This window comes from Miscanthus floridulus, chromosome 16, assembly GCF_019320115.1.
Source record: "Miscanthus floridulus cultivar M001 chromosome 16, ASM1932011v1, whole genome shotgun sequence".
Taxonomy (NCBI): Eukaryota; Viridiplantae; Streptophyta; class Magnoliopsida; order Poales; family Poaceae; genus Miscanthus; species Miscanthus floridulus.
In genome coordinates, this window is record NC_089595.1 from 119,977,931 (window position 1) to 120,050,019 (window position 72,089).

At 44.8% G+C, this 72,089-nt stretch overlaps 1 pseudogene; it reads left to right on the top strand.

Annotated features, from left to right (window-relative positions):
• The first annotated feature begins 7,234 nt into the window (after positions 1–7,234).
• Positions 7,235–30,278, top strand: LOC136514214 (calcium permeable stress-gated cation channel 1-like; annotated as a pseudogene).
• The last annotated feature ends 41,811 nt before the right edge of the window (positions 30,279–72,089 follow it).

Genomic DNA, 72,089 nt, shown 5'->3' on the forward strand with positions numbered 1-72,089 from the left:
GCTTAAATGCACATGAGACATGACATTGAGTCATGTGATCAAGGTGGAGAAGATCAAGACAAGACTTGGCTTGATGGACCGGTTGCAAGCGTGAAGGGCAAGTCGAAGGCTTTGGAGTGATGGACCGTGTGGCGGTGAAGCTTGAGCAAGACTTGGCGCCAATGGACGATGGCAACAGTGAAGAGCAAGTAAAGTCAAGATCGATGAACCAATATGATCATGTGATGATATGAAGTGGATCATATCATTGTTGATCGTATCGGTGCATGTGTTGCATCGACATTGGAGGAGATGGAATGGAATGCGCAAGGCAAAGGTATAACCTAGGGCATTTTATTTCACCGGTCATAGGTGTGTAGAGAAGTTTATGACCGGGTTTATGATAGATGGCCGTACTATCAAGAGGGGCAAACTTGTTTGCATATCGGTCATCTAGTGCCACTCGAGTGATCTAACTTTGCATCGTCGCTAGGATCGAGTGGCGTGGCAAGTTGAGTGGCTAACATTCTTTGGGAAATGATTATGAAAAGCTAACACACATACACATGGTGATGTACACTTGGTGGTGTTGGTGCTTTCGAGAAAATGGAATGCCTATTTTCTATTGCGCCGGATGCAAATTCTTGTGGTTGGCACATTAGAGCAAGGGTGAAGAAGTTAGAAGTGAAAACGAGTTGATCGCGAAGACGCTGGTGTTGGTCAATTGACCGGACACTAGGTCTAAAAGCACCAGACCCTGGCAGCGTGCGTCCGGTCAAACTAACGGGTCTACACAGTATCGAGGGTATTGCACCGAACGCTGGTCTATGTCCGGTCAAGGTGGACCGGACGCGTCCGGTCGAAGAAATACGCCTCGGGGAGCTTACTAGAAATGACCGGACGCTGAGGATTTTGCGTCCGGTCAGTTGAAGCTGCTACGTCCGGTCAGGTCAAGTGACCATTGGAATCGGGACATGTGGCCGTCTGCGGGCGACCGGACGCTGAGGTCCAGCGTTCGATCAACACGACCGGAGCGTCCGGCCGGCCCGATTTTTGCCTAGTGAAGGGGTAATGGCTAGTTTAGCCCTTAGGGCTATAAATAGAAGTGGCCTTCGGCCATGGCTGGTGTTGAGCACCTTAGGGGACTTAGTGTCCATGCTTGAGAGTGCTTAGGAGCCCTCCATCTCACACATACTTGATAGTGATCATCCGATTGTGTGAGTGAGCGATTCTAGTGCGATTGCATCATGAGGTTGCATCGAGTGGCACTAGGTGATCGAGTTGCAAGCCGGTGGTGCTTGTTACTCTTGGAGGTTACCACCTCCTAGACGGCTTGGTGGTGGTCTCCGTCGAAGCCCACAAGAAGCTTGTGCGGAGCTCCGGAGAAGTGCTTGTGAGGGGCATTGTGCTCGCCCCGTGGGAGCCGCGAAGAGCAACTCTAGTAAAGCGTGTCATTGAGCTACCCTCACTCAAGGGGTAGGTTCTTGCGGCGCCCAACGTGCGGGCTTAGCGGGTGATGCTAATTAGCCGCCGAACCACCAAGTGAGCGGTCGACACAAAGGGGACTAGCGTGTTGGCAAACACGTGAACCTCGGGAGAAAAATCATCGTGTCAACCTTGTTCTTCCTGTTGGTTTGCATCCCTATTACACAAGCTTGCAATTACTTTTATACATATTAAGCTTGTGTAGTTGCTCTTGTAATTAGATAGCTTGTGTAGCTTGCTAATTACCTTTTTGCTTGTGTAGCATAGAAGTAGCTCCCTTACGTGGCTAATTTGGTTTGTGTAACCTTGTTAGTCACATTATTTAGTTTGTGTAGCTAAGTATTTGCGCTCTCTAATTTGGCATTGGTTGCCTTGTTATTGAGCATTGCTAGTGAGCTTAGTTGGCTTTGTGCTTTTGCTTACTAGCATGTGTAGAAGCTCCCTTGTTACTTAAAGTACTAGTGGCATAGGTTTGTGTGACCTTGCTCCTAGAATTGGTTAGGTGAGCTCTAGCTAGCCCAGCACCTTTGTTGTATAATTGTTATCTTTGAAAGGTGCTAGTGAACATATATAGTGGGGTATAGTCTTGGCTAGACCGATAGTTTTAATTCCGCATTTGTATCGGTTAGCCGACGCAATTAAGTTTTATAAAAGACTATTCACCCCCCTCTAGTCGCCATCTCGACCCTTCACCCTACTGCCCCTTTGCACCCACATTCTACGACATTTAGGGTTAGGGTTCATGGGTGTACGCATGGCGGGTAGCCCGTCCTGCATCCACAAGCGCCGTGTCCTCGTTCGCGGGCTTCTGGGGTGGCCGTATTCAGCCGCGTACGTGAGTGCGTCCTTTGACGCGGTGGCCGCAAGCCCGCAATCCTGTTTGTGGCTGCTGCCCGCGTAGAAACGAGAAGCTAGAAACGAGAAGCTAGTGATTAGTTGTGTACGTGCGTGTTCATTTTTTAATTTACTTCACAATTTTTTCTAGTGATCCGTACGTTAGCTAAAAAATATATGTAAATTACAGAAAATACTATGCATCATTAGGAATATGTGTCTAATTTTTTTTATATTTTCCCCCATTCATGAGCTATCAGAAAAAATGCAAGTTAGCATCTATCAACATACATACAGATAAAAAATCATATGCTGATGGCTGCTATCACTGCCTCGCCATAAGCTCTGAACAAGTCTGAGCTGGCTGCTGCTTTTCATCCCCCTATATTTTGGTTCTGGCTCCGCCACTAATGGTTGCTCACTTTATCTCCATCCATTTTTTGCTTCATAGGATTCTGATGTAGTAGGCGGCGTCAATCAATCGAGGTCACAATGGCAAGCAGTGACTGCCCGCCTTGGTAAGTGTTACCAACTTAAGTTGTGCAGTGGGTTGGATACTCTCTGACTTTGTATTTCGTTCATTGTGGTTGATTATGCCAGGATCACTCTGCATTTAGACTAGTTGTTAAAGTCTCTAAATATGTTGCTAATGGTGAGTATGGCCTAGTCGAGATGGTAGAGCAGCAACACGATTTACGGTTTGACAGGAACAGTGAGTATACCCTGGCTTTGTTTCATGAGGATTTAGCCACTAGGATTATATGGGGGCCATCTCAAACACTTTCAGTGTGGGTTCTTTACCAAGATACTGGGTCTGAGTGGAAGATTAGGAGGGATGAGCATTTGCAGCAGATGGTTAAGGACAGATGGGATGAGAGGATGACTTTCATTACAGTAGATGTTGTGAGCAAAGGTGGGTGTACAGACAAAGGCAGTTCTGTAGCAAGATGTGTCTCTGGTGTCACCAATGGGTCTCATGTTGGACCAAGTCATGTGCCTGATGATGCCGAGGGGTGTGGTGATACTTGCAGATCCCCACTAGCACCCCCACTCCCTACTGATACTTGGAGCAAGAGCTTATTCAGCACACAAGTTCAAGTTCTTTTTTGACAAGGTCTTGGCAGCCAGTCCAGATGTGCAGAAATGGCTGACAGAGCACTATCCCTTTCTGTGGGTAAGAAGTAAATTCTATGATGACATCAAATGTGACTACATCAACAATAATTTAGCAGAATCTTGAAATGCTTGGATCAAAGAACACAAGGACCTGCCTGTGCATATGATGGCTGATGCTATTAGAGAGAAGATCATGGTTTTGTTTGCCAAAAGGAGAGATTTCTACAGCCCTGTCTCTTGGTATATTGCATGATGTCATCCATCAACTTAATGCAGCATCAAGAGGTCTAGGACACTTGAACATTTCCAGTGGCCACCCTAATCAAGCTGAGGTTACAGAGGTCTACAAGGATGAAGAAGTTCGAAGACATGTTGTGTATTTATCTCAGAAAATATGCACATATAGACAGTGGCAGATAATTGGTAAACCATGTCCACATGCCTTGGCTGTGATTACCAGCATGAGGCAACCTGACATGGGAGCATTTGTACACCACTACTACTCAGTGCAAAAGTTTCAGGCAGCATATGCAGGCATAGTTTCTAACATAACTGATAGGAATCAGTGGCCTGAGGTGGACAAGGGCTTCAAGCTGTACCCTCCAGCACAGAAAAAGAGAGAAGTAGGTAGGCTGAGGAAGAATAGGATTAAATCAGCAAGGGAGGCAGGTGGAAAAGCTACTAGGCAAGTCAAGTGCCCTAACTACAATGAGTATGGTCATATGGGTGGTAGCTGGAAATGTTCCCTCACTAGAACCAAGAAAAGGTGATTTCTTAACTCATGTATTTAATTTGTTTACTAGCTATTGTAATTACTAACTTATTTTGTTATTGTTACAGGAAAAGAACCAAGAAGAGTAATGTTCAGGTTGGGAGGAAAAAAGCAAACAAAGGTGCTGCTGGTGATGAAGCAGTCACTCCAAGAACCAGAAGAGCACTAGCAAGGGAAGCTGCAGCAAAAGCAAGGAGGGATGTTGAAGAAGCTGAACTCAAGGCTGCGGCAGCAAGACAAGCAGCAAAAGCAGCGGCTAGGGAAGAAATTGAGGCTACAAGAAATGAGTTATCTGCAACTCATGCACAGGAAGATGTCCTAGAAGCCTTGGCTTTAGAAGTTGATGTCCCAGAAATTACAAAAGCTAGGAGGTATGCTATTGAGTCTACAACTAGGAGTTCATGTCCCTTGCTGTACTATGACTTTTATTGTTTTGAACAGAAACCTATTCTCAGAAGATGAATTGCAAATTGAGCCTGTCAAGAAAATGACACCTAGGAAGAAGTTGACAAAGAAAGTGAGGAAGAACTAAGGATGAACTGTGAACTTAAGATGAACCCAAACATTGCTTTTATCAGCTTGAACTCTTGATAATATGTGTAATTGGCCAGAACTTTTATTTTGCATGGCCTTCTATTGTAATCAAATGGACATAACTATCAGCATGCTGTCATGTGTAATGGGCAAAGGCCAAAAACTCTATATGTATGGCCACAATGTGTCCCTATTTGGTTGTCAGAAATAAGTACTTTATGTAGTGATCTTAATTTTTTCATAGCTGATGTGCCTATCTTATTTGGTTGTCATATGTGATACTATGTAATGTGCCTCTATTACTTTGCATGGACACGATGTGCATCTCTTATTTTAGCCCTTGTTTAGTTCTCCAAAAGTGCACTATGCAAAAAGAAGATTATCCGCCACATCAAACTTGCGGTACATGTATGGAGTACTAAATGTAGATGAAATCAAAAACTAATTGCACAGTTTACTTTAACTTTGCGAGACGAATCTTTTGAGCCTAATTAGTCAATGTTTGGACAATAATTCACAAATACAAACGAAATACTATAGTGGAGAATCGTGCACTATGCAAACTTTGCCGAACTAAACGTGCCCTTAGATGGCCACAATTTGCCTCTCTTAATTAGCATGGCCAGAATGTTCTTATTTTTTATTGCCATATGATTCATTCAAACGCAGACAACATGACAGTTCCAGGCCTGGGGGAAACAGAATGGACGAGCGAGCGCCTGGGCCGGCCAGTTTTCTTGTCTTTGAGCGGGCAAGCAAATGGGCAGGGACAACCAAGTCTTTTTGCATGGCACTGCTGACTGTGACATATCGTCGTGGCGTGCCAGACGAGTAAATATGGCAAAATAAAGACGCATAATTTTTAAAGACGCTAAATCTATAAGAGCTATCGTAAAGATAGGAAACGAATGAGTGACGATCATAATCATAGTAATTGTAAATATGTAAAATTCCCCCATTTCATCCACGAGCTCCATTGCCTCCGTGCCTACCTCCCACCCGGAGCCATAATTAGGCGGATGAGCCCCGAAGTTAGATTGAAGCGCTGACTGTTGAAGAGCGCGCCGTCGTCCTCATGATGATTGTAGCCTTATCCAGCTCCGTACCCGGTACCGTTGCCATGACGACCACCACGCGCGCCGCCACTGCGTCCTCCACCGCGACCCGCTCCATACCCCTTCTCCAGTGCCAGCACCCTCATTGGTCATTGCCGATGCTGCTGTCCCCCGCACCACCCGCTCCCGCCGCTGCCATGCCTTGCTTGTGTCGTGAGCCCCAGGCCCCCGCACCCGCAGCCAGGCAAGTGACCGATGCGGGGCCCCCACCGCCCCCTCCCAGCATCCTCTTCCTCCTCCTTTCCTTTTTAATTAGGATAGGATCAGGAGGAGAGAAGTAATTCATCCATCCATGATCCATGCATCCACCAACGACTGGTTACCCAGAGCGCAGAGGACAGGCAAGAAGATACTAGTAGTTTCTAGCTAGGAGTAGATCATCAGTTTCCCATTCAGTCCTAGTCCTTCTCTTTCGGGGAAGGCAAAGGCAAGGCAACACGGAGCCGGAGGCCGCCGGAGCCGTGCTCAGGTGGCCAGAGGAGATTCCGCATCCGCTTCCGCTTCCGCCCACCGGATTCATTCATTCATTCCACAACCCCTCCTCCTCCCCTCCCCTCTCCTCGACTCCTGTGCCTGCCCAAGGAACAACAAGAAGCCGCCACCGCGCGCTAGCTGCAGATTGCAGCACACGCAAGGGAACGGAGGAAGGCAGCCAGGCAGGCAATCCAGAGACAGCACATCCACCCCTCAAGCGCAAGGTGAGACAGCACTTATCTTCTTGATGCATCCGTCCGTTCCGCTTCGCAAATCGCAAATCCATTCTCTCTTCCCCCACCCAACATTAGATCAATCCATTCATTCAATCAATCGTCACACATGCAATTCAATGCTGCTTGTTGCTCACCTCCACCTCCACTTCAAACTTGGTTTGGTTTTTCCATCGGATCAACTCATCAATCTATCCAGAGATCGCTCAACTGTATGTACAAATAAATGTTCCTGATTTGTTCCGCTTCTCTAGTTCACCAGCTAGCAGCTAACCTGCTGCTGCTTCATCTCACGAATCATGATGATGCATACAAAGGCAGATGCAGATGCCTCCGATTCGCATCAAATCCGCCCTCCTCCTTTTCTTCCGTCTCCACTTTTTACGATTCTTAGTCGTTAAGTCACACCCTTTTCTCCGGAGGGGTTGGGGGTTTGCTCAAAACATCCTCTTTTTGCATTCCACTCCCACGACGCGTTTGATAATATAATAAAGCACATAATAATACAAGCGCAGCTTAGCTCTTTTTTTCCCCTTTTCTTTTCTTTCTTTCCTTTTCTTTTCTATATTTGTTACTGATTATACTTGTACATATATATGGATTATGGAATCGAATATATATATATATATATATATATATATATATATATATATATATATATATATATATATATATATATATATATATACCCTGTAGCTGGCTATAAAATAACTTATTATGTAGCCACTTTGAGTTACGATAATTACTATGTTAATTTATAAGATTATATTAACTCCTTACTAAGTGGTTTACTATAACGTTATTAAGTGGTTTATATATTACAAGGAGTACTTAGCTGCTAGCTGGTGAACTAGAGAAGCGGATCAATCTATCACAAGGAGTACTAGTGGTTTATATATAACTGTATGTACTATGTTATATATTACAAGGAGTACTAGTGTAGAATGTCGGCAAGGCAGTGGCAATGGCAATGGCAAGCACATCTTTCCCTTTGGTCAAAGACTATACACTATCCTGTAGCTGGCTACAAAATAACTTATTCTGTAGCCACTTTGAGTTACGATAATTACTATGTTAATTTATAAGATTATAGTAACTCCTTATTAAGTGGTTTACTATAACGTTATTAAGTGGTTTATATATTACAAGGAGTACTTAGCTGCTAGCTGGTGAACTAGAGAAGCGGATCAATCTATCACAAGGAGTACTAGTGGTTTATATATAACTGTATGTACTATGTTATCTCTTCTTATCAAAGCAGGGAGCTTTGGCCAGCTCTCGGCGCGTCCACGTCGCCACAAATACTTCAGCCGTTGGATTCGCCGATCAGCGGTCCTGCTTCCTCCCCCCGTCTTCTACAGCAGCCCACTAGAAATATCTTCTCCCACCACGTCTGCTGCCTCTCGATGCCTCCCGTCGTACCGTCAGAACAAAGAAACCGAACCCCGTCTCCCTTCGCCTCTCCGCCACGCTCGCCGCTCCCCACGCGCGACGCGCCTCAGCCGACGGCGCGGGACGACCTCGCCGGGACCCGGCCCTTCCAGCGGCGGCGGCCTCCCTCCTCCTCCTCCTCCACCGCCGCCAACCCCACGCCGCTTCCTCGTCGCGACGCAACCTAGCGGGTCGCGCGGCCTAGGGTTTCGCCCCTCCATCGCCGGTCGTCCCCACGGCCGCGCGGCCACCCAGCGGAGGCCCTGACGCGCCGGAGGGCTCTGGTGCCGGAGGAAACTTCGTGCTGGCCGTGGATGACGACGGGGAGGTCACGTCGGCAACCTCGGCGTTGGATCTGGAGCGCCAGCCCGCGGGGCCCATCCCGGCGGCGGATCTCAAGCTGGACCACGGCGTGCAGCTCGCGCAGGCAGCGGAGACGGTGGATCTGCGGCCAGCAGGCGGATCCAGCGCGAGCCCTCCCTGTCTCCACTACATCCGGCTGCATGGCCTCCACCGATGGCCACCGTTTCCCGACCACCTGCGCGACCCCGGGTCTCCCGGGCGGCACAAAGAAGGCGGCACGAACGATCACCTCCCCAGACGGCGCGGATAACACCAGAGCTCCGATCTGGCGTCGACGCCGAGGTAAGCTGTCATTTCCTCTCTCGCGCTTAAACCTCCTACCATAGATGGGATGGTGTTGTCTCTTAAATTGCTTCTCTTTCTTTCATTCCTGAGTACCGTGAGGTCCCCATCTAATGTTTCCTTTGCTGTTGGTGTTATGTACCCTTCAGGTGCTCGGTGAAATGCCCAAAAGGGCTTTGCTTGCTAATTTTGCTCAGTTCGCCGCCTTGCAGTCATCTAACTATTCCTCTGTGTTGCTTATGTATAACTAAACGTGTGTTATCTTTGCAGCTTCAGTATTCATGTACATAAACATCCATTAGTTTTGCTTGGTGGTACAGGAAACGCAAACAATCAATAGCTGAATAATGTTGACTCATCTGCTTCAGCTTTGTATTTACGAATGCCAATTTCAGAAACCCTGAGCGTGACCATCTAGGTAATATTGACTCATCTACTTCAGCATTACATTTTTTAATGCCAATTTTAGAAACCCTGAGCGAGTGGTCAGGCGATAGCTACGGGTCTCATCTTTAAAATTTTATTTTCCTGCAATGTTGCCTACTGCTATGCTCATTACATCGCATTTCTGGCTATGGTGTCAGGTTTCCATTATTAATAAAGCATTTGCTAGAATTGTGTGGATTCATCATTAGGCTAACCCTAGAAGGGTAGCAATGTATATTAGTCATACATGGGCCTCATGGGCCTAATACACTCATACTCTCATATTCCAACACCCCCCCGCAGTCTGAACTACCGTCGCAGCGGAGTTACAGACTGGACATGAAAAGAAGCACACACACACGAGCCCCCCCACAGACGCAACTAGCCACCAATGATGTTGAGGCTGGAGCGAAACTCGGTGAAGGTCGATGACGGGAGGCCTTTGGTGAAGATGTCGGCAAACTGGGAGGTGGTCGGGACGTGGAGGACCCGAACATCGCCGATGGCAACCCGATCACGGACAAAGTGTAGGTCGATCTCCACATGCTTGGTCCGTTGGTGCTGCACGGGGTTGGTGGAAAGGTACACCGCACTGACGTTGTCGCAGTAGACCAGCGTGCTCCGGGAGAGAGGGCTGTGGAGCTCGGCAAGGAGCTGTCGGAGCCAGGAGGCCTCAGCCACGCCGTTAGCGACAGCTCGGTACTCCGCCTCGGCACTGGATCGGGAGACCACCGGCTGGCGCTTGGACGACCAGGACACCAGGTTGCCGCCCAGAAAGACAGCGTAGCCGGAGGTAGAGCGCCGAGTGTCCGGACACCCGGCCCAGTCGGCGTCAGTGTAGACGACGAGCTCGGTGGAGGAAGACCGCTGAAGGAGTAAGCCGTAGTCGACAGTGCCGCGGAGGTAACGGAGGAGGCGCTTGAGCGCAGTGAGGTGAGGCTCTCGGGGATCATGCATGTGAAGGCATATCTCCTGCACTGCATAGGTGATGTCTGGCCTGGTGAAGGTGAGGTACTGAAGGGCACCTGCAAGACTCCGGTAAGCAGTGGGGTCTGCCACGGTGGTGCCCACGGCCTCTGACAGCTTGCCCTGTGTGTCAACTGGAGTAGAGCAGGGCTTGCAGTTAGTCATCCCAGCACGCTCCAGGATATCAAGAGTGTACTGCCGCTGGTGAAGGAGAAGGCCGGTGGGGCGAGGCTCAACAGTGACCCCGAGGAAGTGGTGGAGCACACCAAGATCCTTCATAGCAAACTCCTGCTGAAGAGAGGCGATGACACGGCTGAGTAAGGACGGGCTGGAGGCTGTGAGGACAATATCATCAACGTAGAGCAGCAGATAGGCAGTCTCAGCTCCATGGTGATAGATAAACAGGGACGTATCCGACTTGGCCTCCACAAACCCCAGTGTCAGCAGGAAAGCAGCAAACTGAGAGTACCACGCCCGGGGGGCCTGCTTGAGGCCGTAGAGAGACTTGTTGAGCCGGCAGACCATGTCCGGACGAGAAGAGTCAACAAACCCCGCTGGCTGGCTGCAGTAGACTATCTCGGTGAGAGTCCCGTGGAGAAAAGCATTCTTGACGTCCAGCTGATGCACGGGCCAAGAGCGACTGAGAGCCAGGGAAAGCACTGTGCGTACGGTGGCCGGCTTCACCACGGGGCTGAAAGTCTCATCATAATCGACTCCAGGGCGCTGAGTGAAACCCCGAAGAACCCAGCGAGCCTTGTACCTCTCAAGGGTACCATCAGCCCGCCGCTTGTGTGTCCAGATCCACTTGCCGGTGACGACGTTGGATCCGGGTGGACGGGGCACCAGATCCCATGTCTGGTTGACGAGGAGAGCCGCGTACTCCTCTTCCATCGCGCGGCGCCAATGAGGGTCCGACAAGGCGTCGCGAACGGAAGAGGGTACAGGAGAGATCTGTGGGTCGTCGGGCATCGTCGCGAGAGCCCGGGGCCGCAGGGTACCAGCCGCGTGACGCGTCACCATAGGGTGAACATGCCGCGGGTGTCGTTGAAGGAGTTGCGGGTGGTACACCGGCGACGCGACACGGGCAGCCTGAGGCGGCGGCGGCGGTGTAGGGGTCGCCGGCGGAGAAGGAGCCACCGGTGGTGTAGGCGTCACCAGTGGAGAGGTGGACCCCGGTGGTGCCGGAGGCAGCGTTGCCGCCGGCACACGGCGCTGGTAGACGTGCACCGGCTGGGCGAAACGCGCAGGAGGTGCGACAGGCGGCGTCCCCGGACCCGCTGCGGACGGAGGGGCAGGGGCAGCTCCGGAGGGCGACGCCTCCGGACCCGGGCAGGGCGCAGGGCCAGGGGCGTCACTGGTGGGCGGCGAGTGGGGGCACGGGCCCGGCGAGGGGCACGGGGAAGCAGTACCTGCAGGAGACAGCGGTAAAAACGGCTGGACCACCGTGTCAGTGGGAAACAGAGAGAAGGGGTCAGGATCGGGGGTGGGAGATGGTGTGATGGTGGTGGAGAAGGGGAAGACAGACTCATCAAACACCACGTGGCGAGAGATGAGGACCCGACGGGAGGTGAGGTCAAAGCACCGGTACCCCTTGTGATCCGGGGAGTACCCAAGGAAGACACACAGAGCGGAACGGGAAGCCAGCTTGTGGGGAGCGGTGGCAGTGGTGTTAGGGTAACACGCACACCCGAAGACACGAAGGTGGTCATACCGAGGAGGGGTACCGAAGAGAGCGTGGTGTGGTGTGGGAGCCGGGCAGGCAGCGGAAGGAAGGCGGTTAAGGAGATAGGTGGAGGTGTGCAGACTCTCGGCCCAGAAGCGAGCAGGAAGCGACGCCTGGAGCAGAAGGGTGCGCATGGTGTCGTTCGTGGTGCGAATCATGCGCTCGGCCTTGCCGTTCTGGGAGGAGGTATACGGGCAAGACATGTGCAACTGGACACCGTGAGAGAGGAAGAAGGCACGGGAGGTGCCGTTATCGAACTCACGGCCATTGTCACACTGGACGGCCTTGATGGTAAGGCTGAACTGAGTAGACACCCAGGCGAAAAAGTGGAGAAGAGTGGTGAAGGTATCCGACTTTGCACGCAAGGGGAAAGTCCACGAATAATGCGAGAAATCGTCAACCACCACAAGATAGTATTTATACCCAGAAATGCTGATGACAGGAGATGTCCATAGGTCGCAGTGTACAAGATCAAACACATGCGTAGCATGTGAAGAAGAAGAACAAAAAGGGAGACGAACATGACGGCCCAGCTGGCACGCATGACACAAGTGCTCATCGTGAGCCCGAGTACAACCAATGTCGGAACTGCGACTAAGCTGCATCAGAGCATCACGTCCAGGATGGCCGAGGCGACGGTGCCAAGTGGTGGAAGAAGGAGTGGCGGCGAAGGCAGCTGACAAAGTAGACGGCGACGAAGAGGAAGCAGACGTCGGAAACCGAAGGGTGTAAAGGGGTCTCGTGCTGTCACATCGGAGAAGAGGACGCCGGGAAGCCAAATCCTTTACAGTAAGACCAGAAGAGTCAAATTCAACAGAACAGGAATTGTCAGCTGTAAAACGACGAATAGAAAGAAGGTTGTGAACCATAGAGGGTGCAACAAGAATGTCAGGAAGAAGAAAGGAACCATGAGTGCCGGCGGCACCCACGGACGTAACTGGAATACACGAACCATTCGCGACCATGATGGACGAAGGATGAGAGGAAGGAGGGTGAATAGAGGAGAGTATACCAGGGTCTGGAGTAGTGTGGTAAGTGGCACCCGAGTCGGCAATCCAGTCGGTACCGGCAGGCGGTGTTAGGGCCATGGTGCTGAAGGATCTGGCCGAGGCCGCCGGGTTCCAACCGACAGGCCCGGGCAAGGTGTCGGGAGGTGGCACCCACGAAGATGCGCCGGAAGGTGTAGCCCACGTAGACGGGGAGTGAAACCCCGGAGGAGCTCCAGTGAGCAAGGCCACTGGTGGGCGAGGCTCTCCGCCTGGAGCCGGGAAGGGCCACATGGAGATGCGCCCCAACCACGGGTTGTGGAAAGAGGGCCAGGCTGCACCCCGTGGAGTCGCGGGCGACTGGTGGCTCCCTGGAGGCACCGGTGTGTGGTGGCCCCCACGCCCCCCTCCGCGGCGACGGCGGCCGCCACGGCCCCCCCCCCCCCCACCCCCGCCCGGCCCGGGGGGAGGAGAACCAAGAAGCGACGACGGCGGTGGAGCGAACGAACGCGCCGGAGGAGTAGCGGCCAGGGCAGTCGAGGAAGACGAGGACCCTGGCGCGGAGGTGGACCCTGGCTGGACGCCCTGAGTGAGCTCCTCCATGACAAGGTCGTCACGGACCTGCAGGAAGGAGGGAAAGGGCCTCTGCCGGGTGATCCACGTCCGGAGGTGGGCGTAGCGGTCACTGAGCCCGCGGAGGACATTGAGGACCAGAATGCGGTCCTCCACGGGCCAGCCAAGGTCGCCGAGGGAGTCCGCCATGCTCTTCATGCGCCGGCAGAAGTCGCCAACGGAGAGGTCGCCCTGGACGAAGGTGCGGAAGCTCGCATCGAGACGCAAGGCCCGGGCTTCGGCATTGCCCAGAAACTGGCCCTCGAGCGCAAGCCAGGCCCGGCGAGCGTCAGCAGAGTTGCGGACGAGGTCGTGGAGGTCCAGGGAGATCGTCCCGAGGATCCAGGAGAGGACGACGCTGTCAAGGCGCAGCCACGATGGGGTCTGGACCGCGACCGAGGCGTCGACTAGGACGTGGTCGTCGAGGGCGTAGCGGCGGAGGGTGAGGAGAACCAGGTCCCTCCAGCGGGCGTAAGAGGGCGACTCAGGCTCGAGGACGACCGGGACGAGGAGTCGGATGTTCTGGACACCCCCGGCCTGGTAGTGGAGCTGAGCCACGTGCGGGTCGGCCGGGTCGTGCCAGATGACCGTGGTGTGAGACGCGCGGTGACCCGTCGAGCTTGAGGAGGTGGCCGCGGTGTCGTAGGATGTAGGGAGGACGAGGAGCTGCTCCGCCTCAGCGATCTGGCGGGCCAGGGCATCAGCCGCGTCGCGTTCGCGCTCCAAAGCGAGGGCGGCCGCCCGCACCCGGGCCTGGCTGTCCGCAGTAGCAGCCCGTGCAGCCACGAGAGCGGCGGCGAGAGCGGAGTTGGCCCCTGCCGTCTGGAGAGGGGCAGGGGGCGGCAGAGGAGGGGGAGCGGGGAAGAAGAAAGGCTCCAGGTCTCCCCCGCGCCCCCAGCGGCAGCGGAGTGGCTGCCTGCGCCCGCGCCCGCCCCTGCAGCAGTGTCGGCGGCGGCAGTGGGCAGGCTGCCCGAGCCCGCGCCCGCGGCGGCGGGGCCGCCTGCGCCCGCACCCGTAGCGGCGGGGCCGCCTGCGCCCGCGCCCGCAGCGGCGGCTGGGCCGCCCACGCCCGCGCCCGCGCCCGCGCCGGCACCCGCGCCCATGCCCGCAGCGACAGCGGCGGCGGCCGGGCCATCCGCGTCCGCGGCAAGGAGGCCGGCGCCCGCGCGCTGGGCCCACGACGGGTAGGGAAGGGAGGGGAAAACGTGGAAGTAGGTTGGGGAGGGAGGGGGAGGGCGTCCAGCCATGGCGGCGGCAAGAGGCCGGCCGGCGGCGCCTGGCGGCTGGTTGGGGAAGGGGAGGGAGGAAAACCTAGTCTGATACCATGCTAGAATTGTGTGGATTCATCATTAGGCTAACCCTAGAAGGGTAGCAATGTATATTAGTCATACATGGGCCTCATGGGCCTAATACACTCATACTCTCATATTCCAACAGCATTAGTTAAGTTAACACAAGGTAAACTTAAAGCTCCATCTGAAGATACGGTTATTTGGCCAGCCATGCAGATGTTTACGTTCCTTATTACTGTATGACTACACCTTATAAAATGTAGCAAATATGCCTCATGTATGGACAGGCAAAGGCTAGCCTGCTTATATGATAGGTCCCTACAAACGTAAGAAATGGATCAACACATGCATAAAAAATTGGCTCCTTTTCCCACCTGTGACATTGCCATTGTTTTAGGTTTACCCAATTCTCCAGGTCTCTACCTCCAGCTATGAAACACCTGCTTTTCCTATGATTACTTGAATTAGTACAATGTTTTTTCTATGATTAATAAACTGCCTTTTCTCTGATCAGTAAAATTCATCCGTCCATACCTGGCCAAACTATGCATGTCATCATATGACCGAACTCTGCTCTTTGTTTACAACAGATATGACACGTGCAGGGTTGTCCATTAGGACTGAAACTCCAAGGATATGCTTCTCCAACACAATAAGGTAGGTTCCCATATTTTAGCAAAGAAACAAGAGTTCTAGACATTACATCATTCTTATTTTCCTTTTTTTTGGCCTCTAGCCATATTTCTGTATCCTCATAACCTGATTATTGGTTATACATATTCATTCTGCATCTGATCCTTTTCAGGATAGCAATAGGTATAAATACTATCAAAATGCAATTAACAGCCTGGCACCAGGCAATGACTCACTTATACTCCACAGCTACTTACGTTCCTAACATTCTCGCACATCTAACAATGTGTTCAGGTCGTTAACATGCTTCGAGGGAATTCCCATAGGTCTGTACCCACGTCACCTAAAATATATCCTGTTTTGCAGCCTATGCAAATGCCCTTCTATATGGTTATTTGGTATTTGCTGTGAGCACACCCATGAACGTCGGAACAACAACAATAATGGTACATATGTCTTTTAAAAGTTAAAACCATATACTTATTCTCCAATGTTACATGAGCGTGCTACTTGAGCACGTCATGCGACCATTTACACCTTAATCTCTATTCCTTTCATCTTTATTTAATCATTTTTTACGGTTTAATTTCATCATAGGTCAAATAGCTCCCTGCGGCAACAAACTAATCTTATATTTCCCTATACTAATTGTGCTTAAGGTGATAGAGAAACCAATCTGGGTGGCAAATTTGTCAGCCTCACAAGTTAAATGCTCTGTTTCTTATATCCCAATGAGTTGTTGCTTTTTATTTTGAGTAACTCTTACAATGCTCTAATTCTCTCCCTGATGCTTTTAATTGATTGCACATGCAGAGGCATTGGGGATTATATACACCTTTCTATAATGCATCTATTCTGCCATAGTCTTCTCTACATCTTCCAATGTAGGTGCTTTTCTGTTTTACTGATCCCCTTGCCTCTAAATTTGAGGTCAAATTTAACTGAACAAGACTCAATCTCGCCTGAAAATTTTGTAGTCATTTCATTTAGGTTTCCGGCTGCTTTATTACAATTGCACCTGATTCTTGATTTTTGGCTATCAGCCACCAAAACATTTACAATTATTGATCTTACCATATTATGTCCCTTTCCTTTTTCTCTTTTGTTGATTTTGAAATTTGGATATCATTCTTCCACAACCTATATTTGATTTGGCACGCTAAGAAATCATACCTCCATCCCCGCGCAAAGTGCGGGGATCTATTCAGTTTGAGACTACAAACAAATGTTCTCATTTGTCCTGCATAGAGAAGAGTTCTTTGATGATAGTTATTCTCAGACAAATAAATAAATCAACGAAGTCACCAAAACATATGCGCTTATTTGCAAAACAGCAAAACCTGACAATTTGCCCTGAAATACATGGTACATGCTTTGTGACATTCATAGCTATTCCATGACTTATAGTTGGTAAATTTAGGTGCGCATATCTGTGACATACCATGAAACTAATGAGTTCTTTGTTCGATACCTACATATTCATTTGCATCTAGGTGACACTTATGGCTTATGTTGCCTAAAACACATGTGAGCCATTTGTAGAGCAATAAAACCTGAGATTTTTTCACATTTTCTAGGCCTTTCTCAGAAATACATGAACCTTTTTTTTAATGTCGTTCATGATTCCATCCTCTTCGGTCAGTACATTCATATGAATATCTGTGACATACCATGTAATTAATCATTTCTTCCTAAGCAGTAATACATCAGACAAAACCAGGGAAACCTAATCACACTCATCCTGATAACCCTTTTTGCTTTTAATCCAATATGTCATTGAAGACTTCATTTCAGCATGTGTAAGCAACTTATGACCTTAAGGAAGACCCTTTTTTTTGCTTCGGTCAGTACATTCATATGAATATCTGTGTCATACCATGTGATTAATCATTTCTTCCAATGGCCGGCGAGCTAGGAAAGGAGATGAAGGTGAGGTAGGAAAGGAGATGAAGGTGATTTTTTTCTCAGCCCCCTTCCCGCGCTGCCTCAATTTGCTCAGCCCTAAAATAGAACCTTTTCCTATTTACATGGATAATGATCTCTGTTACTTTCACATGTCTAGATTCAATCCTAGACTCATCCTATTGTGTGCCTTTAGTTATATGCCGCCACTAGTAGGAGGTGTTTCCAAAGCCTGTGCTTTTAGCGCCAGCTTCTCATATAAGAGCTGGTGCCGGCCTGAACTTCTTGTGTGTTCATATGTGGATCATGTGCTGCATAAGTGAGTTCTATTTTTCATAGGTGTGTTCATATGTGGATCATGTGATTTTATTGAAACATAAGTGGTACAGCAACTCACCAGATAACATTGTAGCACCATCAAGAATTTCCTCTATATTTTTTTTTGAGTACCACTAGGCTAATATTAGTTGCTATGCTGTTTGTATGTATATATAGGTTGCGGCAGCAATGTAGTGCCTCATGGTTTGCTTTGCTTTCTAATAATAGCTTCTAAAAAGTGATCAGCTTAGCGATATAGGCCTATGCCTTGCTGCCTATGGTGCCTTTTAGTTTGAGCACCTTATCAATTTAGTCCTGCAACTTACTGCCTATATTTTACAGCAAATAGCTGCTTCTTTGTGCGCCTAATCTACCTGCTCAGCATTAGATGCAACAAAAAAAAGGATGTTTGACTCAATATAGATCCATGATGAGAGTCCTTGCTATAGACTCATGTCATTAGCGCTGATTGTGTGTTGACGCTGGTTCAGTCATTATCAAGGTACACTTTGTCAAGCTATATTCTTTCCTGTTTTTTACTGCACTGGCATTTATATTGGCCTCTGTTGTTAAAAATATAAACTTTCGTTTTCGCTTTACGACAATTCTAGTCATAAGATCGGTATGTGATGCCTCTGTTTGCCTCATGCAGTTATTTGCCTTAGGTAAACTCACATAATTTACGAGAGGAGTTCTCTACCTTTCAGAAAATCTGCCGGCTGATGTTGATGCTCGGATTAATCTTTTTGAGGTAATGCTATATCATTCTTTACAGTAGTACACACGAGATTCCGACAGCCAGATCAGCTCTGCCTTTTTCCATTTTTTTTTATATTTAGTGTAACATAGAATTGTCCTTTCCCCTGAGCAATTTTTCTCTGTGTGTAACTTGCAGAGAGTGAAGCTTATTGGTCATGGGACTATTTGAATCAATCATCTGTTGTATGAACATTCAGACCCTATGTTGACATCTTTCTGTAACTTAATACAGTTTATTGGGATGCTAGTGGGTACCCGATGGTTCTAGGTCTATTTTTGGTTCATTCCTATACCGCCGTTTTTTTTTAATCTGGATTGATTTGATTAATGAGTTTTGAGATAAGCCACTAACATAGAGAAAACTATTGCGTTCCTAATCAACAGAATAAAACAGGTATTTAACACTTTCATCGAATCCCCCTATTGTACATTTATAAGATTATTATGTCTCTAGCGTAAGAAGCTCAAACACTTTGCTAACTTGAAAATGCACAGACCTTGTGCTCTTATGTATTCTGAGTGTGCAGGAACCCATTATTAACATATCAAACTTTTGCCAGGCTGCAAAAGGTGCCGGAGTGCCTGTTATCGTGGACGCTGGTGGAATGGATGCCCCTGTGCCTGGAGACCTACTCAGTCTAGTGGATATTTTCACTCCAGATGAAACAGAGCTAGCGCGTTTGACTAGGATGCCTACTGAGACGTTTAAACAGATCAACCAGCCTGCAGGACAATGCCATAAAATGGTGAGATATCTAAATTAGATTTCTTTTATAACGTTCACAATATTTCCTCCTTGTTCTGCTTTGCCTTATAATTTAACTGACTTCTGCATTGGTTTGGGTTAACGATGATTGTGTGCTTGGATTTAATTGTTTGACGCAATTCCATCAATGATATTGCATAGTGATGTTATCCGGTAAAAAATCTATAAGGAACATGGTCCTCCTTTTGTTAACCTTATATGCATATTTTGATGTACATGCAGTTAGACTGGTACCATATCTACTTTCTTTTTTAGTTCTTGTTGTATGCATGTTTGCAAGGGTGTCAATTGTAATCTGGATGAATGGAATTGCAAGGTTAGGCTGTGAACATATATAGGGATCTCTTGTGAATCTTTATTTGATATCTTTAGTTATTTCCTGCAATAATGCTCCCAGTGATAATAAACAATCATGATTCATTAAGATCCACTGCTCTTTTAGCTTCTCCAATACGTGCTTGAAGTGGCCCTACACCTTTCATGTATGCTCCTGCTTTGCTTAGTATTGCCATTATATAGGCTTCTTCCATATCAAATGAGCAAGGGTATAGTAAGACTGCCAGATCTTCGTATCCAAATTTGGAACTCAGAATGTACGTGATTCATGACTGCAGATTGGCCAGTCTGATCTGCTGTGTAAATAGAATGATTCGCATCTGATGTGCATACAATCAAATCAGATATATGGTAAACAGTGTATCTCAAAAGTTGCCACTTATGCTCTCGTGACCTGCTGTTGTCATTAAGTACCTAGTTTCATGGGTATTGGTCTTTCCACTTTAATATGCCATTCGTAGATTTCGTTATTCAACCAAATGCTTTCCTGTTCATTGTTTTAGTGTAACTGGTTTAAATCAAATCTCTTCATGACTCCATAGGTGTACCCCCCCTTTTTTTTTTGGCTTTAATCATTCTGTCATGATCATAATTTTTTACAGGGATTATGTTCACCTGCAGAACCCGTGATTGGTTTAAGAAGATTAAGACATCCCTTCATCTTTTCCTTGTGCAGGGTGCCAAACAAGTATTAGTTAAACTTGGATCACAAGGATCTGCTTTGTTTGATGAGGGAGACCACCCAATCAGACAGCCGATAATTCCTGCCACACAGGTTATTGATACCACTGGGCCTGGTGACACTTTCACCTTAGCTTTTGCTGTAGTCAAAGAAAGATTTAGTTGCCTCTTTTCCCTCCAGATTTTTATGTACCTTTACGAAATAAATGGCTTTGTCTGTATAACCTTCAATTTTATATGCCAGACCAATGCGCGTGATTTGCCGGCGCGCGCGATGGCGCGCGTGATGCACTAGTATATTACAAGGAGTCAAGGAGTACTAGTGTAGTATGTCGGCAAGGCAGTGGCAATGGCAATGGCAAGCACATCTTTCCCTTTGGTCAAAGACTACGACGCCTCCTCTCTCCCGCGCTTTAGGATGCACGGAGTATGGATGGGGGTAAAGCCACCAGCTTTCGAGACCGTTCACATGCTTTGTTCCACTCCATCCATTCGGCAAGGCTACCAGGCCCCTCACTTCCGTTATCTGTTCCTTTCCATGAGCTGTCCATTTATTTAAGACATATAAGCAGGATCGCAGGCGTCATCCACCCATTGATTGCTGTGTGTGTCACCTTCCTTCTCCCCTGTGGCACTCAACACCGCCTGTCGTGGCGTCCAGCATCATCTATTGATTTGATTATCATAATGTTACTAATGCATAGCGTCTTATTCTCGTGCCACACGTTCCCAGTCTGGCATAATTACCTTGCCCCTGTCTCAACTGATCCTGGGAATCTAATAAGCAACCACAAATTCATGTGTCTGCAATTCAATTTTCTCTCACAATCTCGCTTCCTCTGGGGGCCATCATGCTGGTTTTTTATTCTTGTGTCCGCGATTCAATTCTCTTACAAAAAAAAAACAAGCTTTGCTTCCTCTGGGGGCCATTATGTTTTTTTGGGTCATATGGTTCGTGTCATCCTTACTTTGTACAGTTGTTTTGTACAAGCAGGAGTTAGAGGGCAACCATGGCTTCGCTTGGTGACATAGGCGTCGCTGCGGGTTTCAACGTATCGACTGCCCTTGCCTTCTTGCTCGCATTTGCATTCCTTCGGTTGCAGCCCATCAACGACAGGGTCTACTTCCCTAAATGGTACCTCAGGGGAATGAGAGACAAGCCAGTTGTCTCTGGTGCAGCTGTGCAGGGGAATGTTAGACGGGAGATCCTACTTGAAGTTTTTAAACTGGATGCCGGCTGCTCTCAAGATGCCCCAGGATGAGCTCATTAACCAGGCCTTGATTCTGTGGTCTATCTACGGATATACATAACCGGGTATGTTGTATGTCTTCTCTATGTTCTGGTTAGTTATACTGTTATCTCCTGCTGTTTATCTCTCTCCCCCACACACAAACTCACATGCATAATGATTTAGTGCTAAGTTGGGCATCTTATACAGGTTCGCATTGTTCAATCTTCTAATATCTTCCATCACTGTTTTCCCTGTCTTTCGATGTCTATGCATTAATATAATTCTTACTAATCACTGCAGGCTCAAGATATTTGTTCCAATTACAGTTCTGGCTTTTCTTGTTCTGGTCCCAGTCAATTGGACCAATGATGCCCTAGGACACAACAATGTAGTCTACAGTCCTATCGACAAACTTTCAATATCCAATGTACCTAATGGGTCTAAGAGGTGAGCAACAGATCATAAACTAACTATTTCCAACTCTATAGTCACACTTTCTACTTTTCTAGGCTTTACACCTAGCTTAAAAGGCAGAGGCGTGGCCTCATATTTAATATTCTCCATGTTTTGTTCAGGTTTATAGCTCACTTGGGCATGGCTTATGCCATCACATTTTGGACCTGCTATGTACTGTTTAAGGAGTATGAAATTATTTCGAAAATGAGGTTGCGCTTTCTAGCTTCAGAGAAACGCCGACCAGACCAGTTCACCATATGTTTTTTTTAACTCTGCTACTCTGTTCCTGTTCATTATAATAGGTTTGGATCCATTTGTTTACTTTGTGTTGCATATCACATTGAATAGTTGAAAAAGTAGAAATGCTCTGGTGTAAAATTACAATCGATAATTTAACCAACTCTGGACTTTAGTTTTTTGCATTCTCAAAATTCACGTTGTCATGTAACAAACTGAATTTATGTTCACATCCATTATTACTTGGTCTAAGATTTTGATTTTATGGGGTGTACAAATAATTAGGAACTTGTGCGAATGTTTCTTCCATGTTCCAGATAAATTGCATTCGAATCTTGTGGCTGCAAATCCAACATGTTTCTTTAGATCCCTTTCTGGAAGTCAAAATATCTTCGTACCAGAACTATTTTTAAAGAGTTGTCATGATAAGTTGATGTGCCTCTGAGTTCGTTAATTCAAAGTTACTAATTTGCCAATGTGTTTTAGGTCCTTGTGCGGAATATACCACCAGATCCTGATGAATCAATCAGTGAGCTTGTGGAACATTTCTTCCTTGTCAATCATCCCGATCATTATCTAAGACACCAGGTACTTCTACTAAACTGTGTCTGACTACATTTAGATGGTTAATGCTCCCTGCATTGCTATGGTTTTAAAAAGGGCGTATCCAGTGCAGAGAGCTCCCGCTCTGTGCGGGGTCTGAGGAAGGGTGTTAGTGGCAAGCCTTACCCTCGCCTGTGCAATGCGAGGAGACCGCGACTCGAACCTGGGACTTTCCGGTCACAGGCGGTAAGACTCTACCGCTTGCACCAGGCCCGCCCTTCTGCATTGCTATGGTTTTGCTCTTTATAATTTCTTTTCATCCCATTATTAACATGCTTAGCGGCTTGTGATTAGCATAATGCAAATACAGTTGCTCTCCATTATAAATTCTTGTGTTTTTCCAAATAACAAGTGATTTAAAAAATAACTCTTTTATTAGCATGATTCTAATGTAGTTTCTTTTATAACTCTTTTGCAAATAGCGAGTGAATTTTAAAAAGAAAGTATGCCACGCAAATAATAGTTGTATTACATTGAGCCCAGTGCATAGGACTAACACACTACTTTAGTAGGCAAGCAGTAGAATTCATATCTACATATATGCAGTCCTGGGTAGCTTGGGCGGCAAGAAAAAGTCCCAGCCCAACTGCAGTTACAAGGCCCAATATGGCTATACGGCTAATTCTAACAAAATAACTCTTGTTTCTGCAAATTATGAATGATCTGAAAAGGAAATGGTAAGCATAAATAAGATGATGTAGAATCTATGAGATTGAGTAGATCAGATTTAGGTTGGCATATGCATTATACCATTTTTCTTTGCTACTTTCACATTTCACGCATCTTCTTTTCGTCCCAGAGTAGTAGTAGACTTTTCTGGGAATTGACATTGTTCTACAATAGGAAGGAAAATAAATGTTCCTTATTGTTGTTTAGTGGTTTACAACGCAAATAAACTTGCTGATCTGGTTGAAAATAAGAAGAAGATGCAAAACTGGCTTGATTATTACCGACTAAAGTATGAGCGGAATCCATCAGAGAGGCCCACCACAAAGGTTTGTCGGCAAGAATGATTAGATAGCTATTTTGTTTTTTGATGTAGATTTTGGTTTGTACATCTCTAAACTGGAATACTGTATTAGTATCTTTAGTATTAATTCCTTGTGCTTTCCCTGAGCTTTGTTGCAGACTGGCTTTCTTGGATGTTTTGGTTCCAAGGTGGATGCTATTGACTATTACAAATCAGAGATCGAGAAAATTGGGAAAGAAGTAAGTTGTAGTTTCTGTACAACTAGATTGTTAGCTATTGCATCTATGCTTTAGCGTATACTTTACATATTGCTCATTTTGATAGGGTTGAATGCTGATATTGTGTTTCCAAAATTCATTAGTGTTTGCTTACAGTCAACATGCATAATAACTTTAAATTAATGCTTTGTGTTGGAATATAATTGAATTGCTCACCTCTCCCCATCAGCTTAAGCTTTTGGGTTAAACTGGTCGGTGCATGCAACTTAATATAGTATCAGAGCCAGAGGTCTCGAGTTCGAATCCTGGTTAGCGCAATTAAAATAAAATAATTGCTGCTCGCTCTTATTCCACGTCCGAGGCCTGAGGGAGCCTCCACGTGAGGGGGAGTGTTGGAATATAAGTGAATTGCTCACCTCTCCCCATCAGCTTAAGCTTTTGGGTTGAACTGGTCGGTGCATGCAACTTAATACTTTGCAATACACAGGAAGCTGAAGAGCGTAAAAAGGTCATGAAAGATCCTAAATCAGTTGTGCCAGCAGCCTTTGTTTCGTTTCGCTCCCGATGGGGTGCAGCAGTCTGTGCTCAGACCCAACAAACCAGCAATCCAACAGTCTGGTTGACAGAATGGGCTCCGGAACCTCGTGATGTTTATTGGAATAATCTGTCCATCCCATTCGTGTCCCTTACAGTTAGGAGGTTGATAATTGCTGTGGCATTCTTCTTCCTTAACTTCTTTTACGTTATCCCAATAACACTCGTACAGTCTCTTGCAAATCTTGAAGGAATAGAGAAGGCACTTCCATTTCTAAAACCCTTGATTGAATTGTAAGTCTACATTAACTTTCGGCTTTATGCTATTTCCTTGACTTTTCAGCATAGCTTATGGTAGTATTTTGCATGTTCTTTTGATGACATGCCCTGATTTCTGCTTGTCAACTATTATGCAGGTCATTCATTAAATCATTCATCCAAGGGTTTCTTCCTGGAATTGCTTTGAAGCTTCCTTATAGTTCTTCCAACTATACTGATGTTTATGTCTAAATTTGAAGGACTGATATCACAGTCATCTCTGGAGAGGCGATCTGCATCAAAGTATTATATATTCTTGTTCTTCAATGTATTTTTGACGAGTGTAATTGCAGGATCTGCTCTGGAGCAGCTTAAAACCTACCTCCATACGTCAGCAAATGAGTATGTCCTCATGTCCTGTGCCACCTGACCTACTGACATTATCCCTACTGTATAAAATGTGATAGCACAGCATGGATACTGACTTACTGAGTACTCTGTTGGCCAAATTGAGTTGTCATCTTTTTTCATGTATATATTGTGTGTTAGGTTTGTGTGGGTGATATAATTTCAGTCTGATGGTTAATTCTTGGGACAGATAGAATGCATAGTCCTTGTCATGTACAGATTTGTTAATTGTTAATTTCACAGGAGCAATAAACGGTAGAAGTATTAGTAGTGATGAGTAGTAAAAGAATTCAAGAGTCTAGGATAATATTGATAGCAACCTTGCTAGAGAAGGACCCGCCTATGGTGGGGCGCCTTTGGTGTCCCAGCATAGCAGGTCCCAAGCCCTGGTAAAGGAGGAGGGTTGTGTTAGACGTGGCGAGCCAATGTAAAAACTTAGCCACTTAAATGGAGATGAAACCCGAAAGAAAATCGTTGGGGCGTAACCCTCTTAGCGACGCGCCATATCGGAACTCGGGTATGGTGTTAAATGGGCAAGGGCCGGGTCGTCACCCCCGTGACGCGCCGTGTCGTGATCTGGGCATGGTGTCAAGTAACCAAGGATCGGGTCGTCGCTTCCTTAGTGGCGCGCTACATCGGCGCCCGGGTGTAGTGAAAAATGAGCAAGGGTCTTTGCATCAGAGTCGACGGGTGCGAAGGGTAAGGAAGCTAGTCGAATCAACTAGGATCCGTTTAGGTAGTTGGAATGTAGGGTCACTTACAGGTAAGTTAAGAGAATTAGTTGATACCGTGACTAGAAGGCGTGTAAATATATTATGCGTTCAAGAGACTAAATGGAAGGGTCAGAAGGCGAAGGAGGTGGACAATACAGGTTTCAAGCTTTGGTACACAGGGACAGTCGCGAATAGAAATAGAGTAGGAGTTTTGATTGATAAGAGCCTCAAGAATGGTGTGGTGGGAGTGAGAAGGCAAGGAGATAGGATTATCTTAGTCAAGCTTGTCGTTGGTGATATGGTCTTGAACGTAATTAGTGCGTATGTCCCCCAAGTAGACCTCGACGAGAGTGCTAAGAGACAGTTCTGGGAAGACTTAGATGGCCTGGTTAGAGCTATACCTAGTAGTGAGAAGCTTTTTATAGGAGGAGATCTTAATGGGCATGTAAGTACTACAAGCGCAGGTTTCGAGGCAGTTCATGGAGGTTTTGGGTATGGTAGTAGGAATCAGGAGGGGGAGAAAGTTCTAGACTTCGCGGTAGCTTTTGACCTGATGATAGCCAACACTTTCTTTAGAAAGAGAGAATCTCATCTAGTGACCTTCAGTAGCGGACAACACTGTAGCCAGATTGACTTTGTCCTCGCAAGAAGAAAGGACAAACGAGCATGCTTGGATTGCAAAGTGATACCAGGAGAGTGTGTTGTTTCTCAACATAAGCTTTTGGTGGCAGATTTTCGTTTTCAGGTGCGTGCCCGTAGGGATAAACAAGCTAAGATTGAAAGAACAAAGTGGTGGAAACTGAAAGGGGAGACGCCAGAGGTATTTAGGGAAAGGGTTATCAAAGAGGGCTCTTGGAAGAAAGAAGACGACATAAACAACATGTGGGACAAGATGGCAACCAGCATTCGGAAGGTAGCCTCAGAGGTGTGTGGAGTAACCAAAGGAAGGGGACGCGAGGCTAAAGATACTTGGTGGTGGAACGAGGAAGTCCAAAGGGCTATTAAGGAGAAGAAAGAATGCTATAGACGCTTGTACCATAACAGGAGTGTGGACAACATAGAGAAGTACAAGATGGCAAAGAAGACTGCAAAGCGAGCTGTAAGTGTGGCAAAGGGTAGAGCGTACGAGGATCTTTACCAACATTTGAGTACGAAGGAAGGAGAGAATGACATTTATAGGATGGCTAGGGTTCGTGAGAGAAAGACACGGGACTTCAACCAAGTTAAGTGCATTAAGGATGAAAGGGAGCATCTCTTGGTAAAGGAGGATGAGATCCGACATCGATGGCAAGAGTATTTTGACAAATTGTTCAATGGTGAGAATATGGACACAACCTTTCAGTTAGATGACTCTTTTGATGACACCAATAGGCGCTTTGTGCGGAGAATCCAAGAATCTGAGGTCAGAGAGGCGTTGAAAAGGATGAAAGGAGGTAAGGCGATGGGACCGGATGGTATCCCAATCGAGGTGTGGAGATGCCTCGGGGACATAGCTGTAGTATGGTTAACAAGCTGTTCAACCATATTTTTCGATCGAACAAGATGCCTGATGAGTGGAGGAGAAGTATATTGGTACCGATCTACAAGAATAAAGGGGATATTCAAAGTTGTACAAATTACCGGGGAATTAAGTTGATGAGTCATACTATGAAGCTATGGGAGAGAGTTATCGAGCATCGCTTGAGAGCAATAACGCGGGTCTCTATGAACCAATTTGGTTTCATGCCCGGAAGGTCAACCATGGAAGTCATTTTCTTAATAAGACAAGTTATGGAGCGGTATAGGGAGAAGAAGAAGGACCTACACATGGTTTTTATTGACTTGGAGAAGGCTTATGATAAAATACCAAGGAATGTTATGTGGTGGGCTTTGGACAAACATAAAGTCCCAACGAAGTACGTTGGACTCATTAAGGACATGTACAGCAATGTTGTGACTAGAGTTCGAACAAGTGATGGAGACACGGATGACTTCCCGATTAGGATAGGACTACATCAAGGGTCAGCTTTGAGCCCTTATTTGTTTGCTTTAGTGATGGATGAGGTCACAAGGGACATACAAGGGGACATCCCTTGGTGTATGCTTTTCGCGGACGATGTAGTGCTAGTTGATGAAAGCCGGACAGGAGTGAATCAAAAACTGGAGTTATGGCGGGAGACTTTGGAGTCCAAAGGTTTTAGACTTAGTAGAACTAAAACTGAGTATATGAGATGTGACTTCGACACTACTACTCGGGAGGAGGAAGATGTTAGTTTGGAAGGTCAAGTAGTGTCTAGGAAGGATACCTTTCGATATTTAGGATCAATGCTACAGAGAGACGGGGATATTGATGAAGATGTTAGCCATAGAATCAAAGCAGGGTGGATGAAGTGGCGGCAAGCGTCTGGTGTCCTATGTGACAAAAGGGTACCACAGAAGCTAAAAGGCAAGTTTTATAGGACGGCGATTAGACCTGCTATGTTGTGTGGTGCAGAATGTTGGCCTACGAAAAGACGACATATTCAACAGCTAAGTGTCGCGGAAATGCGTATGTTGCGTTGGATTTGCGGTCATACAAGAAGGGATCGAGTTTGGAACGATGATATACGTGAGAGATTAGGGGTAGCGCCAATTGAAGAAAAGCTTGTCCAACACCGGTTGAGATGGTTTGGACATGTGCAACGGAGACCTCCAGATGCACCGGTGCGTAGTGGAATCCTAAGTCAGGATAGTAACGTGAAGAGAGGCAGAGGAAGACCGAAGTTGACTTGGGTAGAGGCAATAAAAGGAGACTTGAAAGGATGGAATATACCCAAAGACTTAGCCTTAGATAGGAGTGTTTGGAAGACAGCTATTCACGTGCCTGAACCTTGATTGCTTCTGTTGGGTTTCAACTCTAGCCTACCCCAACTTGTTTGGGACTTAAAGGCTTTGTTGTTGTTGCTGTTATTGTAACCTTGCTAGAGAAAAAAAGGTTAGGAGATTGATGCTCAATGTGGTAACAAAACTTAAGTTTAGAAGGTAGACTGGTTGTTTGGTAGTACGATACAGGTTTGGCACTAAGACCTAACTAACTCCTGTATTAGAGAGGGCAACTTGATTGGGCAGAATATACTGTTACTGGAGCCTTTCTCTAGAACAGGTTAATGTTAGAGAGAGTCAACTCATGTGTATATGTTTCTGATAATCTATTCCTTGCATTCTCATAATGAAATTATAAAAAGCAGTCATGATTTCCAGAGTGTCTAAATTGCTTGTTTCTGCAGCATACCAAGGATCATTGATGATTCCATCCCAATGAAGGCGACTTTTTCATAACAAGCCGCTGATATTCTTCCATCTGAAGAACTTGTTCTTGGTCAAAACTGAAAAGGACAGAGAAGAGGCAATGGATCCTGGCAGTATCTGCTTTGACTCAACCGAACCTAGAATACAGCTATACTTCTTGCTTGGCCTTGTTTATGCTGCGGTGACACCGTTCTTGCTTCCTTTCATATTGGTGTTCTTTGGGTTCGCATATGTCGTCTTCCGCCACCAGGTACAGAACACATTGAGAGTTTACGGATTGTCAAACCCACTGGGGGTATTCAAAAGTGATTTTGAATAAGTTGCCTGATTTGAGTCCTGTGTGCTTGTGTTAGATAATAAATGTCTACAATCAGCAATATGAGAGCGCCGCACAGTTCTGGCCTAGTGTTCATGGGCGTATAATCACGGCGTTGATTGTATCACAACTGCTGCTCCTGGGACTGATGAGCACAAACGACTTCGAGCAGTCGACGCCTGTGCTCCTTGTTCTTCCAGTGCTGACCTTTTGGTTTTACAAGTACTGCCAGAACCGGTTTGAGCCGGCGTTTGTGAGGAACCCACTGCAGGTATTTCACTGTGGCATATACTACATTGATGGTGGTATCTGGTATTATGTTGTCTGCGATGCGAGTTGCTGAACATATATAATGAAATGGCAGGAGGCGATGAAGACACCCTGGAACGCGCCCGGGAGCCCAACTTCGACCTGGCCAACTCGTACCTGCACCTGGTGTTCAAGGGGGACGAAGACGACGACAGGTACCTGGTGGTGGACGGCGACGGGTGGATGGGGGAGGAGGTGATCGTGCCGACGAAGCGGCATTCGAGGAGGACAACGCCCGCGCAGAGCAAGCACGAAGGATCGGACTCGCTCTCTGTGCCCGAGAGTGCTCTACAGAGATAGCCAGTAGTAGAGTAGTAGGTAGCCTGTACAGAATGGATGGAAATGAAATAGAAGGGAGATGGTGCTCCTGCAATTGCTTTGTTTTGCGTTGCTTTGGGTGTTGGTTGTTCAAGACAGGACATGCATGCACTGATGCACACATGTTGGTTCATTTGCAACCGATCCCATAGAACAGAATTCAAGAGAGCTGTGGGGGAGGACTGGGGAGAAAGCGCATGTTTACTGTAGCTCGGGCAAAGAATCTGAATACAACAGTTATACATTATCTAATGAATTTGTTAGCATCCATTTCTGGAATTCTACATACATACGTACATCACCTAGCTTGCCTGCTCTCCTACCATTCTGGTAATCGGAGAACAGCCAAGAAAAAAAAAAGCAAAGAATTATCTAAATCAAGACAAAATTCTTGACGTATCAGTCAGTCAGTACTCAGCACATAGATGAGAGCAGAGCAGAGCAGGTCAGTCATGCCACCTGAGCAGCATCACAACGCATCTCATGGCGATGTACACCTTGGACCTCTGCACCTTGAGAGATCTGCCGAACCCTCCAGCTCCAGCGGCTGATCGACTCCTCTGCTGGCTCCCAACCTTCATCTTCATCCTCAGGCTTCCTTCCTTGCTGGTGTGACAGAAGCAGCAATGGCAGAATAGGCAGGCTTGCTGCGATATGTATGGATGGATGGATGGATAGAAGCTTGCTCCAGCTAGCTTCCCATGGCCTCTTATATAGCTACTAGCTGCAGGCTTAAGCAGACGCAGATCTCAGAGCTGCAGGACAGGAGAAAGTATTATTAGTTAGTTGCATACATAATTGCAGGCCCGGAAGAGAGGAGCGTGATGGGCATCACTGGCAACCCACGCCTGCATGCTGCTGCACCATCAGACATGGCAGTGAAAATTTGCGCTTCTTTATATCTGGACTTATATATTTTACTATACTGCAACTGCAATGGCCTCCATGATCCGATTCCTCTTGTCGGCTGCGTGCCCTCATCTATCTATCTATCCACATGATCATGCATGTGTCGTCATGTGCGATGTGAGGTAATACTTGGTAGCTGCCGCTAAGCTTCCTCCATTCCAACTCGGATTAGATTACTCTGCTCCTAATCCAAGAACTTGGCACAGCACACAAGAGATGCCCTGCTTGGTCACCTGCCTACGCCGAATATTTCTGTTTGATCTGCTGCTCACTGCCATTACGACACAGCAAGTTGGAGGCACGCAGAACAAACCACACACCCTGGCCTGTAACTGCAGCAGCAGACAACAGGACGGGAGCTTAGAATCAAATCAAATATATATATAATCACATGAACGGTGAATGATGCATGCAGGCAAACTTGTTTTAGGAGGCAGAGAGCATCTTCATTGTATTGATATATGTCAGGATACTGGGCGCCAAAGCTACAGAAGAAGCAGCAGCTGATGATGGACCAAGCTCTGTCAAGCCCAGTTGTGCACTGAAGCCCAACCCACTTTACTTCGGGCCTGACTGGGTCAATCGTTGAGAGGATAAGAGGAAGGGAGAGAGCATCGTGGGAAACAGGCTAGAACTTGAGAATAGACTTGACCGGCTACGTCCGAAGAATAGGAACCGGGAGCAATTCGCTCGCCGCGCTTGTAATCGAATATGAGTGATTCTTCGTTGAATTCGTGTTAAATCCATATACTAAATCGATATCATAGCCACCAATCGTTGTTATGTGTTGAGGATCCTGACAATTGGTACTCGGAGCTTTCGATCCCGGCGCGATTTCGCTCACTTCGGCGGAGAGCAGTTCGTCGGAGATTCGGCAAATCTGGCGTCGCCGCCGGACTACCTTCTCCGACCTCAGTACCAGACTAGAGAGCAAAAGAGGATTTCGACGTTCCTCAAGGGGATGCAGGCTCGGATGGATGAACAGCATGAGGCAGTGGAGAAGACGCTGGAGGCTAACACTGCCGTTGTCCAAGAGCTATCTGGTTGGAAGCCTAAAGTGCAAGCAGATGTAGAGGAACTCCAAGTCAACGTTCGAAACCTCTGCGCCAAGGTGGATCAAATCGCTGTGAAGCAGGAATCAGCGACAAGCCCTGCTTACAAGGTGTATGATACAGATTATCTAGATCTCACTGGATCAACTATGGTCTCTCCGTCCACCAAACCCTACGGGGCAACTTCTAGGCCAAGTGGCCACGGCGATGAACACGATCACTGGGGATTGGGTAACGAGGTTGTCACTACCCTCGTTCCTACCCCGGTCATAGGTGCGAGGACCTCCCAAACTCTTACTCCTACAACTTTTCCTGATATGGCGCAATTCTATCTGAATCATGCTTTACCACCAGTGGAATTCCCTGAGTTTGATGGTAGTTGTCCCAAGCTTTGGATTAAGAAGTGCAATAATTACTTTGACATGTATGGTGTTCCTGAATTTCGCAAGTCTAGGACTGCTTACATGCATTTTATTGGCAACGCTGAATTTTGGGCACAGTCACTGTATTTTGCTATACAGGAACTTGCTTGGCCTGAACTTTGTAAATTGGTGTGTGATAGATTTGAAAAGGATCAGTATAATTTACTGCTTAGGCAATTCTTTCGTATTAGGCAGAGTGATAGCATTGCTGATTACATTGAGAAGTTTGATACATTAGTACACCAAATTCTTGCCCATGACCCTAAATTTAGCACTGCCACCATTACCAATAGATTCATTGATGGTATTAAAGATGATATTAGAGCTGTAGTACTTGTGTACAGACCTGCAAACCTGGATGCTGCTAGTTCTATTGCCTTGTTGCGGGAAGAGTACACTAGAGAAGTTCCTAAAAAAGACTACAAGAAGAATGAATTCAGCAGTGGTTACAGATACTCTGGCAGGTTTGGTGGTTCTTCTTATGACCATAATGCAGCTTCATTGTATCCTGCTAAAGGTACTGAGCTAAGTCCTGGTACAGCAAAGAAGGGCAGTGTTAATGCGAAAAAGGTATCAACTAGAAGATAAAGCTGCAACCCTTATGAACTACAGAAAAACAAAAGGGCTTTGTTACAAATGTTGCATGAAATGGAGCCTGGGGCACAAGTGCTCTACATCTGTGTCTTTACATGTGGTTGAGAAACTATGGCAGACACTGTAACAAGATGAACCAGTGGAATAGTGTCAGCAAGAGGAAGACGATTCTGATGATGATCTGATGTCCTTGTCAGTTAATGTAGTTCAAGGTATAGACTCCAGCAATACAGTTAGAATGATGGGAAACATTGGTGGTAAAGATGTGGTCATTCTAATTGATTCTGGTAGTTCTCATAACTTTGTCAGTGAAACTTTGGCTTTCAGGTGGAGGAATTGGATTGCACTTGAATCACCAATGCAAGTTCGAGTGGCAAATGGCCAAGTATTAAATTGCACTCATGAAGTCACTGCATGCCCGATGTGGATTAGTGGTTATGCTTTCAAGCTGCCCTTGAAGATTTTGCCATTACACTGTTATGATGTCATTTTGGGCATTGACTGGCTGGAGCAGCATAGTCCCATGGAGGTTAATTGGACGGAAAAGTGGATGAGTCTTGATTATTAGGGTAGCAATGCTCTATTACAAGGCATCCTTCCTCAAGTATTGAACTGTATGGAAATAACACCTCAGGAGTTATCTGTTTTGGAGAGAACAGATCAGTTATGGTGTATGTTAGAACTGCATTCTGTTGATGTTAGTAAGTCAATGTTCACCAAGCCACAAGAAGTTCAACAATTAATAGATCAGTTCTCCAGTCTATTCCAACCCCCATCTAGGTTACCTCCTAAAAGATCTTCAGTTCACACTATCCCTTTAGTACTTGGGGCTCAACCTTTCAGACTGAGGCCTTATAGGTATAATTCGGCTTAGAAGGATGAGATTGAGCAGCAAATTCAACAACTCTTGGCTAATGGTTGGATACAGGAGAGTCAGAGCCCTTATGCTTCCCCTGTTTTACTGGTTAAGAAGAAAACTGGCGACTGGCGTCTGTGTGTGGACTACAGGAAGCTCAATGCCTTGACTATGAAGAATAAGTTTCCTTTTCTAGTCATAGATGGGCTACTTGATGAGTTAGTGGGAGCTCGGTGGTTTACCACTCTAGACATGTCATCAGGCTTCCATCAAATTTTAGTAGCAGAAGAAGATATTGCAAAAACTGCATTTCAAACCCATAATGGCCATTATGAGTATAAGGTCATGCCCTATGGGATCACTGGTGGTCCAGCTACTTTTCAGCATAAAATGAATACAGTGTTGGCACCAATTTTGAGAAAATTTGTGGTAGTTGTCATTGATGATATCCTCATCTATAACAAGACATGGGCATAACATTTGCATCACATCCAGGAAGTTTTTATATTACTTCATACGCATCAGTTCAAGATTAAACTATCCAAGTGTTCATTTGCAAAGAAGGACTTGGCCTATCTAGGCCATGTTATTAGTGCCAAAGGAGTGGCAACATATCCTACAAAAGTGAACATCATCAAGCACTGGCCAACCCTTGCTAATGTTAAAGAGGTTCGAAGCTTTTTAGGAATGGCTGGTTATTACAGAAAGTTTGTCCAAGGATTTGGTACAATTAGCAAACCTCTTACTATTTTACTGAAGAAGGGGTCTGTGTTTTTCTGGGCTTAGGAACAGCAGCAGTCTTTTTAGGCTCTTAAAGATGCTTTAGTCACTGCACCAGTGCTAGCTCTACCTGACTTAAGAAAATCTTTTGTCATAGAGACTGATGCTTTAGATAAAGGGATAGGGGTTATCCTTCAACAAAATGATCATCCTGTGGCATATGTGAGCAAGGCATTGGGCCCAAGAATCAGACATTATCAACTTATGAGAAAGAGTGCCTAGCAATACTATTGGTTGTGGACCATTGGAGGGATTATCTCCAACACATTGAATTCACTATCAAAACCGATCAATATAGTTTGATACATTTGGATGACCAAAGACTCACTACACCTTGGCAACATAAAGCTTTGACTAAGCTTATGGGACTGAGGTATAAAATTCTCTACAAAAAGGGAGTTGACAATCAAGTAGCAGATGCCCTTTCAAGAGTTACCAACAATCCCTGTCAAACTCTTGCAGCAATTTTAGCTTTATAATCAGTTTAGGCTTCAGGAGCTAGTGGATGCCTATCATTCTGAATCCTTTTACTGTTAAACTTCTCTCCACTTTGGCTGTTAACAACTCTGCTAGTCATTTCACTCTACAGCAAGGAATCATCAAGTATTAAGGGAAAATTTAGGTTGGTAATAATAGATCCATTCAACACCAGATCTTACAAACTCCACACTCTAGTCCACTTGGGGGACATTCTGATTTTCCAGCCACTTACAAGTGAGTAAGAAACCTCTTTGCCTGGCCAAATCTTAAGGAAATGGTGAAACATTTTGTGACACATTGCACAGTCTGTCAATAGGCAAAGTATGAGAGAGTCAAGTATCCTGGCCTTCTTCAACCACTCCTTGTACCAGATTATGCTTAGCAGGTGGTTAGTTTGGATTTCATCGAAGGTTTGCCTAAATCCCAAACATATGATTGCATCTTGGTAGTTATGGATAAGTTTTCTAAATATGCCCACTTTGTTCGTCTCAAACATCCATTCACTGCCTTTCAAGTTGCTTTAGCTTATATGGATCATGTCTTTAAGATACATGGCTTTCCTGAAGCTCTGATATCTGATAGAGATAAGGTGTTTACTAGTCAGATATGGTAGTAGTTGTTTAAGTTAACAAAAATTGAGCTTAGGATGAGTACATCTTACCATCCTCAAACTGATGGTCAAACTAAATGAGTCAATCAGTGTCTTAAAGCTTATTTGAGATGCTTTGTGCATGCCTGCCCAACTTAGTGGAAACAATGGCTCGCTCTAGCTGAATTTTGGTATAACACTAGTTTCCATACATCGCTCAATACAACTCCTTTTGAAGTGCTTTATGGCCAGCAACCTCGGCATTTAGGCATTGACATAGTTGAATCTTGTGCTATTCCTGACATTTAGCTTTGGTTAACTCAAAGGAAACTTATGGTTCAGTTGTTACAATCAGCAACTCGCTAGAGCTCAACACCGCCATAAAATGCAAGCTGATAAAAATAGGTCTGAACGTTCCTTTGACATGGGTGATATGGTTTATCTCAAGCTTCAACCATACATTTAGACTTCCATTGCAACAAGAGCAAGTCACAAGTTGTCTTTTTGCTACTTTGGACCATATCCAGTAATTGCAAAAGTGGGTGCTGTTGCATACAAGTTACAACTGTCGGAGCATACATACATCCACCTAGTGTTTCATGTTTCATTGCTCAAGAAAGCACTGCCTTCTACAACACAGGTCTCCTCTGATCTCCCTATGAATTTTGAAACTGATGCCTTTCGGATTCCTGTTAAGGTACTTCAGCGTCGTCTGAAACCTGACGGTAATCACATAGTATCTGAAGTTCTTGTCTAGTGGTCATCCTGGCCACCATCCATGGCTACTTGGGAGCTAGAATATGAGCTCCATAGGTAGTTTCCTACTACGCCGGCTTGGGGACAAGCCGGTTTTCAAGATCGGAGGAATGTTAGGATACTGGGCGCCAAAGCTATAGAAGAAGCAGCTGATGATGATGAGCCAAGCTCTATCAAGCCCAAGCATGCATTGAAGCCCAACCCACTTTACTTCGGGCCCGACTGGGTCAGTCGTTGAGATGATAAGAGGAAGGGAGAGAGCATCGTGGGAAACAGGCTAGAACTTGAGAATAGACTTGGCCGGCTACGTCCGGAGAATAGGAGCCGGGAGCAATTCGCTCGTCGTGCTTGTAATCGAATCTGAGTGATTCTTTGTTGAATTCATGTCAAATCTAGATGCTAAATCGATATCATAGCCACCAATCGTTGTTATGTGTTGAGGATCCTGACAATATATTGCATCGCGCCTACAATTTTCTTGTTGCAGCTTCATCGTTCCAACAACTTGCATTGTCAATAGAGAGCTAACCTAACATAACATCTAGTTGGGTACTAACTGTATGTGGGACGTGATAGATTAATAGGATCCACTAGCCATAGATCTAGCGGGTCAAACTAAAGTTTAGGATATGGAGAAAACCCTATAACATGATCTAGTGTGAGGAAACAGAGAGAGAGAGGGATGCGAGGTAGCAAACCATCGGTCGCCTTCGAGGAAGAAGAGCTGACCATCGCGTTGGTGTCGGTGACACAGTGGAGGCACGGTCGTAGAGAGGTGGTGCAGAGTTGATGGTGCAGAGGCGACGGTATAGAGGCGGTGGCGACCGGTGGTGGTGCTTGCCGTCGTTGGTAGCGCTCCCTCTCTAGATCGGCTTAGGGTTAGGATGTAGGTGGGGTTGTGGCGGCGTGGGTGAATCTCGTGCCTTGTGCCCCGGCCCTCATCTCCCTTTTTATGGCGTTGTGCGATGGGGGCCCACCAACAATGGAACGGTTGGGCGCCCTTGATCAGGGCATGGATCAAGGGCCTAATTGGCCGTTGGGCCAAGTTGGTGGAGATCAACCTAACATTCTCCTCATTGATCTCACCTTATAACTTAAACTTAACTTACTTTATCTTTTTCCTATTCCATCATAGATCAGTGCATAGAGCGTGCCTCATCATCATGGTCAGTTGCCATTAGATTTAATAGCTATAATGCACCTCTTTGTTTTGAAATAGATTCTCAACTAGGCCCTTATTGTCTAGGAATCATAGGCTTTCCCTTAAACCCATGCCGGCTAAGTGTTCTTTGAACACATTGGGTGGTAAGCCTTTAGTAAGCGAATCCACGAGCATCTTTTCTGTACTTATATGCTCAAGACTAATTATATGATCCTCAGACTTTGTCTTTCACAACATAATACTTTACATCAATATGTTTGGCAGCACCACTTGACTTATTATTGTGAGCATAACATACTGCTAGATTATTATCACAGTATAACTTGAGTTGCTTATGTATGTCGTCTACCACTTTCAACCCGGGAATGAACTTCTTTAGCCAATTCACCTACCCTATGGCCTCATAACATACTACAAACTCAGCATACATCATAGACGATGTAGTGACGGTTTGCTTTGAGCTTTTTCACGATACAGCTCCTCCTACGAGAGTGAATATGTACCCTAACGTGGACTTTCTATCATCTCCCGCATAATCTAAATCTGTATACCCCTCTATGTGTAGGGAATCAGATCTTCTGTACGTTAGCATGAGACCTTTTGTGCCTTGCAAGTAACAGAAACTTTCTTTACAAGTCTCTAGTGTTCTATTCCTGGATTACTCTGATATCTGCCAAGTAACTCGGTAACAAATGTTAAGTCATGGCGTGTACACACTTGAGCATACTGTAAACTTCCGACAGCTGAAGCATATGGAACTGCTTTCATTTTATCAATCTCATATTGGTTCCTAGGATATTGAAATTCCCCATATCTATCGCCCTTGACTATGGGAGTAGGTGAAGGCTTACAATTTTGCATATTGTATTTCTTTAGAACTTTTTCTAAGTATGCCTTTTATGATAATCCTAAAACCCCCTTTTCTCTATCTTGGTGAATCTCTATTCCTAGAACGAACGAAGCTTCACTGAGATCCTTCATATCAAACTTCGAGGACAAGAACTTCTTTGTTTCTAGTAGTAGACTAACATCACTGCTAGCGAGCAAGATGTTATCCACATACAGGATTAGGAAAATGTATTTCCCATTCTTGAACTTTTCATACATGTAGTTGTCCTCTACATTTTTTTGAAACCCAAACTTTCTTATTGTACTATCAAACTTTAAGTACCACTATCTTGATGCTTGTTTTAACCCGTAAATGGATTTCTTCAGGCGGCATCCCATACGTTCTTTTCCTTCCATAACAAAACCTTTTGGTTGTGCCATGTAAATATTTTCCTCCAGATCCCCATTTAGGAACATCGTCTTTACATCCATCTGATGTAATTTCAAATTGTAATGTACTACAAGCGCCATTATAATTCTAAAAGAATCCTTACATGAGACTGGAGAAAATATCTCATTATAATATATGTCTTTTCTTTGCGTGAAGCCTTTTGCCACAAGTTGCGCTTTAAATCTTTCTATATTTCCTTTAAAGTCATGTTTAGTTTTGTAGACCCATTTATAGCCTACTGTCTTGGCTCCTTTAGGAATCGCTTCTAAGTCCCAAACACCGTTGGTATTCATTGATGTCATTTTATCTTGCATGTCTTCAAGCCACTTTGATGAATGAGCGCTTCTCATGGCTTCTTCAAATGAGGTGGGATCACCCTCCATTTAAAATTCCCCACAATCATAGACTTCGTAGTCATCAGGAATGACTGATCTCTTGACTCTTTGAGACCTTCTAGGGGCCTCATTAGTTGACGCTTGTTCTATATGAGTCTGTTGTTGCTCTTCCTCATGTGTGACAATGGGTTCTGTGGGATCCTAAATGATAGGTTCCTCATGTTCATTCATTGTTGCCACATGAGAGCTAACAATAGGTGTTGTTACTACAATGTCTTGCACTGTTGGTACAACAACAACAGGTAGCATGAAGAATGGTTCCTGAACCATCAGAGTGGGCACGTATACCTGCTTCTCTTTAAAATTAATTTCTCACGCTACCATGCTCCCCCTGATCATATCATCATCCAAGAACACAGCATGTCTTGTTTCTACAAACTTTGTATGTCTATCAGGACAATAGAAGTGATAACATTTTGACTTTTTTGGATAGCCAATGAAATGGCAACTGACTGTCTTGGAGTCTAGCTTCCCTATGTTTGGGTTAAAGACTTTAGCCTTAGCTAGACAACCCCACACACGTAAATAGTTAAGTGAGGGTTCCTTTCCTGTCCACAACTCATATGGTGTTTTAGGCACCGACTTGCTTAGCACTCTATTAAGAATATGAATGGCGGTTTTTAACGCCTCTATCCATAAACTTATCGGTAGTGTAGAGTAGCTTATCATACTTCTCACCATATCCATTAAGGTATGGTTGCATCTTTCTGCTACTCCATTCTGCTGAGGCTCGCCCGGTGTAGAGTACTAGACAACTATGTCATTTTTCTGTAAGAACCTTGCAAAGGGTCCAGGAACTTGGGCATATGGGGTGTGTCAACCGTAGTACTTTCCCCACAGGTGGATCTTACTACCTTAATCTTTAAGTTGTGCTGATTTTCTACTTCAGCCTTAAATATCTTAAATTTATCCAATGCTTTTAGTCTTTCTTTAATTGGATAAATATAGCCAAAACGAGAATAATCATCTGTGAATGTTATAAATGAATCATAACCATCCACACTCTTCACAGGAAAAGGACCATAGATGTCTGTGTGAACTATTTCTAAAATTCCTACACTTCATTTGGCATCTTTCTTTTTTTTCTTAATATACTTTCCTTTTATGAAATCAATGCATTGTTCTAAATCTAAAAATTCTAAAGTCGGAAGAATTGATTTCTTAATCAATCACTCTATTCTCCCCCTCAAAATATGACCTAAATGACAGTGCCATAATTTCGATGATACATCATGAACTCTCTTCCGCTTATTGCTTCCATTCATAGACGAGGAAGCATTCTCATTCTTAGTGCTCACATCATTCACATTCTCAGAAAGTGATAACAAATAAAGTTTGTCTTGTCTAAAGGCAAGACCAACACACATATTATTAAACATAATATGGCATTTGCCATTACCAAAATGGCAATCATATCCATCATTATCTAGTCTTGAAACACTTATCAAGTTTCTATGCAAAGAGGGTACATAAAGAATATCTGAAAGCTGAAGTATAAAATCATCATCTAATTCTAGAGAGAGATCTCCAATGGCTTCAACTCTATTTGCAACTTTAATTCTTCTTTTTCCTCTTTGCAGGGTCCTACCCATACGGAATCCCTCTAATGAATTTGCAACATAAATAGTTGCACCTGAATCAATCCACCAAGTAGATTTTCCATAACTTAAATACAAGAACTCATCTATGAATGTAATAAAGTCATCACCTCTCTTCAGAAGGCTATTCAGGAAGTCTGGACAGTTCCTCTGGTAATGTCCATGCTTCTTGCACCATTTACACTGATCCTTTTTAACTTGAGCATTGTTGTTCTTCTGATGGTGGTCATTCTGAGGGGCTTTTCCTTGAGGTTTGACATTCTTGTTGAAGTTCTTATTTTTTGTTGTCCTTCACAAGGTTAGTAGAGTCACCCTGTGAGCTTTCCAGCCTCTCCTCTTCTTGAACACACATTGCAATGAGCTTTTCAATATTCCACTTATCGGGTTGCATGTTGTAATTTACAACAAAAGTTTCATATTTCTTAGGCAAGGAAGCAAAAACCAAATGAATCATGAACTCATTCTTGAGCCCCAAATCTATTGGCTTGAGCTTAGAAGCCGTGTTGCTCATTTTCAATATGTGCTCTCTTATCTCGCCACCAGAGTATTTCTCATTGAACAATTTCTTGATCAGAGTACTAGCATAATCATTTGAAGAGCCATAAACTGACTCTCCATTTTCTTGAGATACTCTATGGCGGTGTCACAATCTAAGATAGACCCCCTTATCGCATCTAAAATAGTGGACTCAGCCACCATCAAGCACTTGCAGTTTAAAATGTCCCATTTCTTATGTTCGAGATTATATTTCATCCTTACTTCTGCATGATCTCGCTGTCGAGCAGTGAAATCGCTGTCTCATTTTGTTCCCTCACCGGGTCCACTGGCTCAATAGGACACGGAGAGGTAAGCGCTAGGTCATTTTCTAACAGCGCAAGTGCTAATTCATACTTCTCTCGCCATACCCGATAGTTGGCCCCTTCAAGAGACGGTATGTGCGAGATAAATGCCATAGGGTTGAATTCTGGAAAACACCGTTAGAGATAGTTAGAAAATATGACATAATAATTGCATGCCTTAATTTAACGTTGGTCAAAATTAAAACATACTATATTCTTCTACACTAATTCTACGTCACCGCTGGACAGAAATAGAATTAATGCATGGAAAACTCATGAAAAATCATTATAATATTGCTATTATCAACGTTGGTTAGAAAAATAACAATATCATAATTTACTGAATAAAATTTAACTGCTCTTCAAAGTAAATTATCCCGTTGGTTCGAATTTAATTAGAAGATAATAAATATTAACTTTGCAGTGAAAACATAAAAAAAATTTATCTACTTTTCAGAAGCATTTTATTGTACTCATCTACTCTCTAAAAAAATTATTCTGTTGGTTCAAATTTTGATAGAGATTTAAACTAGACAAAAAAATCATCCAAAATTTACTTCTGAAAATAATAAAACAATTCATAAACTTTATTGTGCATTTTGGGCCGAAACACTCGCGTGTTGCGCGCTGTTGTGGCCCGACAGTGAAATCCAGCTCGCGGCGGCTGCTCGCGCCGCGCTCCCCCATGCACAGGCCACAAGCTGGGCCTGGGCCAGGATTTCCCTCGCCCGCCTAGGCCGAATCTAGCCCAAGCGCTTAAAGCCGTTTATTGCGATCGAACGGTCGGGTGACGATCTTGGCGGAATAACACCCCCCCCCCCCCGCCGCGCCGGTCACACAAATCCTAGTTTCATTTCTTCCCCCGCCTTCTCTCTCTTTACCGCACACGGAAAGGAAAGAGCAGCGGAGCAGCGCCGCCGTCGGTCCCCTCGCCAGCATGCGCGCTCGCCCTCGGCTGAGTGCGCTGCCGTCGAGTGGTTTGGGTGACGGTGCCCTAGTCCCCCACACGCGTTGCGGTGGGGCTCGCCCTAAACCCTAGCTCCTCCCCCTTTCTCCTTTGTCAGCCCTTAGTGCAGTAGACGATGGAGAAGAAGTGCGGCGTCGCTGCGGGTCCCCTCGCCGGAGCGCGTGCTCCCCAGTGGTTGAGCGTGTCGTCGTCGAGCGGTCCTGTGACGGTGCCCTCGGTCGGGGCTCGCGCGCACGGCGACGAGCGCAGCTCAGCTATCTCCCCGTGTGCCGACGAGGCGGCGGCGGGGCTGCTTCCCGCGCGATGGTGGTGGTGACGGCGGTGAGAAAACCGGGTAGGTCCCTCCCCTCTCCGTCCATTCTTCTAGAGTTAGGGTTAGGGTCAGGGTTGAAGTTCGATCGGATTTGAATCACCTCCTTCTAAATTTCTCGTTCTGATCTACCTCAAAGGCTAGATCTACACCTAGTACGGCTCTGATACCATTGATAGATTAATAGGATCCACTAGCCATAGATCTAACGGGTCAAACTAACATTTAGAATATGGAGTAAGCCCTATAACATGATCTAGTGCGAGGAAATAGAGAGAGAGGGATGCGAGGTAGCAAACCATCGGCCGCCTTCGAGGAAGACGAGTTGGCGATCGCGTCGGTATCGGTGACGCGGTGGAGGCACGGTCGTAGAGAGGCGGTGTAGAGGCGGCGGTGGTCGGTGGCGATGCATTCTGTCGCTAGCAGCGTCCCCTCTCTAGTTCGGCTTAGGGTTAGGATGTAGGTGGGATTGTTGCGGTGCATGTGAATCTCATGCCTTGTGCTCTGGCCTCTACCTCTCTTTTTATGGTGCTGTGCGATGGAGGTCCACCAACCATGGAACGGTTGGGCGCCCCCAATCAAGGCGCGGATCAAGTGTCCAATTGGCCGTTGGGCCAAGTTGGCGGACGAATTTAAGAAATTCAACTGAGTTGTAGATTCATTGCATATTATCAACATCTCCGATCCAAATAAATAAACAAATTAAGGTATGAGTTTTGAAACAGAAAGACTATGAATGAAACTGCAATTTTGCACAAATTGCAGAATTGCAGCAGGCACTTGAATATGAATGAAACTGTAATTTTGCAGAGACTGACTGAAGAAGTGCAGCAGGTACTTGAACAGTTTTCAGAAGAAGCTAGCGGTAGCAGTCTTGCATGCATGCTCCCAACTAATTAAGGCCCACCTCAAACAGCTCGATCTTTGTGTCCTTACGTTTGCAGATGGAACTGATTAGCTGAAGCCAAGCCACTGCATATATGTTATGTCCTTTGTTTAGTCCCTGCCGCGTATATCTTTGCATTATTGTTGATGAACTCCGACCATTGAACGGATGCAACGAACTCGAGGCAGTCTGACCCCGGCCCATGCTTGCAAAGTTTTCATCTCATCATCATGGTCGTCTTTACCTTGCACTTGCAGAAGGAAACAAATAAAACATGGAGAAACAAATGAAGAAACAGGTAATGCATGCATACAACAGGAGGAGATGAGAAGAAGAGGAAGTCAGTAGACCATGTGCAGTAGCGCACGAGTAGGCATTGCAAAGCAGTAGTAAACAGCTAGGTAGGTGGGTAGGTAGCCAAGAATCAACCAATGATATTCGCTCCCTTGAGCTTATTCAAAACTACTTTTCAGTCATGGATTAATGTTTTTTTCTCACAACATTTCAGCATAAGCATCAGTATAAATCAAATTTCAGCATAAGTATCAGTATAAACCAAATTTCAGCGTAATGCAACTAATAATGCAGAAATGGCACAGCTAGCGTTATTGGTGTAGTACTATACAGATGTAGCCTTTAATTTAGGAATGAGCAAGTAGCTAGATGCATGGCTGCATGCATGCATTACATCACCTGAGTCCTGACTCCTGAGAACAGAATATAATGCTGATTGCTGGCTGGACGACGGTGTAGACTGCATCGATTATCAAGAGCGCGCGTTGCATAACTAGCAAGCTCTATATATCTATTACTGTGGCCAGCTAGTGTAATATGTGTTTGCGCCATGCATCAGCGATGTCAAATGCTTTGTTGCCTTGGTAGCAGCAGGTAAGGGATCGATGGTGATGCTGTACTTAGCAGTGTACTAGGTAGCGTGTCCGTACGTCGCTACGGGATAGCTAACATTTTATACTAAAATCACACAGATCGCACAATAAGATAACAATACTGTAAAAATTAAATACCAACGTTAAAGTGATATTTAATCCAAAAAACAAAGTTCGTGAAATTAACAGTCACGGAGAGCGCGACGTCGCAGGCTCACAAACTCTACTGTTTAGATCGTTCCATAAAACGGCTAAGATAATATTTTATATCGACAGAAAGAAATCTTCGATATCCATTTCTTTCGTGCACCATAAATCCACGAATAAGTTCCGCCGCATCTCCATACCAACATGTATACATGTTTGAGTATAAATGTAAATATAGTGCCTGTTACATGGGTAATACTGCGTGTCTTGAAAAATCTCACACAAAGCCTTAAACAATGTTATACCCACCGTATAAATATGTATGGCTTTAGGACTATTTCACGCAGACATATAATGTAGAATAAGGTATCCACTTGGGTGTCTGTGTTAAGATTCACCATCAGCAATATATAGAAATAGTAATATCATAGGTATTATTATTGTAAGCGACGGTGATTCTAACTTAGTTAACCATCTATATCATCTGCAATATTTTTTCACGGATGAATTTCATTTGATGATATCCTCGTTCCATCTAGGAATATGTACATTCACTACGGCCATGTACCGTAAGTTAAATCTAAGAGTTTGCCTAGCATACATCAGCACTGATGTGTCTTTACATAACTTTTCAACAGGTCTAGAGTCAATCACATATGTTCTTGTGAGTTTAGAAACTTCTATTGTTATCTTTCTAATATTACGACAACACGATAGATAGCCCCATGCATGATTTTATTTCAACATACCAATACGGGGTAGCAAGCAAAAACATTTACAATGAGTACATGGCACAATATGCAAGTCCATTACATAACGAGTCCATTACCAAATTAGGCATTAAAAAATCAATCCTCAACTAACATATATCGATCAGGGTTTATAAACGTGGCTCATTGGATGATCTCCTTGTGCCAACCGTGGTAAAGGGTGAAGGCCATGCAGTGGTTTACTACTATTTCTCTCTTCCAAAATTGTCTTTCTGCCAAAATCTAAGTGGTTTCATAGTATCATTTTAATTTGATAGGTAAGGTCATTGCCCCATGTTTCATTAATGGAGTTTGCTGATACCTTAGGAGCACATCAGCTAGTCTTCATATACATGAATTAAACAAGAATAAATTTAACCCCAAATTTCCCAGCAGCCTGGTACCTTAGCAACACAGTTAGTCTTCATATACATGAATTAAACAAAAATAAATTTAACCCAAATATCCCATAAGCACTGCTAGTTAATAAATCAATCTTGTAAGAACCAAATCTAGTTGGAATTTGAGTGCCACAACCACATACCTCACTGTGGAATTTGTAGGCTGGCGTAAATCCAGAAATAACTTGCAATGCCTTGAAGCAGATTAAAACATTTGATTTGTGATACAATTTGACAGTGTGTCCGCATAGCTGGTCATGATCTGCCATTTTGACAAGCTTGACAAGCTTGCATAGGCTGCTGGTTGCAATCAGCGACCTTAGTTTTAGAAAGGGATAATAATAAAAATGGCTGCACAAGTAAAAATAAGGACATAACAGTGAGAAATTAATGAAACAAATAAAAGCTAATGAAAACCGAGTTAGATACATATTAGTGAATCTGATGGTTAGCACATTTGTATTACTCTCAGTATGTTAAGAAGCTTTAATTTGACTGTGAGAAAATTAATATACACCCTCTCCAACCGAACCAAATATATATAGCTCAATGCATCACAAAATTTCACCTCTACTGAAACAATGAATCATAAATAGTCAATCTATTCTCTAGTTAATTTTTTAAAGTTACTACCAAAATTAGAAGTACCTTGAGAGGTAGATTTCAGTTCCACTCACAGGAACTGTTGTGAGCTCATAGATTGGGTCCTAGCAAGGGCATCCTTGCTGCTTCATGATTGGAGATGTGAGCGACCTTGCTTGCAGGGTTGAACTCCTTCCAGGTTCATGCTACGTCAGCCTCCTCGCCCAGGGCCACCTTCGATGCGTCCTGCCCGAGGTTACAGTTGCAAACATTACATATTACCTTTTTATGGACACTAATGGCACCAGATGTCTAGACATTCTAGTAAAAAATGAAATATGTACTTGTATAAAACCAAAACCACTATCTAAAGCGACATTTTGAATTAGATCAAATTCAATACTTATCTTTGTGTATACGTACCTTTTCTGCATACAATTTTCATATTTATTATACCAGGTACTAATAGAATAGCTGATATCTTGACATGAAGTTTTAAAGGATAGCCACAATACAAGCAACTACAAATTCACTGGTGTATTCCATGGCTGAACCATATGGTGGAGATGATAGTTAATGAGAGGGGTGAACTGGCACAAACATGTGTTCTAAATCAAGAGGGCTAATTTAGCATCTAGTTATGGGCAATCATTTTAACAAACACAGCAGATAGAATGTAGCTTACACTGCACTTGGCCACACCTGGGTTCATGCTGCAGTGGTTGCCCGCCTCCTCGTCCATGCAGAAGAATGGAAATGACAAGCCTGATATGTGCCATGTCAGCACATGTAAACAATTGGTCCGGTATAAATTAAAATTATATATGACCATACACGTACAAGATATCATGAATATCTTCACAGGGCACACTCTAAGCCAACGATAAAATCATCTTCTTTCATTAATTTCCACATTATGCAAAGCTGTCAAAACAAGCTGCACACTTCGGTTTCATGATGATAAGGTAAAAATCACTATGATTTTGCACTTTTTTCCTACTAATAACAGTAGGCGAACCACCTCATCAAGAAACCTGCTCGAGTAAATCCTCTGAACTAAGGACGAGACTTAACTGGACATGGACATCGAAGGGAGCCAATTCGTTCTAGAATAGGAACAACATAAGAAAATAGAGGAAATTAAATTGAATCACTGTACCTTGCCTTTGCCGACCTCAAGGTAGGCCCTCGTGGAGCTAGGCCGCTGCTTCCCATCAACCATCCTGGGTAGGATTGGGAGCCTGCCCATCGCCGCGTGCTCTTCCTCACCCGCCGCTGTCCTCCTCGATGCTGTCGATCTCTAGCGCTGATAGACTGACAGCTCCTCCGCTTCTTCCACCCGTGCTCATCCAGTAGCTCCAAGTCGCCTTCCAGCATGGTTCATATACCAATTCATCCAGCATGCCTGAATCATCGTCGTCGCTAGGTCCAGCCACACTGCCGACACGGCGAGCGCTAGGACTACGAGGAGCAGAAGCGCCCCAACCTGTCGTGCCCACCTCGTGCTCAAAATGCGTGGCGCCGTAGCCTCCCTTCCCTCCCTGGATATCTCCTTTCCACTCCTCCAAGATCTGGATCCAGCAGAGCCAGCCCGCACGAAGCATCACTGCCACAACGGAATCGAAGGGATCACAGCAAGGTGGACGGGAGGCGTGCGCCACGATGCCCTAAGCAGCGCGGAGGCTGACGGGGCAGGGCAGGGTTGGGGCTCTTGCTGGTTGGAGCGGTGGCACGAGGAGTGGGAGAGAGGAGGCATCGGTGCGGGTGATGGCGATGACTACCGCCCGAGATCGATGACTGCCGCCCGAGATCGATGACTGCTGCGATGCTGATTGGCTACGAGGTTTCCTTTTGGGTGGCGAGGCACGAGGTTGAAAGGTCCTAATGGCTAGAGAGGGGGTGAATAGCCTAATAAAAAATTCTACAACAACACCTAACCAAATGGTTAGACAATTATGAGGCGAAGCAAGTATTACGCTAGCCTACTCAAAATGCAAGCCACCTACCACAATTCTAGTTTAGATAGTGTCAATTCACACAAGAGCAATGACACTACCCTATGTTAGTGTGCTCTCAAAGGCTAACTAAAGAGCCACACCAACCAAGCAAGCAAGCTCTCACAACTAGTTACACTAAAGAGCTTGTCAACTAGTTTGCAATAATGTAAAGAGAGTGATCAAAATAGTTATACCGCCGTGTAGAGGAGTGAACCAATCAATCACAAGGATGAATAACAATGAAGACCAATCACCTCGGAATCAATGATGAACACAATGATTTTTACCGAGGTTCACTTGCTTGCCGGCAAGCTACTCCTCATTGTGGCGATTCACTCACTTGGAGGTTCACGCGCTAATTGGCTTCACACGCCAAACCCTCAATAGGGTGCCGCACAACTAACACAAGATGAGGATCACACAAGCCACGAGCAATTCACTAAAGTACCTTTTGGCTCTCCGCCAGGGAAAGGTCAAGAACCGCTCATAATCACCACGATCGGAGCCGGAGACAATCACCACCTCCGCTCGACGATCCTCGCTGCTCCAAGCCGTCTAGGTGGCGGCAACCACCAAGAGTAACAAGCAAAATCCATAGTGAAACACGAACACCAAGTGCCTCTAGATGCAATCACTCAAGCAATGCACTTGGATCACTCCCGATCTCACTATGATGATGAATCAATGATGTAGATGAGTGGGAGGACTTTGGCTAGGCTCACAAGGTTGCTATGTCAATGAAAATGGCCAAAGATATGAGCCACAGCCAGCCATGGGGCTTAAATAGAAGCCCCCACGAAATAGAGCCGTTGTACCCCTTCACTGGTGAAGGGTCAAGATGGCGAACTAGAGGGGGGGTGAATAGTCTTTTCTAAAAAAATTCGCGTCGGCTATCCGAAACAAGTGCGGAATTATAACTATCGGTCTAGCCAAGACTACACCCCTCTATCTATGTTCTCTAGCAGCTTCCAAAGATACTAATCAAGCAACAAAGGTGCTGGGCTAGCTAGAGCTCACCTAACCAATGCTAGAAGCAAGGTCACACAAACCTATGCCTCTAGTACTTTAAGCAACAAGGGAGCTCCTACACATGCTAGTAAGCAAAAGCACAAAGCCAACTAAGCTCACTAGCAATGCTCAATAACAAGGCAACCAATGCCAAATTAGAGAGCGCAAATACTTAGCTACACAAACTAAGCAATGCGACTAACAAGGTTACTAAAACCAAATTAGCCACGCAAGGGAGCTACTTCTATGCTACACAAGCAAGAAGGTAATTAGCAAGCTACACAAGCTATCTAATTACAAGAGCAACTACACAAGCTTAATATGTATAAATGTAATTGCAAGCTTGTGTAACGGGGATGCAAACCAATGGGAAGAATAAGGTTGACACGATGATTTTTCTCCCGAGGTTCACGTGTTTGCCAACATGCTAGTCCCCGTTGTGTCGACCGCTCACTTGGTGGTTCGGCGGCTAATTAGCATCACCCGCTAAGCCCGCACGTCGGGCGCCGCAAGAACCTACCCCTTGAGTGAGGGTAGCTCAATGACACGCTTTACTAGAGTTGCTCTTCGCGGCTCCCACGGGGCGAGCACAATGCCCCTCACAAGCACTTCTTCGGAGCGCCGCACAAGCTTCGTGCGCGCTTCGATGGAGACCACCACCAAGCCGTCTAGAAGGTGGCAACCTCCAAGAGTAACAAACACCACCGGCTTGCAACTCGATCACCTAGTGCCACTCGATGCAACCTCACGATGCAATCGCACTAGAATCGCTCACTCACACAATCGAATGATCACTATCAAGTATATGTATGATGGAGGGCTCCTAAGCACTCTCAAGCATGGACACAAAGTCCCCCAAGGTGCTCCACGCCAGCCATGGCCGAAGGCCACTTCTATTTATAGCCCCAAGGGCTAAACTAGCCGTTATCCCTTCACTGGGCAACGGTCGGGCCGACCGGACGCTCCGGTTGTGTTGACCGGATGCTGGACCTCAGCGTCCGGTCGCCCACAGACGGCCACGTGTCCCGATTCTAATGGTCACTTGACCTGACCAGACGCAGCAGCTTTCAACTGACCGGATGCTGAACCCCCAGCGTCCGGTCGTTTCTAGTAAGGTACCAACCTCGACCGGACACGTTCGGTCACACTTGATTGGATGCATCCAGCGTCCGGTCACACTCCAGCTTCTGCGTCACCATACGTCAGCCTGACCGGACGCACCCTGCTAGCGTCCGATGCTTTCAGACCTAGCGTCTGGTCAGTTGACCGACGCCAGCGTCTTCGCGATCAGCTTGTTTTTACTTCTAACTTCTTCACCCTTGCTCCAATGAGCCAACCACAAGAATTTGCATCCAGCGCGAGAGGGACCCAAACCCATCTCACCCCTGCAAACACCATCTCCTTTGTAAATGTGCCAACACCACCAAGTGTACACCACCATGTGTATGTGTGTTAGCATTTTCACAATCATTTCCCAAAGGATGTTAGCCACTCAACTTGCCACGCCACTCGATCCTAGCGATAATGCAAAGTTAGATCACTCGAGTGGCACTAGATGACCGATATGCAAACAAGTTTGCCCCTCTTGATAGTATGGCCATCTATCCTAAACCCAGTCATAAACTTCTCTATGCACCTATGACCGATAAAATGAAATGCCCTAGGTTATACCTTTGCCTTGCGCATTCCATTCCTTCTCCTCCAATGTTGATGCAACACATGCACCAACACGATCAACAATGATATGATCCACTTCATATCATCACATGATCATATTGGTTCATCAATCTTGACTTTACTTGCTCTTCACCGTTGCCATCGTCCATCGGCGCCAAGTCTTGCTCAAGCTTCACTGCCACGCGGTCCATCACTCCAAAGCCTTTGACTTGCCCTTCACGCTTGCAACCGGTCCATCAAGCCAAGTCTTGTCTTCATCTTCTCCACCTTGATCACATGACTCAATGTCATGTCTCATGTGCATTAAGCTCCTTCATCATCACATGTGTGAGCTTTGCAACATCTCCAAGCCATTTTCACCTCCATAGCATATTGTGCTCACACACATGTACCTATGGACTAATCACCTGTGTATCTCACATAAACACAATTAGTCCATCTAAGTTGTCACTCAATTACCAAAACCAAACAAGGACCTTTCAATCTCCCCCTTTTTGGTAATTGATGACAACTCTACAAAGATATATAAATTAAACTCTTTTGGATTCATGTTGCTTGCCCAAGCAATTTTACCATGTGAAAATGATTTTGGACAAGTACCACAAACCCAAAATGGTAGTATTAGCTCCCCCTACATATGTGCTAGAGTATTTCATTTGAAGCTTGCACATATGCATAGATTGAAATTGTGGGAGAGTAAATACTACAAAATGATGCTAAGGTGTATAGAATAAACCTTTGAAGTGTGTACCAATCGGAGTTGCACCTTTAAGTTCATCCTTAGCACCATGGTTAGCTAGATATCACTTGATAATAAAACACTAGATACCTTGTGAGATCAACATTAAAAGCAAGGTACTAGCATTACTTGAAAAGCATACCAAGTGTCTAGCTATCATCCTATGCATGCTAGTTATCAAATCATCATCCAAGTTCTACAACTAGCATACACCACACAAGCATGCATATTGAATTTAAAAGCTTATGCAATGCAAGCAAGCACATGATTATGCACATATCAAATGCAATCAATCAAAGTTCATGAGCTTGCTCCCCCTACTTGTATGCTTCTCTTGTCCAAGACTTGTGATCCATTCTTTTCTCCAATGTTGCTCCCTCTTTGTCCATGTCCATGTCCAACCTCCTAAGCTTTCATATCTTATCTCTCCCACTTTACAATCTTCTCCCCCATATCTATCATATCTTTGTACAACTTCTCCTCCTTTGTCATCAATTTCCATAAAAGGTGTGCTTCTTATTGATGCAAAGGTGTACACTTTGGGGTAGATGGTTGAGACTTGAATCTTGTATTTTTGATGGACATCACTTGATTGTTGGAATGATACCACTTGTAACTTATACCACTTGTATCTTGTGTAGGGCTTCTTGAGATACCACATGTAGGATATTTGATCTTGATACCAATTTGTGTGACACCTCCCCCTATGTGATAGCATGGGTCATCCATTTGATACACTTGAACTCTTGTAGTTGAGGGATGCATTCTTCATTTGATGATCACTTAAAGTTGAGGATCACTTGTGGAATCATCATCTACTATGTATAGATACCACTTGTAGGAAGTGAATACTATTTGAAAGAATCTTCTAGTATGGAACCACTTGTTTGATTTATCAATAAAGACCATTTCTTGAACATTTGCTATCTTCATGAGTACCACTTATAGGATATCACTTGTGAGTTGATCTAGACATTATTCTTGATAAAATACTTGAGTCTAGATACCATTTGAAACAAACTAGATATCCATTTGCATTGTTGTCTTGTGCTTGTACTCTTATCACTATCATGAGCTTCTATGATTGACTTGAACTAAATTGATTTGCCTAAGCTTCCAAGTTCAGTTTGAACCAATGACAAGCTTCTTCACACCTCTTGCAAGGGTTATCTTGCCAATGTTGTACTTGTCACTTGTTAGCAATCCAAATTAAGTCAAGTACTTGGGTTCACTAGCTCATGAACAAATTCATATACTAACCACTAGATCCAGTAATCATTCAAGCTATAGTGGTAGGCTATGAATTTAAACATTTCATTTGTTATGCATGATCCTAGGAAGCATGTACTATATGCACTAACCGCATACTAGTAAGGGATGAAATGATCATGCACATTACAATGATACCTTTGCTATGTTGGAGTAGAGAATAGTCACATAGATTCCAATTCATTACTCTAATAGCAATGTGAAGTCCAATTAAAAGCTTGGTGAAGACCAATAGATACCAATTTAAATCTTATTCATCACCCATATGAAATGAATACCACTTATAATCAAGTGCACTTTCTTGTTGTGGTTGACTTGCTTTATCTTTAGATCTTTGCTTGTATGAGAGTATCAATTTGAGAATACCACTTGAAATATCATGACTAGCTCTCTTTTGGGTGTTGCTTGCTTTTCTTGATCAACCCTTTTGATTTCTTCAACTAAGCATCTTAAATGTTCCTCGGATCACCACTTCCATGTTAGCCTTCTAAGTACCACACTTGGTTTACCTACACATAGGCGGCAAGCCCCTACACTAGGGAGAAGTGACCTCTCTCCAAGAACTATTCTTGATACTCACTTGAAATGATTTGATTGATTGATCCAAGTGATGGACTTATCTTGATGAGTAAACTTGATTCCTTCTTTACGTCCTTTTCTTTCTACTTGTTTAAGTCCTTTTCTTTCTACCAAATGATCTTCAATCACAACTAGAATTTAAACTTCATCTTCATCTTGAGTTTGATCTTGATCTTCTAATTTGAGTACCAAAAGTGTGCAACTTACACCCTCAATCAAATGGCCTTGTACTCATATCTTGTCATGCTTCTAGATTATCTCAAAAACCAAAATTAGAGACCTTAAACACTTGTAAACATGTTTCCAACTTGAGGGCCTTTCAATCAAAGTGACTCTAGATCAATCCATTACTTGTCACTTTTCTGGCAGATTCTGTACTCTCCAAAGAAGTAAGCATATTTCTTAAAGTACAAATCCAAATACCATGAGATTTGGTGGAGATGAGCTTCACTAAGTTATCTAGCAGCCATAAAATTTTTAGCTTCATTTGATCTCATATGGACTGCTAAATTTTAATTCTTCCACCACTGCCACATGCTGAAAACTGCTGCACTATAGCTGACAAGAACCACTCCAAAACCAAAGCATTTCTTATCCAATTTCTATGAAATTTCTACAGCATCTTATACCATAAGTCTAGATCATGTACACCAATTTTCATACCAATCCAATAAGTTTTCAATACTCAAACATGGCTAAGTTCACAGCTAGCTCAGATTTTGCAATATAGGACAGATTTCAACAATTGAGCTATACTTCATCAAATATGAATCAAACTTGATACTAACTTGTTTGAATACTTCCATAAGACATATATCCATTCAAATCACTTACTAAATGTTATCTCATGAATTTATCCAACACAAATCAATCCAAACTTGATTACTAAGCAATTATCCATTCAATCATCTTATAGCAAGCAATATTGCATATTTATCTAATTCAATCAACTCATATGCACCCAAATGAAATGATCAACAAGAGATATACCTTGGTTAGCTCATGATCATCCAACTAGCAAGCTTCAACTTAATTATTTGCAAGTCATCAAATATTCCAATAAATCACCACAACTTGAAATTTACACTTGGACTTTACTTAATTTGTCATGGCATTGGGATTGGATGTGCACTAAGCTTCATATCTTGATTCAACATATGATGATCACTATGAAGACAATTGAATCAAGCCTCCAATGCCAATGGTACCTACACACATTCATCCACTTTTTGATGGTACCCAAACAACTTTGGGTCCTCTCAAGTTAGGAGCAACATACTTAGGCAATGCCTTAGTATGAGTAGCGGGATGTTTTGCAATAGCAACCATAAAGGTACCATTACCATCCTTTCTAAGCATATCATGATCATCAATTGAAATAGGCTTAGAAATTTTACCTAGGGGACATGAATGTGCCATGTGTCCCCTTTCCCGGCATGAGTAGCACTTTCTCTTTGCTTGAGCCTTCTCTTCTTTGCTCATGTGGTGCTTCTCATTGCCTTGCCTCTCATGGATTGCTTGAGCCTTCTTCTCAAGCTTGTTAGGGCACTTAGAGGTAAAGTGTCCCGTACTTCCACACTTGAAGCACTTAATGTGAACAAAATCTTTCTTCTCATCTTCATTCTTGCTCATCATCTTGGCATCTTGAGTTTGCATTGGATGCCTTGCCTTCCCACTCCTTGTTTTCTTCTTCTTGATCATCAAATCATCACTATTATGTTGGTTGATCTTGATTTGCTCTTGGGGTGTCTTTTCTTGCTCAACTTGTGGCTTTGGTTGAGGCTTCACTTGTTGCTTCATCAATTCCTTGGTTGGGCACATCGAGGTAAGATGACCCCAAGTGCCGCACTTGAAGCACTTGACATGCTTTAGCCTCTCTTCTTCTTTCTTCAACTTGAGATTTTCTTCATTTGGGCAACTATTTGCAAGATGTCCCCCTTCATGGCACTTGAAGCACATGAAATGAGAGAGCTTCTCTTGTTCTTGCTTCTTCATCTCTCTTTCATATCTTCTCTTGCCCCATCTTTTGCCCTTGATCTTGCTCTTGTTGAAGCCAATGCCACTAGTGTCATTGCGGCTTTGTTGATGATTGACTTTGGTAGTCATGAAGCCGACTCCACTCTTGTCACCAAAGTTTCTTTGAGTTTTCAACATATGCTCAAAGGTGACTTGAGAGTTGTAGCATCTCTCTAACTTGTTGCTCAATTTCTTCACTTCATTTTTGAGCTCATTGTTCTCCTTCAAAATGTTAGCTTTGCAACATCTCCAAGCCATTTTCACCTCCATGGCATATTGTGCTCACACACATGTACCTGTGGACTAATCACCTATGTATCTCACATAAACACAATTAGTCCACCTAAGTTGTCACTCAATTACCAAAACCAAACAAGGACCTTTCAACTGGGTACTCTGCGCTCTGATCGGACGCTCCGGTCCACTTGACCGGACCCTGGACTCAGCATTCGGTCCACAGATGGACGCCACGTGTTATCGCCTTCAAACGTTGTACGTCAGATTCCAACGGCTATGACGCTGACCGGACGCTCTGGTTAAAACCGACCGGACGCTGGAACCTCAGCGTCCGGTCGAGTACAGTAAGGGTCGAAACCTGGTTTTCCTCGACCGGACGCGTCCGGTCCACCTCGACCGGACACAGCCCAGCGTCCGGTGGTAAACCCTAGCCACTATACCGACAGTCAACGCGACCGGACACAGGCAGTCAGCGTCCGGTGCTTCTGGATTCAACGTCCGGTCACTGGACCGATGCTGGCATCAGCTCTGTTCTCACTTCTATCTTCTCCACCCTTGCTCCAATGTGCCAACCACCAAGAATTTGCATCCGACGCAATAGAAAATAGGCATTTTATTTTCCCGAAAGCGCCGAATATTTTCACCTTGTGCACATGTGTTAGCATATTTTCACAAATATTATCAAAGGTGTTAGCACTCCACTAGATCCTAAATGCATATGCAATGAGTTAGAGCATCTAGTGGCACTTTGATAACCGCATTCCGATATGAGTTTCACCCCTCTTAATAGTACGATTATCAAACCTAAATGTGATCACACTCTCTAAGTGTCTTGATCACCAAAACAAAGTAGCTCCTACAAGTTATACCTTTGCCTTGAGCTTTTTGTTTTTCTCTTTCTTCTCTTCAAGTTTAAGCCCTTGATCATCTCCATGCTATCACCATTGTCATGTTATGATCTTCATTTGCTTCTCTACTTGAAGTGTGCTACCTATCTCATGATCACTTGATGAACTAGGTTAGCACTTAGGGTTTCATCAATTCAACAAAACCAAACTAGAGCTTTCAGAGGTTTCACTTTTGCGTGCTCCAGCGATGGCGGCGTTTGCGCGAGCTTTCCTTCTACGTGCGCATGCGATCGCAGGATAGAGTTGCGGTATCGCACGTCGTCGGCAGAAAGACGACTCTAAAAAAAGCCACACAAAAAATTGTCTAACTTTTATTCTTTTTGGTTGTACCATCTGTGTGTCCTTACGTTTGCAGATGGAACTGATTAGCTGAAGCCAAGCCACTGCATATATGTTATGTCCTTTGTTTAGTTCCTGCCGCGTATATCTTTGCATTATTGTTGATGAACTCCGACCATTGAACAGATGCAACGAACTCGAGGCAGTCTGACCCCGGCCCATGCTTGCAAAGTTTTCAGCTCATCATCATGGTCGTCTTTACCTTGGCACTTGCAGAAGGAAACAAATAAAACATGGAGAAACAAATGAAGAAACAGGTAATGCATGCATACAACAGGAGGGATTTTTTAACACTTTTTATAAACTAATTTTAAATCTAACACTGTTTTCTCCCAAAACTAACACTTTTGGCTACGCCTATTTTCCTGGCGCGGTGAAACACCTGTGTCGTGCCATGCATGGTGGTGCGGCGAGGGGGATGACATGGCGACGACCGGGGCGCTGACCGGTGACATGGCAGCTTTTGTCACGCCACCAATCTTGGCGCGGCACTGACGCGCCATGGCCCACGGCGCGGCAGGACCTGGACGCAGACAGAAGCCGACCAGCCTCAATTGCAATTAAACAGGAGCTGAACAACTACAAGTGTCGCGACGCATTAAAACAAATATGAAGCAAATAAATAGAGTCCGTGCACAAATTGACAAGTTGCCATATAACATTTTCATTGGTTCGGCATAAGTTCGATATAACCAACTAAGTTTGCAAGTTTCGGACGACAATATCCGTTCGACATAAGTTTGACATAACCAACTAAGTCCCAGGAGTGTAAGGATCCCTCGGACGTCTCTGTCTCTTCGAATTTGTAGGCAACATATTGGGAGTGTAGCCAAAGTCGGTATGGTCGCGTTGCCAGTGCGTACGGCTCGTATCCTATAAGTATATGATATACACGATTACTTATAATCTTTATGATCATTAGTTCATGAAGCCTACGTATTTAAAGAAACTACCTTTGTTACTACCTATGAGGCTCCTTGGGTACCAAGCGGGGCACCACCTAGCTGAGACATGCCGATCTCGTCCTGCTACAAAGGATCCCACTGGTGGTGCTGTATGCGGAAGCCCGGGGTGTCGTTGTCGTCGTCCTTGTCTATAGGGTCCTTCCCAGCGCTATGATGTGGTGGTGTACGCACAGCGAAAGCAGCACCTATCACTGGCTAAGAAGAGTCAGCTGGTGTCCTCAAAGAACCAGAAGACGTGCCACCCGACCGTGTCGGGTAATCGGGTTCCACCCAAGGAGTGTCCATGCAACTCAACTTCTGAGCTAGCTTCCTATAGCTCTGCTTCACCTTCTGTATAAATAGACGTTAAAGTTAGTGCATTTCCTAAACGCATATACACTAAAGAAATATTTTTGGAACAGACAAGTTTATGTTTACCTCCACAAAAGCCTCGAGAATGCCTGGCCCCTGCCCTCTAGACTCGTGAAGCCAAAACGCTGCTTCGTTGGACAGCCTTGACAATTGTGTCGCCTAGGTACAGAAACATGGTTGGATAGTTTTAGTACACATACTTAATACCAAATGGATAACAAATTGTACCATTCGAGTATCTTACCATGTATCTTTGAAGCAGGGCTCTCTGTAGTTGTGTGTCATCCCTAGTGGCAACGTCGTACACATCTTCCTTGTCATTCTCGTCAATCGCCTCCTCAGTGTACGGGAGCTTGATATGTGTCCTTGTAGACCTATGAAGCCACCGCAGGTACTCATCGAAGGTGTGCTGGTCGTGTGGGGGACCCGCATCGACTGGCTGCCGGTCCCTGGTCTGCCACAACTAGATGTACGCTTTGTGTGTCACGCGCCAATCCTTGGTCTTGTACCTCTTCCTGCGGTCATACTTGTAACAAAACGATTGTTAGTTGTACCATACATGCCTCTGAATTATAGCTTTGTTATTAATCGATAACGCACCCGTGCAATTTTTGGTTGGTGGAGTAAAGCGATGGTGGATAGCCTGTCATTCTTCTAAACTGCCTGCAACCCCTGATGGGCAAGTGAATCTCGACCACATGGAAGAAAATAAGAGGGATGTTGCAGCGATACTCGTCTGACTCATCTCTAGTGATAGGACTCAGATAGTCCTGGAGCTCCGGAGCATCCCAAGGACACTAATGCACCTGAACATTTTGTAATTGAGTTAGGTTGTGATATAGTGTACATCAAACAAGACACTTGTATGATAGTAAAGAGAGCGTAACCTGGTGCTGTGTCAGGACATCGAAATAGTTCGTGTACTCCCTGTACTTATGCCTCACATTCCCTCTAACTAACTCTGTTTGCGTCCAGATATACAGAGCTATAGGAAGTGTATCCTGCCTGTTCCAATGCTGCATTGAACACGATAATGAATTAGCCATTAATAATTTCATCATATGTAACTGCCTCGAAGAATATAGTGAACCGAAGTACTTATAGGGAAACCAGTAACAAGGGGTCTCCCAATGGGCCATCATTCCCAACACCAAACCTAGAGTAGGTAGGAGCAATCCCTAAGGTTCGCATACCCTGAGATGCGACGACAGATAACACATAGCTGTCGATACGTCCATACTAGGACTGCGCTGCCCTAGCTGTATACCGCTATGTTATCCCACGGCTGGCGTAGTATATCAAGAAAGATCCAGCTGATGGTGTTGCCCGAGACATCTGGAAATAGGAAAGCACCAAGGAAGTGTCAGAGCCACACTCTAGCGAACCTGTCGATCTGAGGCTCATCAGCCTGTGGGTCCAAGTAATCAAAGTGCTTTGTGATCCACGACGACGAAACACCGGAATTTTTTCTAAAATTCACCAAAGAAAATGAGACCCGATGGCTGTAGGAAAGCAATGCAAGTATAAAATAGGCTTATTTAGAACAACTTTTCAGTCATAAAATAGCATTTTCTCCTCGCAACCTTTCAACGTAAGCTAAATTTCAGCATAATACAACTAATAATGCAGAAACGGCATAGCTAGCGTTATTGGTGTAGTACTATGCAGATGTAGCCTTTAATTTAGGAATGAGCAAGTAGCCAGATGCGTGGCTGCATGCATGCATTACATCACCTGAGTCCTGACTCCTGAGAACAGAATATAAAGCTGATTGCTGGCTGGATGACGGTGTAGACTACATCGATCATCAAGAGCAGCAGCCAGGGCTTCCCTGCTGCGCGCGTTGCATAACTAGCAAGCTCTATATATCTATTACTGTGGCCAGCTAGTGTATATATGTGTTTGCGCCATGCATCGGCGATGTCAAATGCTTTGTTGCCTTGGTAGCAGCAGGTAAGGGATCGATGGTGATGCTGTACTTACTAGTGTATATATGCAGTCGATGATGATGCAGGCAAGGCAACATATGCATATGCACGAGGAAGAAGAAGGGAGAGGAAGAGGAAGCACCGCATGAGCATGATGCTCCCGCCCCGTCCGACACGGGGTGCGGCGTGGCCGACAAACAGATGCGGAGGCGGCGGAGGCCTGCCTGATTGCCGCCCATGCCCATGATGTGGACGATGCTGTCCGTCTAGTCCACTCCAATCTTGTTCTTGCCTTGCTTGGGTCCAAGTCAAACCACTGTGTGTAGTGTGTTACGAGTATCTATCAGTGCCATCTGCCTGCGTGTCTTCGTCCGTCTGCTGCGACCTGATGAGCCCAGGACATGGCCCATGGTAGCGCTGGGCCCAGTCCCAGCCCAGGAAAATCAAATCTCTTTCAAGAGGCCAGGACAGAGACAGACAGATGAAACGAGGTACATATAGAGAGAGAGTATGAATCGCTGAAGCATTCAGATTCTATTGATATTTTAGATGAGTTATTATAAGACATTCTATATAGGTGAATTAATATAACAATATATCCCATATATAGCTCCAATCACGTACGTACCTGCGTCTACCACCCACGAGGTTCGAACTATGATAAACACAACAAGATCGTCGATCTATCTACAGTTAAAGAAGGACGGCTACATGCATGTGGCAGCATTTATTTTACATCGTCACATACTTACTCAGCCTGTTCGTTTGTTGGTTTTAGCCAGCCCAAACCAACCAACCAACAGTGTTTTTCTCTCACAATAAACCAGCACCGGCCAGCCTAAACCAGCCCAGAAACCAACCAGCGGACGTGCCGACTATGTTATAAAATTACAAGGATATGTTGTATCTCAGGATGGAGAGAGAGTAGTACAGATTGTTTGCATGTACAGGAGGAACCCAGAGATATCTACCTGATATTTCAATCCAAGGCCGCGTTTAGTTCACCGAACTCGGCGCCGCCCAAATTACTGCTCATTTCTGTAGCGCACTGTATTATTTCGTTTGTATTTGGTAATAATTGTCCAATCGTTGACTAATTAGGCTCAAAACGTTCGTCTCGCAAAGTACAACCAAACTGTGCAATTAGTTTTTGATTTCGTCAACATTTAGTACTTCATGCATGTACCGCAAGTTTGATGTGACGGGGAATCTTCTTTTTGAATAATGCCAAAGTTTAAATTTTGATGGAACTAAACATGGAACTAAACATGCATCTACCTGATTTTAATGCAAACAAACAGAACACAGGGCGGCCTAGCTAGTACTTGTTGCCAGTATCAGTATGATCGAGGTCGGTGCTACCATAGCAATATACCATGCACTAGATCGAGTAGAATGCATGAACGAGCTAGGTTATCACAGTACGTCTGCAAGCATGCCAGCTTTGTAATTTTATTACAAGCTGATGAATCGAGTTTATTTATATATTACTGTACGTACCATGAGATCTAGAAGGAGATAATCGATCACAATCTTCAGTCTACTGTAATCAGAAGAAAGATGTATATAATATATGTGGAGGAAACCGAGAGCTGGTGGGCTGGATTAAATAAATAATTAATAAACTCAACTAAACTAACGTGGGGATCGGAGCTCCCACTCCCATTACCAAGGAACAAGGAAGGAAAACGGAAAACCGGTTTCCTTTCCTTCCCAAAACCGCGGATTCCTTCCTTCCTTCCTTCCTTCCCCTCCAAGCCGTCACGTCACATGGCCCGAGGGAGATAAGCAAATGAAATGCAGGTTACAGGTCTCACTTGGACCACTGCAATGCCCAAGGAGTCTTGAACCGATTTATATTCGACCAAATTTATAGAAAAATAATATGAGCATTTATATCTTCAGAAAAACTTACTATAAAAAACATAGCTTATAAAAATTATCTAATAATATTTAGTTGGTATCATAAATGTTAGTATCATCTTTTCTACCGATTTAATCAAATATAACGATATTATCCGGTGTCATATTATATATATAAATTTGTATCTTTTGAAACAGAGAGCGAAAGTTAGAAGGGGTTGAGTCATTGGTCGGTCGGTTGAATTCTAATTTATGTTAGAGTAATGTGTTTCATACGTTAGACGAGCAAGTACAAAGAAAAACCAAACAAATTATGGTCCATTTTATGCGGCCTCCACACCAGAAAGACCAAGCCGCACCAAACAAACACGAGCCGGAGCCATTTTGATCCAGGGAGCCAGAGGCAAAAAAAACAGAAGGGCTAGCGCCGGGATGTTCGGCCGCTACTCCAGAGCCCGCGTCGAGCTCATCTGCATCCTCGTGCCTCTTTTCCCTCCAAAAAAACCTCACGCCTCACTAGCTAATCTGGCCTATCCGCATCCGCAGGTCAACACTGGCCCTCCTGCTCCTCCACCGTTGCCCGACGCCCAACTTGAGCACCTGGAAGGGGAAGGACCCTAGAGGGCCAGTGCCAGGACCTCATTGGTGGTGCTGGAGACACCGAGGCGAGGCAACAGAAGGCAAGGAGGAAGATGCAACACCCAATCTACTCTTGAAACATTCAGATACAATACTTAGAACATATGTCTTAAGACTGATGAAATATTTGAAACATACGTCTAAAACACTTGCAAAAACATCGTAAAACACTTGAAACCATTGTAAACATATGCAACATCCAGATAAGCACACTTGCAACATATGTCTTAAAAACATATGAAATGTTAGAAACAAAAACTTGCAACATACGTGTACAACCATTGCATCATATGCAATATCCCGATCTACTTTTGCAACATCCATATAAAACACTTGCAATATACCTATGAAACATCTAAGACACTTGAAACATGCCTTTTGCAAACTTGGGGGAGGCTTGGGCCGGTGGGGTCGGAGCTAGCGACGAGCGGCAACGTGCCCCGCAGCACACCCCACCAGCGCCACCAGCACCAGGCTTGGCTTCGGACCAGAGGGGGCAACGCGCGCGACGGGGGCAGCGTGGGCCCACCAGCATTTAGCGCCAGCTGCGGCGCGTGAGCCCACCGGTGGAGAGATGATGGATGGTACTATAAAGGGGGACACAATGCTTGAGCTAACATGTGCTATCAAGTGCTCTATCTTACACCTACATCCTCAATTACTCAGCTAAGATAGCCAGTACTTCACTCTTACCCTTGCTGTCTTGCCTTATGCGGTAGTGCCACACCTAGAGAAAGGCACTATCGCTGAGCGACTCCACCACACTTGAGCCGCGGCACTGCTGTGACTTAAGTGACCATTGGGAGCTAGGGGGTATTTATATCTTTCCCCTTCCTCTCCAACGTCTCTCTTCTCTCTCTGAACTATTCAGTTCGCCCAAGAATAGAAAAGTGCTCATCTCTCTCTCCTCCATTGGTGACCTTGAGCTCCCAAGCTTCTCTATTGATTTCTCCATCAATTCTTGAGAGAAAAAGGTGTCAAACTCAATTAGAGAGTAGATCCACCGATTGCCAAATCCTAAAGAGCACTTGGTTCATGTTTTGGCCGGTGGTTGCGTTTGTTACTCTTGGAGCTTGGCTCCTAGTTAGCCGGTGGAGCTTGCCAGCTTGTGTGGCAGCCTCAGGAGGTTTGTAACCATCTCTTACAGCTAGTAAACTCACTCCTCATCTCAAGAGGTAACTCTCTTGACTTGAGAACGAGGAAGGGTTGCAAAGCCCTAGCCTTAGTGGCAACCTCAACAACGTGGACTTAGGCAAGCCTTGGTGGTGAGCTGAACCATGAGATAAATCATTATGTCACCTTGTGCTTGATTTACTTCACTTGCATTTCACATTGTTGTTGAGGTAGATTCTAGAGTTTGTGGTCGATCTACTTGTGTGTAGAGTTCCTACCACTTCTAGCTCTTGATCTGTGAACCCCATACCTGCAGGAAGCTAAGGAATTTCTCTGATCTAAGTTTCCATTCACTGATTTTGAAATGTGACTCGAAGTTATCTGCAGGTACGGTAGTGCCGCTGTTATATCTCAGCAGTGCCGCGAGGTCAGAGTGGTAGTGCCACGGGTGAAATTTGACATCTGCTTGAGTTTTATTTTAACATGCCTATTCCCCCTTTAGGATAACCAGAGATCCTACAAGTGGTATCAGAGTAGGTTATCTCTTGTGCGCTTCACTGTGTGAGGTATGGAACCCGGAGGAGGTACTAGTGGCATGAAGCTAGTGGACGTTGATCCAGAGCGAGTTGAGCTGCACGACACCAACAACAGCGAGCTTAGTGTGTCCACGACGAGCAACACCACGCTCCCACATCTTGAGGCCATCGATGCCGAAAGAGCTCTCAATGATGAAGAAAGAAGAAGAAGGAAGGAAGCAAGAAAAGCAAAAAGAGAAGAAAGAGAGAAGAAGAAGGAGCAACAAAGACTTAAAGACAAGAAGCAAAGAAAAGAAGAAAGAAAGCTCAAGAGAGATGAAAGGACCTTGATGTCGCCTAGAGAGGGGTGTGAATAGGCCTATTTAAAATAAACTCACAGCAGAAGTTAAATTCTAGGTGTGGCACTGCTGCTCCTAAGGTGCAGCACTACCTCACAAAAGTGCGGCACTGCCACGCCTGTAGATAAGCTCGAACTATAATTCAAAATAACTACCCAAGGAAAAGTAGATCGAGCAAATTACTGATGTTCCTAGGGTAGTATAGAGCCTATTCCACCACCTAGATGTTGGCGAAAGTGCACGAGCGAGTAGATCGGGAGCAAACCCTAAAATCACCACAAATACAAGTATAGCAATGCAAATTACAAGAACACAAGTGAGACACCGGTTTATCCTGTGGTTTAGCTCGCCACTAAGGCTTACCTATGTCCATGTTGTTGAGGTTGCCACAAAGGCTTTGGGTCTCTTTCAACCCTTTCCTCATTCCCAAGTCAAGAGAATGAATTCTTGAGATGAGGGGTTGATTTTCACTAGCTGTTTGGGGTGATTACAAACCTCCTAGGGCTGCCACACAAGTTGGCAAGCTCCATGGGTGATGCTCTAGCCAGCTAGGAGCAAAGCTCCAAGAGTAATAAATACAACCACCGACCAAAACGTGAACTAAGTGCTCTAGGAGATGAACAACAATTGGGGCTGCTCTCTAATGCAGTTTGGAGGCTCAAACTCTCTTGGATTTAATGAAAGGGAGAAGCTTGAGGGGCTCCAATGGTGAGTGAGGGAGAGAGAGCAGCTCTTTTCTATTTTTGATGAGCTAGGAATGAGTAGGAGGTTCCTAAGAGCCATTGGGGAGGAAGAGGAAGGGTATAAATACCCCCTAGCCCCAATGGTCACTTGAGTCATGATAGTGCCTCATCTGCTAGGCAGCACAAAAGATAGGATTGCAAAGCTTGCTGTCTTGGCTGAGGCTTTAAGGATATTTGGATGGGTAAATGAGCACTTGGTTGCACATTAAAGCTTGTGCATTGTATCCCCCTTTATAGTATGGCTTTTCCTAAACTCAAATTCAAAATATCAAAGAATTTAAATACCTTTGAGTTGGTAATCGCATCCTTTTATAATTGGGGGTTTCCACCATCGCATGTATTATCCTCTTTCTCAATATCACTTCATAAATGCTTTACAAACATCTTTGTCTCATTTCTTCAATAGTATGATCCTTGCTTGAATATCTTCTAGATATGAATGCTGAGATCAATCAAGCTTTAGTTTGATTCATATAAAGACATATATGAATCAACATCAATATGGTCAAGCCAATTCATGATTCCTTATATCCTCTTCATCTTGGCTTAACACTCCTAATACTCACTTAAATATTATCTTCATACTTCTAGCTTGATCAAAGCAATGCAAAGTGATTTTCCAAATCTTTATCCATACAACCAAACCAACACAGAGACCGACTTATATCCTTTGTCATTTAAACCTTTGCTTGGTATTTCTTCACTTATGCATTCTTGACTCATCCTTCAATCCTTGATCAAAGCTAATCCACTATCAAATTCTTCTTGTTCATGCAAAGCAAGCCATTATTAAGACAAATCCAAAATCATCAACTCATGTTTCTTTTAACATTTGCCAAATATGCTTGCTTTCTCATGATACTATGATATTCATCAACATAGAAGCTATTTCATCAACTCCATTTGCATTGTTGTCTTTCTCTTGAACTATATTGTTTTTGTGATCTTCCAACACAACAAATACACAATTTTGGCCTTGATTTGAACATTATGTGGATTATCATCAAGTTTGCCTTCTTATTGAACCTATATACACTTCTTATTCCACAATCCACAAGTGTATGCAATAAAATCAATTTCACTCCTAGTTAAACTGGTTGGACGCTCGATTCAACAGCTCAGCCCTAATTCAACTAGTCGGATGCTCGATTCAATAGCTCGGCTACTAATTCAACTGGTAGGATGCTCGATTCAATAGCTCGGCTACTAGTTCAATTGGTCGGATGCTTGATTCAACAGCTCGGTTACCAGTTCAACTAGGTCGGATGCTTGATTCAATAGCTTGGCTCCCAGTTCAACTAGTTGGATGCTTGATTCAATAGCTCGGCTCCTAGTTAAACTGGTCAGGATGCCTAGCTCCTGTTGACCAGCTACATGTTCAACTGCTCGGACAAGCTCAAGACGTTGTTGCTCAGCGGATACAAGGCGCTCAGGGGACTAGCTGTTCAACACTTAGCAAACTTGTTAGACCTTTAATGGTGTTGTCATTCAATTCATCAAAACCCACTAAAGGGCTAGATGCACTTACAAGAGAAGCAAGAAGAAAAAGAAGAGAAGCTAGGAAGAAGTAAAGACAACTAATCCATCATCAAGTGACATATCAAGTAGTTCCAAAGATGGAGATGATGATGAGTCCTACCAAGTGTCCAAGGGGGGCAAGAAGGAGAAGAAGGAAAAGGGCAAAGTCGATAACAACAAATATGCAGCCGTATCTAGTAACAAAACCGATCTAATTTATAAGAGCACAAGTAAATAGCAATCACCGAAGCGATCGAACCATCATACTTGAACCCATATAAACCCGGATAGTCCGATAAAATCATGAAGGATCTCAAACAAACCAACGTACAAACCAATATCGTACATGATTCAACACAACCAGTCACATGTTACAACAGGTTCACAAATAGTTCTCATACATTAGAGTTTCAACGAAGTTATTACAACTCACTTTAGAAGTAGCCGAAGCAACATAAGTTTGAAACAACATCATGATAGTTCAAATACATAGCCAGTTTAGGATCATCTCCAACAAAAGCACATAGGTGAGATGATATAAAATGACCATGCCCTTGGTGTTACTCTCCATCAACTACAGGAGTTATACAATGCTTGCAGTATCCATGGTACATCACGTCATCTACAACAAATGGGAATAAACCCTGAGTACGAGAATATACTCAGCTGAACTTACCCATCATAAATCAAAATAATAAGACACCAAGGAGTATGCATGGCTTTAAAAGGTGGAGATAGCAAGACAGCATTTTGCATAAAAGCTTAAGGAATATAACTTGGAGATTTAGTACCTCTAGCATCAATTTGAATACATATTCAATTAAGCATCTCTATATTAGCACCTATACTAGAGCAATCACTTGATTAAGCTAACAAGCATTAGTAACCATATCCACTATAAGAATAATTTGAGCATCATCATAACCATCAAGTTTCCATTAAGTTTGATGAGGACATGACACCCATGCATATGACCATATTTGGCACATGGTATGGAAGGGTAGGAGGCCAGCAAGGGTGTCCAAGTCAAGAAGGAGGCCCGAGGCTAATTTGGTTCGAGTCCCTGAGGTGGAGGCCCAAAGCAACTTAGTTTGAGTCTGCCTCAGCCTCTAAGACTAGTCTGCTTTAAACTGGTCACCCAGGACGCATCCGGACTCCATTTTTGACGATCCACATATGGTTGGAAAGCTAATTTGAGAAGAAAGCCAATCCAAGTGGTCTCACATCAAAAGACCTTCAGAGTCAATGGGAATCATCGAAACAAGTCAGCGTCTAGAATCTGCCAGGGTGCTGCGACACCGTCTTTTGGTCCGTTGGACCGTGTGTCGTGTTTGGGCCCATTAGGGGGCGTGTCCAGGGTAGGCGACGACCCTAAGACCTTTATAATCATACGCCGCTGCCATCACTAGGTTTTGGGTTTTGCTTAGATTAATCTATCAAGAACAGTTTTGTCGTTCATCGGTTTATGAGACCCCAACTTTGTGAGATTAATCATTTATTTGTAATTTGGTTGCTTTCTTTCTTGTTATTGCTTGTGTTCTTCATTGCGCAGGAAGGGATTAGCCTTCTTGGTGAGGTCAACTAGATCCATGTCTCTATTGATAACCAGAGGTGTTGTGATGCTAAGATTGTAGGGTTCGATCTTTTGATCTGAAGCCTGGATCGATGTGTCATTCTTCGCCACAACGATAGTTATCACTACCCTGACGGAAGATCGGGATCCCCGTTCCCATTAAGTGATAGTTAGAGCTAAGGTATACCAGTCAGGGTTCACATTTATCCCCTAGTTTTGAGTGTTCGCATTCTTCCCATAGTCCAGTGCCATGTTTTTTTCTGTCCTAGAACCTTCCACGCCATAGCCTTTGCATATTTTGATTTTAGAGTCAGTCGTGTTGAGTTTGTGTCCTGGTTGAGGTCTTGTTGCTGGTTAGGTAGTGTTAGAGTCTACTTTGTGTGTTTTTCCCCATTGTTTCCATTAAATCCTTGCCGTCGTGACCAATTTTGCGCACATTGTTCCTGTTTTGTCCTCTAATTCGAAGACAATTCTTAAAACCGGTCGAGTTTTCGCGTACGAACTCAGATTTTGACATTCCATATATCAAAATCGATCAGAAAATTTTTTTGGATCCATCCATTCCCCACTTGGCTAGGGTCGAAAAATTTTAATTTGGTCAAAAACTGGTCACAAGATCATCTTTTCATGGTTACAAGCTTTTTGTCGTTTTTGAGCACGTCTTCTGAAATTTCCACAGACCACGTCTTTCACTTGTTTGAGCTCATATTTTCTATGTTACTTCTTTTGTGTTCCTAAGTGAAGAAAAAATATCAAAAAAAAATAAAAAAGGTCAAAATTTCTCAGAAAAACAACCACAGCCCAAAAAATAGAAAAAAGAGAAGGGCAAAAGAGGAACAATATCTTGAGGAGCACATAGAAAAGGTCAAAGTGAGATGTGTTAGTATGTGATGTCTGGTTCCTTGTTTGTGTTGCTATTGCTATCTACCATACTTGTTTTTCACACACCTGTCATCTTGCTATCCACCATACTTATTTGTCATACACCTGGTACTTAAAACATTTTAGACCAGCAACGAGAACAAGTACTTTGGACTATAATTCAACATTACTTTCTGTTACTGACTTGTGTGCCAAATATACATATTATTCTTTGTGTGCCTTCCAAGCTCCACAAACTCTTCAGATTAGTACAGAAAAAGGGCCTTGCAATCTCGGTACCACTGCCTCACATGTATCACGAACTAGCCGCCGGTTGTACCGCCCACTACTTGTGTTGGTAAGAACTTTGTAAGAGCTTGGTAAGACGCTTACACTTACTGTGAAAAGTGACACCACTGCAACCACGTAGTCATTTGATCGGGATAATACTGTGGGGGTATTAATCCCTATACCCTTATGACTAGGCTTGGGCCGGCCCGGATCAGTGGGTTCGGTCCACCAAAAGATGACGCGTGGCCTGGCCAACCTGTTTGGAGTCCCGCGTAAGGAGTCAAAACAGGTTTGGCGACCAAGCAAGATCCTGGTCGGTTAGAATAGGAATCCTTATCCGGCCATGTATGGCAATTGTAACTGGCTAGGATTAGTTTCTAGATCTATAACCCTGCCTTCTAGACTATATAAGGCGGGCAGGGGACCCCTCTAAAAAACATCTCTCATTGACATACAACAATACAATCAGACGTAGGACGTAGGTATTATGCCTTCTTGGCGGCCGAACCTAGATAAAATCTCGTGTCTGTCTTGCGTCACAGTCTTGTTTGTGGCTTGTGCATCTGTCTGCCGATAATCTACTACCTTGGGCATACCCCTAGGGAGACTGTCGACCATATTTCGTCGATAGTGGCGCGCCAGGTAGGGGGTGTGCATACTGCTCTCCAAGCAAACAAGATGGTCATCATCTCCGGCTCCATGGCTACACCGAACGGCCTCACGTTCACCGTTGGCCAGATCACCTGGACCACCAGCTCCAACAACTTCATCGCCATAACCCCGGAGGAGGCACGGATTAAGTCTGCACCGACCACTGCTTCACCTGCATTGGCTACGGCTCTGACCACGACGGGTACGGCTCTGACCACGATGGATCTAGCTCCGACCATGGTACATCTAGCTCCGACCACGCCTGCATCATCTTCAGCCACGCCGATAACTCGTCATCCGCTTCCCCACTACAAAGGGAAGCAGATCGACAACACCGACCTGCTCGACTCCATCGATCGGGTCGGCACCAAACTCACTGAAACCCTAGCTCTGGTAAGTACGATTCAAAGTCAACCTAACGAGCAGGTAACCACTTGTATTGTCCCTAGGTAGACTGCCAACCATATTTTGTTTTGTCTTTTGCTGTCTTCTAACAATGACAGGTTGTTCGTATCCACTGACTTATGATGGTATAGGTGCTGATGAGTACATGGAGTGGGAAATTGCCATAGATAACATATTTGCTACTTGCTTTACGTGTCCAAGGAGGAAGGTATTAAATGCAGCTAGTGTTTTGCGACATTCTGCTTTATCTTGGCGGGAGTCTTTAGATCCTTCTGATAAACCTCAAATTTGGAATGATATGAAACTCTTTATGTGAGAAACCTTTGTTAATCCACCTCCTATTTTGACTTCATATGCTGTTTTGGCGGGAGTCTTTAGATCGAGTGGATGGTTGCCCTTCTCGTATTCATCGCCCCTATAAAACCATAGGGTTTGCCCCTAGGGTTCCGTACTTCGCCTTTTCGCCTTCGCATCGTCAACCTCCGCCACCAATTGCCAAAGCCTCCCACATTCGCATCGCGACTGCCTTCAAGCTCACATCTGCTACCGAACCCGCAGCCACCCCCCTCCCAATTTGTGTCAATGGAGTCGTGGTGCAGGTCCAACATCACCCCTCAACGCTTGGAGGGCCTCGTTCGTTGTGGCCTCCTTTGCCCGCTGACTGCCACCGAGGAGTGATAGCTGCCCGGTGATGAAGACGAGCCGTTGTCACCTAAAGGGTATGTCGTGTCCTTTGCTCACTTCCACGAGTGGGGATTCGCCATACCCGCTCATCAGTTCCTTCGGGGGCTGTTGGATTACTACCAGGTGGAACTGCAACACCTTGCCCCCAATAGGATCCAGCACATTGCGGTATTCGTTGCCCTGTGTGAGGGGTTCTTGGGAATTAGTCCCCACTTTGACCTATGGTAGTATCTCTTTGCCATCAATCTTCTGAAGAAGCGAGTCGGGAAGCAAGATCTGCACGTGCCGATGGGATGCGCCAGCATCCACCTTCGCAACAACTAGGCAGAAGTGTACCCATTAATGCAGCTGTTGACCTCCAACA